The following is a 72,089-nucleotide window of genomic DNA, read 5'->3' as shown; positions in this document are numbered from 1 at the left end:
CTTGTTTAGGGATTAAGTCATTCTAACATAAACATCTCAAAAAGTTATGATTAGTTTGTCCCTAAAAATACCTGTTTCCCTCATTGACTATAAATGGAGCTTAGACATCTTGCTTGGGTGTAGATATTTGCTTTGTTTATATATGAAGATAAATGGAATTAATTCTCCTTGATTTGTAAGCCCTAACTCAAACCCAGTTACCCCAAACCAAACACTGGGCTCAACTACTCAACCCATAAGTGTGATCAAAGGAGACCTAGGAAACAACAGGACAATTATATTCTTATCAATCAATACAGATGAAAATGCTGGTGCTCTCCACTCTTTGCCTGATAAGCTGAAGTACTTGCAAGGCAGGCAAATATCCGGGATCCAGTGCCCACACCATGGAGGAAGGTTAAACACCTACTTCTCATTCTCAAGAACAGTATTTTGCTCAATTTAGCCTGGAGAAGGCTCCCGCAGCCTCTCCTGAGAAGTTAGCTCACAGAAGGCAAAAGTGTACAAGAGCTTTGATGCCATGAAAGAGCAAACAAGGGTCAGGCTGATTCATAAGCCAATGGTGAATACAGTGCACTAAACCAAGAAGTAAAACCTGGTGCCTAGTGGGGGAATAAAACAGTAAAAGATTTAGGAAGCAGAGGCTTGCCATCAAGATTTTTGTCTCTAGCTCTGGAAGCCTGATTTCTACGTTGGTGGTCAATCTTCCTTTTGCTTCTTGACTATCTCAGCACTATTTATTTTTTCTTAGAGCTAACATTTTTGAAAGCTTCTGCTCCATGGTGGGTGAAGGGAAGCAATATAATTCCCATTCTAACAAAAGTGAGAGACACATGTATCATCATGGCTGATGGCACGTACAGCAAGAGGGCAGATCTAGGAAGAGTAGTGTAGGACATCAATAAAAGATTCCTTAATGGAGAGGCGGACAATTATTTTTGGTTGGTTGGTTTGTTACTTTTCTATTTCTTTAAAAGAGAAAACAGAGAATTTCAAGCAAAACAAGTGCAGTGAAATCACTGCATTCAGAAGAGAGAGGAATTATAACAACAAAAAAATTATATATTTCAAGCTATTGGCATTCCTGTTGGGTGCTAGAGGCAGAAGAAAATATCATCATTACTATTTCCTGGCACAGGTACAGGATTGGCTAGTGAGACTGTAGTGATTTACAATGCTGTCAAGGACAACTTCAGCTCCTAATCAAGGAAAAGTTCAATTTTTTTTCCTGTACTCAGGCCTATATTTCATTTTTTATAATCCTTTTCCACTTCTAGACAGAGTACTCAGCCAAACTCTCACCTGAGCCCTTCAGAAGCTGTAAGCAAACTAGATAAGCTGCCCACCCTTAGTGACTGAGGTACTACAACCTAATATGAGAGCATTTACAAAAACGAGGGTAGGACTCAATGTGCACAATACAGGTATCCCCTATCTCTGAGTCTTTCATTCATCTGCTTTTCTGTGCACCAGACTAAACCTGAAAGTTTCCAGAATCAATTGGTTTTCTTTAGAGATGTTGAAAATGTACTCCTCAGTGACTCAGTCAATAAAAGTCACACATCAAACCATAGAGTTTAAAATCTTGATTTGATAATCTCAGTGTTAACATTTTCATTAATTCTATTAATTTAGTTTGATTACAGTATCCTGGTGTTTGAATAAGCCATATTACTAGAAAATCATTTTGTCTTAATTTTTTAGGACTAAGACACGAAAAATCAACTTCTCTTTCGTTTTTTTTAATGAATTATTCCCAATGGTAAACATGAGTTGTGTTCTCAAATCTCAATACAGTATTCTAGCAGAAGAGTATTCTTTCTGGACCTAAATGTCACATTGCCTGTTTGTGTTTCAAAGACCTGAAACAGTTCTCTTTGCTGTGTTATCATGTAGGGTTTGATGATATTATGACACCTCTCATTGTTTCCTGAGCTACTGATTTCCAGAATATAGTTTTCTACTGTTTAGATATGACCTAGATGCATAATTTTGCATTTAACTTGAATGGGTTCAGCTTGCCAAGCAATCCAAATTTTTCTTTATACCTTCCTGGTCTTCATCATTATGTACCACTCTGCCAATCTCTGTGTCAGCAATGTAAGATATCAACAGTGTTTTGATATTTACTAAGGCATATGGAAATGTTGAATAGCATCTTTTAATTCCTAGTTTTTATGACCCATATTTGAAACCATTCAAGTCTATTGAAAAACCTCTACATCTGAGAGTGGAGCATTAGCCAGTTCCTAATGTATTGAGTGTCTATTTATTAATCTTGCAATGTATGTGAATTTAGGATGCTTTAACCAAGCATTATTGACACATGGGCAACCACAGAGTTACTTGAGGTCAAAGGTGATAAATATTTCCATACAGGAAAACTCAGGGACGCAATCAAAGATCCTTCTCCTTAGAGTTAATGAAACAATAGAAGTTTTCACCCCATGATTACAATGAGTGTAAATTCAGGGACAAGTACCTGATTTGCATGCAGTACTGTTATGTGTAAGAGAGACAGAGTCAGAAAAAAAGAAAGAAGTAGTACCAAGTAGAATGGAAACAGAGGAAAACCGTGTAGTCATGACAGAAATGAAACCGTGAGAGCTTTTTGAATGATATTCTGTCTGGAAAGCTGGCATAGAACTGTGAGAAAGGAAATGCTCTCCTGTTGTTTAATTGTACTGTGTTTGCAGTAATGGAACCTCTGTGTACATTCTTTGTAAATTAGAATGATTGCACTAAGAAAAATATTTAGCTCCTATGGCATCAGGGAGGCCAGGGTTTCTTAAATGAGGGCTGAGATCATATTGGCTTTTTGTTGCTTGGAAGAAGGAAATGCAAGTGCCAAAGCAACTCATCCCAGCCTGGGATTTCAGCAAAATTCACAGAAAATGTAAAGTCAGTGATAGACATCAGCTCATCAGAGAATGTTTTTTTTTTCCAAAGGCTTGTAACTCCTGGACTCTTTTGTGAATAAAGTGACTGTGATTAAGAAATTATTTGTGCCTAAGCTTGTGGTTTTGCACTTCTAGCTGTCATCCCCAAAGGTGCAAAACTGGATTTACAGCTTTTGTAGTTTTGTTTTTTTTTTTGTCATGATTTCCAACAATTTTATGATCTCTGTGTAGAAATAAACCAATATTATTGTTATAATAATGTTCCCTTCTTGGTTTTCTTATATAAATGTTCACATTTCATTCTTGTGATTTTATGTTATTTATAGTCTATTACCCACTTTTATCCCTCTTCTGGCTCAAATTAGCCAAAGTTATTATGCCTTTGCTGTAGAAACAAAATATTTTAATATTCTAATAAATTACAATCTTATGTAATTTTAAAATACTAAATAATACTTAGTTGTAATTATTTAATTTCTGCTTCCATGGTGTCTTCCAAATAAGCTGTGCTCATCATCAGCTTTGTGAAAATAGTTATTTCAAAATCTATGCATACATATTGCCCTTTTCCTTGCTTACCTACATAAATGTAAAAAAGCTTACCCACAATAAGCAGCAATAAACAAGCTTAAGTCAAAATAAGAAATTCACAAACCATTCCTACAATTAATAAATTTTTTACTCATCATTCTAATATCCAAAGTGAAATTATCTTTTTCCTGGTTATAATGTATTTTGTGTTACAGTTCTTTAAAAATTTAACTGCTGAAGGTCTTGAGGACCACCCCATTTTATTGCTAAAAACCGCCATCCATAATCCATGAAATTATAAAACATAATTTTAAAACAGCTTGAATTTTTTCCTGTCAGTCCCCTGAAAGATTTTCAAGAGTCCTTTCTACTAGTTACAAGCCTGTTTAATGTTTTGTACTATGGCTAACTCATCCTTTTAAAGTAGAGCTGAAACTGAGGTACACGTGTAAAGTGTTATAATAATTTCCCATATCTACCAAAAATGCATGCATAGGTACATTTTAATGTACTGTTTCCCAGCTTTGATCTTGTATCTTATTGTTTTCTTAGTTATCCTATACATGATCCATTCTGCCACTTCTACCATATTATTAGTAATTTTGAACTCCAGAATTCATTGATTTTTACAGAATTTTATGGTAGTTGAGGCCATAAGTCATCTGTTAAGAATATCTCATCCAATCAGCCTAGTGAAAGCAACATCACCAAGGCCAGATTTCCCAGGGCCATGCCCACTTGGGTTTTAAACATCTGTGGAGATGGAGATTCCACAAGCTCACTGAGTAACTTGTTGTAGTGTTTGAATCTCTTTTATTCAAGTTTCCAAACTGAAATTCTCCACACTGATCTTACTTTTCCCAATCCCCTCACTCTTTTCCCCATCCCCACATATATTACAGAAAAGTCAAGACAGATACTTGTGAACTTCTCAGTCACAGATTTCAGAGAACAGAGACTTGCCTCTTGTGTTCAATATTTTTTGGTCCTGGGGTACCAACAGCTCCTCCTCAGCATCTCTCCCTTACCAACTCTGTCCCTCTCAAGCAGGTTTTAACAGGTAGTTTCAGTATTCAAATTATATTAATTATCTAATCAGATTTCACTTGTTTCACATATGTAAAATTTCTTCTATTCAATGAGATTTTCCAGTTCTTCTTGCTCATTGCATTCAATCCTTGTGTAAGCAGCTGGAAAAAAAATGTCATTTCTTGATGCTTGTGGGCATTGTTTCAGTTTATTCATGACATGCTGATTTGAGCTTCATTGATGCCTCTCTAGTCAGTTATTAGTCTGATGATTTTTCTCTCACCCAAGCAGGAGATGAGAAGTTCACTCTCCCTTTGAGGAGCTGCATGCCATCAGAACTTCATGGTCCTCTCTGCAGCCCTGATGTAGTTCAAGAATTTAAAAAATGTCCTTCAGTTCCTCATTAGCTACCAATCCTCCAGCATCTTCTGTTTTTTTCTTTCCATGATACCAGAAGATTGACTGCCAAGACCAGTTTTCCCTTCTTTATCTCTCTGTTGGACCTCATCATAGTTTGCATATTCTATCTGTGGGATAATTGACTTCAGTGTATATCATGACCAGTAGAGACTTGCCAGACAACCTCATAATCCAGCCCAGTCTTGCAGTTACAATGGATCTTGTGACCACACTGTGTACACATATAAACACTGCAGATATTTACAGAAAACCAGTGAGAGGCAGATAAAATATTTCCTCTTCCATAGAATTTTACAGTGCAAAGTTATCAAAAGCATCATTTAGAGCACCTGTTTTATAAATGATAACATACAATAAACAGAAGCTCAGTTATACATAGTCTAATGGAATAACTTAGGTGATTAATTTCCAGGGCTAGAATAGAGCAAAATTCTTTTAACCTGAAGTCTGCCCTGGGAAAACACAAAAATGACAAATAGGATCTTTTTACATTGACACAGTTGGAGATCTTCTATTTGGGTTTTAAATTTTGCTGTTCAATTTTGTTTACTATATTTTATGGCATATTTGCTAGCCTCATCTATTTTATCTCAAAGTTTCCTACTGTCTTATTGTGAGACAGAGCTACATAGATTCCAAAAGTCTGTTAAAGTCTGCTCAAAGGGGGTGCCAAATGAAATGTTGTTAGTATTTTATATACATTTAAAAAGTCTGGATTATGTTGGAAAAAGATCCATTGGAAATAGAATGACATCCAGAAGTCAACATGACTGGTCAGTTTTTGAAAAGGACAAAAAATAATGAATAAAATGACGAAAATTCTTTCGATAGAGAGAAGTAATGAAAAAATAAACCCAAGCAAAACCAGCCAGATTTGTGTTACGATAGATCTAGTGTAGAAAATAATATTTAAATTAATGAATATCTAAAATTATTGAGTTTTTTAGAAGACATATCTTAATTTATTGCTACAGTTAATAATAAATTTCTTCAGGTGATGGCAAATGACAAAAAACCCACCAACCCACCAACCAACCAACCAACCAACCAACCATACTAAAATATTTTAAACTCCTAAGTACTATGCCAGGAGAAATCAAATGGTCCTTTTCATTATTTATTGAAGTCTGTAAAAAGTTCTAGGAATTTACACAATTATAAATTCCTTGCATCCAATGAGAGACCTAAAATAACATGAAGGGAGCAGCTAGTATATGAAAGATTTCTGTAAGGTTAAGATACATAAATTATAATATCCTGTAATTTCAACCAGTCTAATCCTCCTCTGTAATAGCTTGAATATTTTAGCTTTATAGTCCACTCAAACCTGTTTGCCTGGCCTAAGCACTAAAGCAAATAATGGAACACATACTTCTCAGGATTTAATACAAATGAGTGTTTCTACAGAAAGTTAGGTAAAAGCTTATATGATTTTTTGAAATTTGTTCAAACAAAGTGTGGCAGTTGAATAGATTCTTCCTAAAGCCAGAATAACTCTCATCCCTAATGAGAGTTTTTTTTCCTCTCGTATATCAATGGAGGCTTAAACCACATTGTTTCAGCTCCTAACTCCAGTTTGGGCTTCAAATTTTCCATTAATTTCCAAGGAGTAAGACTTTTAGTCATCTCTGGGAGTTTTAATCTTCATTAAAAGAAGACATTTCTAGATAGACAAAGAAAGTAGAGCTTCAATGCAAAATGCATAAGCATTATTTGAGGCAGATCCCAGGGCTCCTTTTGATCTGATATGAGGTCCTAACCAGGATAGTGGGTACTCAGTTATGTGCAGGGCAGGTAAGGAAGAAAAGGTCTCTTGGAAGACAAGTCTGCAACTCAGACTGTAATTTACAACAACAACAAAAAAAAATGGCCTGCTGTTTCTCTCTGGGTTTCGTTCTGTGTTCCAGAATATCTCCTGAGAATTACAGTAATGCCTTTGATATATCAGAAAGATATAATTTTGAAATTAAGTGCATAGGAGTGGTAACTCCTATGTTGTTGAATACTTCTGTCCATATGAAGAACATTCCAGTCAGTAATAAAAGAAGAGATGTGACAGTAATGACCATGTGCTGTCTTCCTGTGTAGTTACACAACGATTTCAGAACATTTTGCTGTGGTACTACTTCTAAAGCATAAATTGCAACACACTTTGGGTCTGTGGGTATGCTTTTACTGGAGAAAAATGTTTTCGTAAGAAATTACCATGCTGTAGCAAAATGGAAGAATTCACTGGAGTTTCTTCTCTTCTTCAAAAGACAGGAATGTTTGGATTCATGTGATTTTATTTCAGTGTTAACAGTCACCTCAGGATCCTTTGTACTCACAGTGAAAATGTCTCCACATTTAGGGCAGGATTCATCTGACCTACTTTGAGCAGATATATTTAATCAGTGTAATCCTGCTGTCAACGACCCAAAAAAAAAAGAGTTCATGAAAGCATGAAAGTGTTCATGCCAGTGCCTTGGCAATAGCAAAATGCCATCCTAATAATCATCAAAAGCAATCCTCATTGCAACCAGGAGGGAAGGAGCAATCAGCACTGAGAAAACTGAGCTACTTAGATATATTTTCCATTTATAACATAGTTCTCAAAATGAAAAATTACTGATTTTGATGCTTGTATGTCCATGTGGTACAATGACTTCAGGGAAAATAGAGAAATGCTCTTGAAGTATTCTTACTCATTTAAGGCTACAGTACAGAAGTCTCTATTAATCAAAAAAATACATAGAAATACATATAATTTTTATTTTAAGGTAAAACTCATTGTATGATAGCTGAATAGCAGAACACTAATTCCAAAACATGTTTTATCATGCCTATGATCAGACTCTTCTGTCATTTACCTGAGGGATGTAGAGTGGGAAATTAAACTCTGGTTAACTCCTTGCTCCCTCTGGGTTAGCTAAAGTGTTTTGCTATGCCATGCATCAAATATTTGAGTCCTTCAGTGGAGACTACAGATACTTAATATTAGACACACACATTTTCAAAGCTTTCTCATTGCCATTCCCACATTTGTTCTGATTTTGTGACATTTCTGCAACTAGAGGAAGATTGTAGTCAACCCAAGTTGGAAAAACTTTGCAAAATAACAGTGGTCTCTGTGTGTCTACATCAAAGTAAGCCTATGTTTATTATTTTTGTTTTAAGACATTACCCAAATGATGTAAATCCAGACTAAATTACTACAATGCTAGACAATACACAAACATTCCCTGCCCCAAGGAACTTACACACAGGAACACAAACACAGGAAAAATACCGATAAGGATTAGATAAGGATTAATTCTTTTTGGCCATTCAACTATGTGGTTGAAGAACTCATAAACTATGAGTTTTAAATTAAATTTATGTTCAAGTTACTTACAGCGTCATTTTTCTTCTTTTCCATTACAGGTTTGTTGTAAATGCTATGATGGCATTCCCAGAATTGCCAGGGATTTATCTTTGAAACAATATTTTGTGACCTGCTTCTTCAGTGCTCAAAAAACATACGCAAGAGAGATATAACCAAACTCATAAAAATACCTTAATTGTTCATATATTTAAATGACCTTCAAGATCTTCAAAATGAGGTTCAGGTGCTTGCATACTACTGGATCTGCTTACAGCAAATACCATGGAAAGCTTTTCACATATATGTTGTGGGTTTTGGCCTGTTTTCAAGCGCTTCTTACAAAAGTAGGCTTGTGCTTAAGAGAAGAAAAATTACTTGGTCCTAGAAAGAGAAGACCCAAGGAATTGAGAGTAGTAAAAAAGATTTCTGTTCTTTAAAAAAGACACCCAATTGTAACCAAATAATTTAATTTCTGAATGGAGGTGCACATAAAAAAAAAAAAAAAGCTACAGGAAAAAAAATCCTAGGGAAAAAAACCCCAAAATGAAAGCAATGGAAAGGTTTCCTGGGTGTAGAAACGAGGGGGTGGAGTCTCTTCTATACCACTCACATCAAGGTGGGGGAGGAGTGCTTTCAGCAGGAAAAAAGCTGGAGCTGGAAAAGGAAAGTTTGCCTCTTTTTTTCACCTGGTCTCCAAGGTGAAGGCCTCAGTCAGCCCAGCAGACCTAGTCCCTCACCGCCACTGGCGGCTCCTCCTTCATTCCTCCAAGCCATGTCTTTCATGGTTTGGAGGGCAGTGGCAGTGAGCCCGAGATGTCTCTACAAGGACAAAAAGGGATGATGAGAGCCCCATGGAGCCCGAGCCCCCGCAGAGCTGAGCAGAGTGGTGCCGGTGCTGGTGCCGGTGCTGGTGCTGGTGCTGGAGGCAGCGGTGAGGAGTCAAACCACTGGAGCGGAGAGGTCCGAGGCACTAACATGGTGCAACAGGGATAATAGGGCTTTCCAAGGATTTTGTTTGCCCTTGTTGGACTTTTTGGACTGGGAAGGGAGAGGACGTAAAGCCACAAAAACTCTTGTTCACATTATTGGGAAACATGTTTGTTTGTTCGGTGATAAATACACTTTTGTACAGAAATGATCACAAAATGTGCATATGATGGACATTTTTTGTTGTTAATATTATTGTGATTATTGCAACTTTCAGTAAATTGCTGTTTCAACTTTTAACCTTTCCTAGTGTTCCTCCATTACCAAAAGGGGTGGGGGGAAAGGGAGCAACTTAGTGGGTTTAATTTTTTAGCTTGGTTTTAAGACCAGCACAAAAAGCTGTGTTAAATACAATGACCTTTTTGAGTCAGTGGCTATTTCCTCTGTTTCCTTTGTTTTCTTGATCCTTTTTACCTTTTTACAGAAGTATTTGGGCAGAGTAGATTGGCTGGTTTTCTATTGGAACAAAAGAAAATTCCTCAAAACCACAAAGCATAACAGAACTTTATAAGACTTTGTTAACTCAAAGAAATACTTTTCTGTGGCATATTCCTCTACTCTTACTTTCCTGGAAGTTATGTAGCAGAATGTAGGCCTAATGCAGACAGTGAAGCTTACAAATATGTATCAAACTTGATGAACTTTATGCAATACTCCCTTTTTCTCTTCTCAGTCATATTTGAGACAGAATTGTCCTTCTGTCCATATTAAAGACATGACATACCCCAAGACTTGTACTTCATGTGTCTGTGTTGCTCACCCAAGCATCCTGGAATTCAAAAGTGGCAAGATCACCTTTGCTCTGAGACTAACCACAGGCATTCTACACCTCTGCACAACATTTTACATGATGTCAGGTCAGACCTCCTGGGAAGGACCTGCCCAACATTAATGATGCAAAGCTGCTGGAAGGGCTAACAGAAGATAGTGAGGATCTCTGCACTGTGATCAGCACCAACAGCCTCATTCACAGAACACAAAAAGATCTGGGTAAATGCTGGCAGGTGAATAAGCTTCATCCTTCTCCTCAGCCAAGTACTGGAGTTGAAATGCAGACCTTCACTGTAGAACTTTTGACAAAAAAACACTGTGTTGATCTCATGCCTGACCCACTCTAAGATATATGGCCACCTTCCTAAATAAAACAACTCTAGGATGAAACTTGAGTAATGTCAGTCTGCTCTGTGCCTCTCTGGCTGTATTCTGGCCTGCTCCAGCAAGCTCCCTTCAAAATAACACCCAAGAAGAGATCAAAGAATATGTAATCTTAGGGATATCTCTCAAAAGACAGTCCAGGGTAAATCTATCTCGTATGGGGCTTTCTTCAGCCAATATTGTTCTTCAGCTTTATCCCCGGGGGACTTTGCACCCTCAGCAATGCCCTCACATCCCATCCAACAGAATACAATACAATTTCTTCAGTTTCCTACTCTGGGAACACGAGCCACTTCACTGAGCTGCAGCAAAGCTCTTGCACTGTTTAAAACAATTTAAGCTGTGAAGACATACAAAACACAAGGATTAGTGTCAGACCAATCGAAACACCACACCAGGTAGGGAGGAACTCCAGAGCAGAGTGCTCCATGGTGTGGACACAGCACATTTGCTCTTCCTGAGTACTATAGTTACAGGAGTTTTCAGTCTGTTTGTCTGCTGGAATGGGTATTGGTTCCTTGGCTTGTTTTATTTAGTGATATTGATCTAACCAGACTGTGAGTTGGGTGCTTCAGTTTTGAACATCTTTGATAAAGGACATCCTGAACCACTGAAACAACATAGGAAAAAAGTCCAAGCTCATATGACTTGTTCTGTAGAGGAAGCAGAAGAAGGCAGAATCATGGAATTCACTAAGAGTGTCACTGCTTTAGGCAATATTCACAGAATAGGAGATGGCATGCACTAGTAAGCAGAAAGAGCACTCAGAGGCCTGCACCACAACTGTGCTTCTTCTTCCACTGTGGATTCTGGGTTAATGTTTCCTTTCCTTCTCATTTGAAAGAAAAGAGGGCAAACTGTTCAGTAACATCTAATATAGGCACTGCACAGTGTCTTTATGCTTTTTTTGAGTAATGTGTGTACCATCTCTGAGAATTACGAAATTACCATTTCAACAGAATTCAGTGCTGCTGCCTTGAAGAGTTTGTAAGTGTGACAGTTCACACTGAAATTGATGTAAATGGCTTTTGTGTTTGTTTTGGAGATCTCTCTATCTTAATTCATATATCAAAGTTTGGTAGTTGTTGGATCCATCATACATTCCTCAGTGCTTTTCAAATATTCAGAGAAGTAGTCTAACTACATTACTGACTTAAATTTTAAGTCATTAAGGTGGGAATATGTAAGGAAAAAACATTTTGAACTATAAGGATTGAAAAGAGTGTTTTAAGCTAATGTAAGTAAGTAAATAAATAAGAAGATTTTATTGCAAATTTAAAAAAAGCACATACCAAATCATAATAATTTAGCAAGTAGTGGATTGCTGCCAAAAATCTTTTAGCTCTTGTTGGCAAAAGATAATAATAATGAAATTGTGATTAGAAAGAGACAAATTTTACTGTAAGGTTTTATTGGTGGACTCATGCCAGCAATTGGCCAATTGAAAGTACTTCATCAGCAGCAACATTCAGTATTCCAGAAGCACTTGAAACAAAAAACAGCTCTCCATATGGGAGAGAATAATGCTGACACCACAGGTACTGGATTGTAAATTTGTGTCTTGTGTGAATAAAGAACTAGTGCCAACCCTTCTTATCCAAGAGAGACAATCCTGTCCTATAGGTAATACCTGTGTCATAATGCCCCTCACAGACATACCTAAGCAAGTTTGTAATTGACTGGCTGGTGTATAATTAGTGTTTTGTCATACAGAGCGCAATGCTGGCTGTAAACCTGACCAGGAGCCTGCATAAGTAAGTGGATTTCTAGCCCATAGCCAGAGACTGCAGTGAATTACTTGTCTGAGAGCTGCAAGACAAATAAGGGTGTAACTAAAAATTCTGGTTTACAGGAAAACTGTTTAGAAGGCACATAACCTTCTGAAGATGCAATTGTGTAATGCAGTAAGGGAAGCCTGGATTCTCACAGAACATAAATGTCATTCTGTGAAATTTCTTAGAATTTTAGTGTATATCCATCTCTGTCATGATTGTTCTAGAAATTGATAAATAAAGCAGTGAGTGCCTAGAAATGCTCCTATGTCAGTTAAAACAGTCTCTGACAAGATTGTGGCTAATAGAGCAAGCAGCCTACAAATAGGATTTTATTTTGAGTATAAGAAACCATTTTCAAAGGACTGTTTACAAACATCAAGACTTCTTGGGAGAAAAACCCTTCCCCCATCTTCTCAGCATACATATGGTTGATCCCTGCTAGAGGGTCTGGGAACTTTACTAGATGGTCCTAACCTAGACTGGACTTGAGTAAAAGGTCACCTAAGAAGCTTGTGCCAGAGCCAGTGATTCTGCCATATCTTAGATTGCCTACCACAAAAATAAAAATTATACAATAAAATAAAAATAAAACTTACTTCCAAAAGTACAGCAATTTTAATGCTATTCTCCAACCATTAGAATAAAAGGGAAAATGTAGACAGTACATGCAGAAGACATACAAAGAAAGGCCTTGTGATCAACAGAGAAACATTGCTTAAAGAAGTTTCCAAATACCATTTCTACAGGTGTCACAGACAAGGAAGGTAGAATGAAAATAGAAAATGTTGGATTCTATTTATTTAAGTGGCTGCAGTTATTTCAAGGCAAATGAAGCAATAATAAATACAGAGCATTTGAAAGAAAAATAATCTGTATCCACCACATTTTAATAAGCAGTAATCACAAAAATCAATGCAGGCACATTGGATCTGCTTTTCTATTAGTTTTCCTGTTACTGTTCTCCCTTTCTCTTCTTTCACCTCTCTTTTCTATCTAATGCTTAATGGAATGATCTATAGTCCCTATTGTTTTACTGTCTGAACTTTTGTCTTTATTTTTCTTTCATAAGCTGGGTTTTAAGCTTAAAAATTAATTTCCTCAGTTGTATTATCAATACTACCAGTCCTAACACCTAGCAGACAATATATCTCTTAATTTGTTTTCTTTTTGCAATCAATAGGTCAGAACTGCTTCTTGCTAATTTTAATCAGTATTAGGGTGGCTGAGAAGGATGATACTTCCCACCATGAAGTCTGGGAAGGAGAAAGTGGATCAGTAAAAAAAGTCAGATAAGTTTATTTTAAAAGTATTATCTGTCACCAGCCAATTTAAAAATGCCACTAGGTATGTGTAAGATCAAATTTTACAGATATTTAGAAAAACATTATTTTTTTCCAGGCAATAGAAGAAGTCAGCAAAATCAACATTTTTTTTGGAGAGTACAAATAATGTCTTCTCACACAAACATGATTTGCATCATACAACCACTGAAATTTAAGCATATGACAAATATTTAGAGGAATTATGTAAAAAAACTAGTCTGGTTTAATGCACATTTTTTATACCAATGCAGAAATGAGGAAAAAAATTTGGCCACTGGGTAGAAAATAACACTAGAATAAAATTATAAACAGTTATTTTCTGTCAAATAGGTTCCTGATTTAAAGAGTGAGCTAGGTGTCTCCAGAAGAAATTTGTTGCATCCTCAAGCAGATGCCTAAGTGAGAATGATTGAATCACCTTGTGGACAGATCCGTCTCTCCCTGTTTACTACAGGGGATGCAGTTCTTGAGTAGTAGCTCAGAGTAGTTTTGACCTTAAATCTACCCTGGTAACTTAACATATTCATATTCATTATTTACTATGATGTTACCAGAGGATGAGGTAAAAATGGGAACTATATGTTCTGGACACTGTACAAAGTAGCAAATGGATCTTCTCCAAAGGACTTTCAGTCTTAGTAATAGATGAACAAAATGAGGAAAAGGGTTCCGACCCACAAATGAAGCCAAGAATCTTGTTAACTCCTAAACTTATTTGATGGATTTTTTTTTTCTTTTTTTTTTTTTTTTTTTTTTTTTTAAAGGAAATTGCTTTAGCTGAAAGAGTCTAAAATACAAGCAGACTGGAATGGGGAAAAAAAGGTTTGGTGGAAACTATGGATGCTGATTCAATGAAAATATTAAGAATGGTTGGATGGAAATGCTGACTTGGTTTAGAAAAGCAACTACACACCATGATATTTTGTGAGTCACTGGCTTACCTATTTGATTTTTTTTCTTATTATTTCCTGTAGTGATGTGAAAGTATTGAAAAAGAATGGCAACAGAGATTTCAGTGCCCCCAGAATACTTGTGAGATCGTTTCCCAATAAACACTTCCTTTTAAAAGGAGATCTAGAGGAGGATGACACAAATAAGCCCCACTGTTCATAGCCATCAGTGCAAAAGTTTGAGTTCCATGTGTCTTTGTAGCTGCATCAGCTGAAACTTCTATATGTTAGTTTGTACTGCATGTTGATATTTCAACAAATGACCTGAATCACAGCTGTGGTGGGCAGATTTCTACATATAAATTAACACTGTTAATGTCAAGTAGCCAAGGTTCAGTGCTGACCATCATTTTATATTATGTCATGTAAAGACTGCAAATATCATGTCCCTATGTTGCCTGTTTTTACTGACAACCAAGCATCCTAAACGCTGTAGCATTTTGTCAGTTCAGCAGATCCAAAGCCATCCATCACTGCTGCTATTTCTGTCATATGCGTTTAACTTCAGCATCAGCCAGCAGTCTGCAGTCTTGGTTACTGATCAGTATCATCACAACTGTCAGATGGGGAGGGAATTCTTTCTCTCTCCAAAAGTAGGTTCATGTAATGCTTGATATAGATACTTTGCTTAACAAGTTTTCTGAGCCATGTTTGATATTTGAGTATGGGAATGTTCCCATTATGATCTTTCATAATTTATTTACATTTGTAACATCTTTGTGAACATTTTAGGCATCAATATTGGCTGTTCCAAGGATGTATGTTTTCCTCTTCCCAACAGACACAGTCCAAAACCCACAAGCTTCCAGATATCAAGGAAAGGAGTTCAAGAAATCCTACAGTCTTAAACACAGCTGATTTCAGACATGTAATAAAACTAAGGAAATTTCATTGAACTATTGCTATGACAGTTTATTTTTATTTCAAAGTTAAGATTTCTTTTTTTTTATTTTTCTGTGAAGATGAATGAAAGATTAAGGGAAGTACCTAAACAAAGTATAAGTCCCATTGATCTCAGATTGTGATCTAGTGATATTCTGGAATAAAGAAGAAACACTCTGATTAACAAACAGTTTGAACTACTGCTTATCTTTTATCTTTTAAGAAAAGCATCCTCTTCAAATTCTTCTGAAAAAAATCAAATGCAATTTTAAAAGGGGGGACTGTCTCAGATCACAGATCGACTGGACTTATTTACAGAGGTAACTTTAAATTAAGGCAAAAAACTTTCAGGGAGTAGGGCGGTGCTCCTGCAGCAGTGTGATGACACAAAATCAGAGCATTATAATCTCCATATATAAAAAAATAAAAATGCCATCTAATATCTTGTGATTTAAATAAGCATAATGATTTAAGAGATTCTTCTCATCATTGACTACACATTTTTTTTAAAATAATTGAATTACTGCAAGTAAGAATTTATTCAAATAATCAGTCATTTACAACCTAGCATAGTTGTGCATAACATCAGCAACAATAATTCCAACTGGAACTTTTGTCAATGTTGCAAATGAAACAGTGATATGCCCCATACCTGAAGAACCCATGTGTATGTGTGTGTGTATGTATATATGCACACAGGCACCAACTGAATACTGGGGAATCATAGATCTTTGAAATTCGAAGCAAAAAGCAAAAAAGCACACATCATGCATACTGAAGACTTAGTTTCTTAACTAAACTAGGTCAAACAAGTAATGAAGATGACTGTTCACTCGACAGATATATTTATTTATTGTATATGTATATCTCAGAAATTGTTGACATTTTTCTTTTTTAATACAATAACAATTTAGTTATAGGTTAAATATATTCAATATAATAATATAATTTTAATTTTTCTTATATTCTTCTTTACAACCTTGATGAAGTCAAGAACTATTAATTTTCCTAGTAGACAGCTATTACTTCTTAGCAGAGTGATTGGACTGTGATATTTGCCATTTAAAAAAATCATTAATACAAGCTGAAAATGAAAGAAACTAGGGAAATAAAATGAAATAACTTCAGATCCGTGCATTTCTCTCCCTGGATTCATTTTTTATTATGGTAAAATATAAAATTATTTTAAAAGAAAAATAATAGAAAAAAGTCCCTGAATCCTTTCTTCATAGTTGCTTCTAATGCTATAATTAACTCTAAAATAATGGTGCATTAGTTAATCACCATATTGCAATGGAATTTCCATGGATACACATATAATGTGATATTAATAATAGGCTAGTTCATCATAATTCATCTTTTAACAATTAATATGGAGTGAATGAGTGAATGACCGATTAGTCATTTATTAGCAAAGGAAGATGTACAATTATGTCCTTTCTGTACTAAACACTTTTTGCTAAAAGATATTTTTCGTCTATAGTATCAGGAAAGATGATAGGAAAAGGTTAATGCTGTGAATACTTCCACTTCGAATCACCATCAGATGTATTGGTACATATGAGGATACTGTAAGAGCTGTTACTTGTTTTAATTAGAAAGCAAAACTATTCATATGAAATAAGGTGGACTCAATAGAGAGTAAAAAAACATACTTTTATACATTAAACTGAGTTATTCCATTTGCCTTTTTCCCCCAGAAATTAGTGAAATGATTGGACTGAAAACCCGACAAACAGCTCATAGAAAGCAGTGCATATGTGGTGATTCTGAAATTATTCCCCCAAAACTTGAATTGTTTTAAGGCAGTTAGGGAATTGTTCTAATTGTCTAATATATGCAGGGCCATAGAAGGCTGTAGGTGGCTAGGGTCGGCTTTAGTTAGAATGCAGGTTTTTGCAATCCATATTCGGATACTGAAATCTACATTTATCCACAGCTTAGCCTGGAGGCCCCACCCAGAGCTCAGGGCAGCTGACTGGGGAAAATTTACAGCTAAACAGGAAGGATACACCTGAGCTTCACACCTGGTCTATTTATTGGAAGAAGTTGACATGCTAATATGACTGACCTCTGTGAATTACCTTAGTTGTGGGAACACTTCAGTAGAGAGGAAGCATTTCTACATCACTGCCTTGAGTGCTTTCCTGCTCTGGGAGTTCCTAGCCTACTTGTCAGTATAGTTTGAGCAAAAATGACTCCAGTGCTCTTCTTTTCACCTCTCCCAATGTCAATGTGTCTCATGGAGAGCAGAGCTCTTACATTTAAATAGCTCTTTTAATTTTTTCTTCATTTCATATGCATGCGGATAAAATAATCATATAAATCTGAATTTGTTTCTTTACTTTTAATCTTTGATAATTAAAAGAAAAAATCTTTTGGGAACTCATTTTAACCAGAGAAATTTCAAGTTCATTAAGGAAGTATATGTCCTGACAATCAGAAACATTTGCAGAGCAGCTTTTATAAATGTTTCAGCTTTGTGTGCATTCTGATGCTAGTAAGGGAGTACTCCTGTACAGGAGACTATAATATGCATTTTATGACCATATTTGTCTCCTTCAGCTTTTACAGAAGATAATCTTCAGATTATTTATGAGGGGATAATTAATATTTACATTAATATATTTTAGTCTTATTTAAATAAATCAAGTGTCACAGTTCAATTTTCTAACACAAGTTAGTTAGTGACACAAGTTCCCCAGTGAGTACAGGAATATGATGACATTGACCTCAATGTTCAAGTTGCCATGATACAGTAATAAAAAGTTAAAAACATAATTTTAAAAAAATCAACAAATCTATCTGGTTTTTGTGGGGTTTTTTTGGTTTTTTGTTTGGGTTTTTTTTTTGTTTTTTTTTTTTTTTGCTTATTTGCTTCTTCTGCTCTAGGATATGTCCCATCTGGTCCATATTTAGATGAATGATTATGTATGTCACTCAGTACCATGAAAAAAACTCAGTAATTTCATTTGGTGTTTACTTTCCAAAGATGAATCACAGTTCTCAGCAATGGCTAGGGAATAGTGCCATGGTAGAAGAAATGTGTGTGTAGTTTATTTTATGAAGTGTCTAATATGCTCCGTTTCAGCTGAGCAAAAGATAGAAAAATAACAATCATGCAATGAGAAAGAGAAAACTGAGAAACAACATAGAAGGTAAAGGAGTCTGATGTATCCATTTTTGTAATCCATTTTTGACAGGTGAAGTATCATACTATCTATAAAAGTGTAATTACTATTAATAATATCTTATATTCTTAGAGAAACTTCCGTCCCAAGAACTCACGTTGTTTTTGCCAATTTATAAAACTACTGAACTAACCTTCACTTACAGAACTTCACAGAACCAAAATTTTCAAAAGAATTTTCTGTTTACCTGGTGATCATTTTTGTTACTCCAGCAGCATAAAGCAGTGTATGCCTTATCTGGAAATCAGTCCAGAAAAAGGCTACAGAAACAGTATAATCCTGTCTGTTATTCTACATGAAATTTCAGGACTCTGGTTTCCAGCTCAAGTTTCTGTGGGAATAGATATTTAGATATTTCAGGAGCAAAGCCAGCTGCTCCTTTGTCACTGGGAGAATCTGGAAGGTATTAAGGATAGCCAGAATGACTGGAGAATGATGAGCAAATGGTAGCGTGAATTATTAACCCTAATTATCTTCAAATGTCTTGGTGAAGGTGTCAAGTACAGTTCCCCCTTCACTGATAGCACAGGACACTGTGGATCGTCCTGAGCTCTTTCACACGCTGATCTTATCTGGCCACATCCAGGACAGCGTTTGTTTAGGCAGCTAGGAAAGTGGTTTTTCATCTTTTTAGGCATATCTAAATTATTTTCCTGGTTGCAAACACTAAGCTAATAATTTAAAGCACGTCTTTAGTACCTCTGTGCTGTGTCCAGCTTTATGTGTCCTTTTCCAAGTCGCTATGTCAAATTTCCCAGGGAAATGGACAATTAGCTCTTGGAGGTGATAAAATATGAGTCAACAAAGTCATTGGTGTTTGTGAGAAAAAGCTACTCGAGACAGACAGCAGTCTTGCACAGACTATTGTTATTTCAAACTTATGGACTGCTTCGTGAATGGAAAAAGCAGTGAGGCAGCTCAGCCTTGAATTTTCTGTTCTTTGTCAATTCCCCTTTTTTTGGTGCAGAGATGCCCAGTCAGGTTTATCCTAGCAATTTTGAAGATTTCTGTCTGTTGATACCAAAATTCTGTGGAAAATCTGAATGTATTTTCATTGTAATCAGAGCAAAAACTGAGAATTTAGGATTTTGAAAGACAAGAAAAATGGCTATATTAGGAATACTTCACAAAAATCTAAGATAAACTTTTCATGTGAGTGGGATGTCCTAGTTCTATCTATATTACTATAGCAACCAGCTAATTATTCCACTCCTCCTCCATTGCCCTTGTGTGCACGGAACCTTTTTTTTTCCTTTTAGGATCTATTCACCATCCAAGATATATGGAGAGGTGATGTTGCCAACTTTTGTTCTGAACTACTTTTGCAAACTGAAATTTCCCTTAAATCTTCATCATAAAGCAAATCAAAGGGTTTGCAGATAAAAGAGACAAATCAGTTTGCTTTTTGGAGCACATGCTTAGAATGCTTTTTAAGACACTGCCTGAACTGGTAGTGGTAATGACAGTAATGTACCTCCTGATTTTGCACAGAGCTTCATTTTTGCAATCCATTTTCAAAATCCTCAGGATTTGTAATCATAAAAGAGCAATAGTAATTTCAAATTTTCTTTTTTCAAAGTTGAGGGTTTGTTCTTTTATTTCCTGACTTTTTTTTTTGGGGTGGAGGAAAAAGCCACACTGAATAAACAAGCAAAAAACCCCGCCACCAAAACTCCTCAAATCCTCAACTCTTACCCCCTGCTGTGGATTTAGTGGAGGAAAGAGAAGGTGTTAGTGGGACTGACTCTTCCCTGGCAATTATCTGCCTCTGTGGTTACCTGCAGAGTGTACCAGTGCTGCTAGGGCAGCAGAGCCCACATGGCACTGCTTTTGGCCTGGCTGCACTGCACCCTTCACAACTGTCCTGAGGAAAGAGTGCAGATGCTCTTAGTGAGATATGTTTGGCATCCTGTGTACACAAGGAAGCAGAAAACTATGCAGCTTCCTGCTATCAATCGACAGGCAGCCTTGATAAAGCTACTGCAGGGAGACTGGCTTGCTCAGGCCTGCTCAGTGTCACAGAAGTGAAAGCCACTTTGTCACTGACTCATCGTGAGCTCCCTTTGGAAGCCTTTTGGGGCAAGATTGCTTCTTTTAATTTATTTTTATTAGCGGTTAAACTTGAGGAATATGATCAGATTTCCTCTTGATCAACTGCTTGGTGGACAGTTTCAATTTGTTTTTCTTAAATATGAATCCCTGTAAAATGTGATAAATAGAGTTAAGAATTATATCTACCTGGAATAAATCAGTATTTAGCTTAAGATATTATAGTGTTTATGAAGAATTTCAAAATTATCCAACAGAAAGAAGGGATTGCTGTTGCAGTTCTCTAATTGAAAGCCCATATGGTTGACTGAGAGGTAGAAAAGTAAAAGGAAAAGGAGTCTTGACTGAGAAATTGCCCTTTCTTTCCCCTTCCAGGCTCCCACTGGGGAAAGAGGAGAGGGAAAGGGAACACGTACCCTATGTCTTATTTACATATAAGACTGCTGTTTGTTGGACAACATCCCTCCTCCTGGGATACCAATGTGAAGTGAGAAACAAATGTTCAATTGATTGTTTAACAGCCTTGTCTCTTCTCAGATGCCACTAACCAAAACGTGAAGAGAGAGCATAAATAGTGACAGAAAATACTAAGTCATCTTCTACTTGTTGAAAATGTCTAATATGTATTTCCACTTTTTTTTTTTTTTTTTTAAGATTAAAATATTCAATCTTTTCCTCTCTATTGGATGCCACAAAGTAATAAGGTTCCCTCATTTACCAAGCTGACCTATCTGTTCCATGTGGGGCTCTAATTATAAGTCAGGGAGGGAGAGGAAAATGGTCTCTGTAGAAATTTGCTTCAGATTTTTTAATTTGACTTTACAGATCTCTCTTATAATGCGTTCCTGTGGTTTTGTTGGGTGAGATGATACTTATTTTAAGAGTCTCATGCTAAGTTAGTGACATTTCCTTGAAGCTGACTGCCTCCCTGCACAGATAATGAAACATTTCATCAGCTTCCCCACAGGAAACTGATCTTAACTTTTAACCTTTTTTTTTTTTCCCTGCTTGGACAAAGCAAAAAAGAAAACATCTTTAAAGTGTTTATTCAATCTAAACATTAGCTTGCATTTCTGAAAAGTTTCACAGCTTTTGGCTTCACAGAATTCACATTTGAAAGAGTAAAGGGTTTGAAACATTCAGGGAAGGACAAGACAGTAACTGCTTCATGCTGCATTTGCACATGGATAAAAACTGATTTCAGTGCTGTTTCCATGCTATCTGTAGATAGTTTTGCTTTCACCTAGTTCTTACATGAAACCTTCTGTGATTCACCAGGTTGTATCGCTGTTTCATTTGCAGCTTCCTAATATGAGTGGATCTTCACAATAAAATGGGACAATTTGATTAGTGAAAAGCTAGGGTTACAGATATGCAACATAAAAATTATATTTGGTACATGATGACATATATATTTTATCAGTAAGAATTTTCCAATAAAGAGAATGTGTTTAAAAACCTACATCATTGGTCAAAGAGAAACCACCAGTTCAGTGGGTGTCGGTCAGTTTAGATTACCATGGTGGTTTCTTATGACCTTAAAATGTATTGATTCAGGAATTCATGCAGTCATAGATGGTCTAGAAAACCCAACAAATTACTCTTAATCAGATGAGACATACTCATGCCTAGCTCATATTAAGCGAATTAGAATGACTTAAATTAAAAATCCTTTAGGTCAGTTATTGTATATCTGCTCTGAACTGAATTTATGCCACAGAAATAAAGGAAAGTAACTATGAGCAGACTTAAAGGTTGAACTGATAGATTTCTTTCCCACACCCTCCCTTGATGTATTGTATTTGTTTTTCTCCAGCTGTACTATTATTCACTGTTGAATTGACAGAGAGTGGCTGCTGGACTTGTAATTCTGGATGTTGGTTCTTTTTGTGTTCAGAGACAGAGTGAAAACAGACAACAGACAGGCAGTTTGAGAGCATTAGGACTTATGTGTTCTGTTTCCATCTTGATTCTAATAATTATGAGTTTACTATGTCATTCTTGTTATTCATCTGGCTTTTGACACTATAGTAGAGCTGCCACATTCTTATTAAAACCCGAGGTATTCTTCTAGTTAATGACACTAAAGCAGTAACTGTCTATAGGATACAGCTTCCTTTCACTGTTGTTTCTGGTTTTGAAGACTTTGCTGCTTGTTTCAGTAAATTTTGCATCTCTTATTCAGTCTGATTTTGTATTTCTTGATTTTAAATTATTGACCTGCTAGGAATATTTTACAATTCTTGTATATTTTGGTCTTTGCTTTCTGCATTTTCTTGATATCTCTCTTAAAATATGCAGCAGTGTCAGTAGGCCAAGCTCATTTTACTCCAAATTCATGAGCCCTCCCAAAGTCATACCAAGTCTTTTCTCTGTTTTCATCCCCTAAGTGTTCAGACCTATTGATCTTACTAACATTTTTCTGAGCTTTATGGGGGGAATATCTTCTATTGAAATCCATAACTTGTTTTTACCAGTCTGTTTTATTTATCTTTCAACTTAATAGACACAATTAATTTATGATTACTTCACACACATTCTAGACCTGCTATTCTTTCACATACTAATTAGTTTCAATTTTGCATGTAAAATAGAAAGACCTCTTGCTGATACAGTTGCTACTTGGTGAATAAATTTGCTAGTTATCACATTAAAAAATGGCTGATATCTAGTGATATTTTACAGTTTGGATATGGGAAATACATTTTTCTTGCAATATAGCTATTGGTAATATTTATATCTCCAGCAGTATTACAAAGATCATACACTTAAGTTTGAATACAGTTAAATCTGTTAATGTAAGCCTACAGCAAAACCCCAACAAATAGAATATCTTTTCAACTTTTGCTTAAGTAAACTTGAATAAATAAAATTGAATTATATTGAAACACTAGTTAAAATATTTATCAGGTGCTAATTAATCTTGGAAACTATGACACTTAATCTGTTCATTTCAGAATTTATCCATACATGCAAGATACATTTTACATATTTCAGAGTTGTGAGTCATGGGAAAGAGAAAACTGTCCTAAGCTAAGGTTTCAAAGTAGCCTGGGTAATATTTTAAGACAGTCACTGCTGCTTTTTCTGTTAATAAAAGTATAGCTTCTTTGTGAAAAATGTAACATATGATCCAATATAAATAGAAAATCACCTGAAAGATCCCTGGTGCAGTCTCATCAAATGTGATAGGAACATACTTAGTGAGTTGTCAGCATTTTCAAATGACATTTAAGTTTCCATGTGACAAACTTAAAAAACTACTGAGTCCACAGAACGCAATTTGATAACCATTGCCTTGTCCTTTTGCTTGCAACTTCAAACAAAATACTCAATGTTAGTATGGATTTCACAAAAGCTTTATTGTTGTTTTCTTTTTGTTTAATAAGATGTTTAATAAGATGCACCTCTTTTCCAAATAAATACATACCAATTAAGACAAATGCCAATACTGTTTTAGCAATTGTCCTAGTTTCTTAGGAGCTTGAATTTATCACAGCAATTTAGATAAATTTAATCTGGTTGTTTACAGTCAAACTACAATCCTGCAAAATATCCTGCATTCTTTTTACTTTCTCTTTCCATCTCCAGAAAATAAACCTTATGCTTAATAATTGAGTTTATTTTTTATTGCTGTGCCCAAGGCAAAATCTCAGATTGGGGTTTGCAATCTCAGAAGACAGACAGATTTAATATATTTGTCACTACCTTGACAGGGGGAAAAAATGTTTAAATTCAGGTGTGAGAGATGAGCCTTTGTGTAACAGATGTAATCCTCACAATGAAATGTTTTTCAGGCACTTGGTCATCCACGTTCTGATTAGAAGACATGAACCTTTGTTCTAATTGGCCTACTTTTATTCAGATACTTCCACTTTCCTTACATTAACCAGCCCAAACTTCTGTGGATATTGTACCCTATTTACTGACTTCATGTATTTCTAAATAATTACAGTATTTTTCTCAAACATAAAAATGCACTTTAAAAGACTGGATATGGAAAGGATAACATTCTTAACCACAGTAAGTAGCAGCAATAAAATTATAGCTGTAGGCTGATAAAAATGGAGTCTTTTTGAAGATCAAACAGTGTCATATTCGTGAGTATCAGGTGAGGTGTCCAGGGCTTCAATTTAGAAATACATCTGTAATTGTCTTTTGTCTTTACTTTCTAATTCATATTTAGGGGCTTTAAAGATCTGTTGTAACAGGACTCTTGTTACATTTAATAAGTGCCATGTTGATTGGCATACTCTAAGTAGGCTTTTCAGTTTGCCTGTGGGGAAATTTAATATAAAAACATTCAACATTCTTTTATTAGTGTTTTTTACTATTCCCAGTCCCATCAGACCTTTGGTGCAAGCAGTGTATTATTGAAAAGCTTATCTGTAAGAAGTGAGCCAAGGGGAAATTCAGCCTTTATTAATATTGACATCATGTTCCTGCACAATGGTTGTCTAAAGAAACTTTTCAATTGGATTTCAACTGCTTTGATGCTGTATAAATGGAAACAACTGAATGCATGATTTAACAGAGAACAGTGAAAAACGTTGCAGCCTCTATGCTGTAACATAAAGCATGTGTTCAAAGATACTATGTGGCTGTATTCTGCAATGTTTTCAGTCAACTTTTAGTTAGAAAACCAGAAAAAAGAACTCCTTTGCTTCAAGACAGACTCCATTTAAAATTAAATTACTTTTTTTTTTTTTTTTTTTTTTTTTGCATTTTTAACAATTAAGTCTTGTGATTTTACGTCTTGGACCTTGGTCAAAGAATTCTAGTCCTGTCACTCTTAAAAAACACTGTGCAAATTTGGCCTAATTGTTTAATGGACCAGATGTCCTGGCAAGGAGAAGATTGCATAGGATTTGGAGTTGATTTAAATTTTCTAGACTGGATTCTAGCTGCAATCAAAAATCCCTGAAAATTACAAATTTCCTGACAACAAGTCTTTAAGACATCTAGCTATATACACTCTCTGTAATATTTCATAAAGATGCATACATGTTACAAATAACAGGTGAAATACATACTGCAAGCACTTGGTTTAAGCAGTGTTTAACTTAAAAAGAGCAATGGAGAGATAGAAGATTTGGTAGTGCCTGGGTAGGATAAGGGAGATCTAATCCAGTTATTTTCTCATGTTGAAGAAGAAAGGATGGAAGAGTTAAAGCTATGTTCTCACACTGGTACAATGCATGGGCACTGTGACCTACAACCCTCCTGCTGAAGGTAAGTCACTGTCCAATTATGAATTTAAGGTTTTCTGGGCCAGAGATAGAGGATGTAATGAAGTCTGACTCTATAGAGAGCTCAATAAAGCACTCATTCGGAAGTGCTTGGCCTCCCCAAATCTGTAGCTATGTCTCTATTTCAATTCATTATTATCTAATAAATAGTGTCCTTAGTAGGTATTTCTCATTTCAGGCTCAGGCCATTTTAGGTTCTTGTCCTGGCTTCTGCTGCAATAGAGTTAATTTTCTTCATAGTAGGGGGTACTGTGCTCTGCTTTGGATTTGGTAAATGAGAAAATGATAAGAAACTAATGGTTTAGATGTTGCTGAGTCACGTTTATATTTAGACAAGATCTTTTCTCACATCCCAGCCCACCCGAGAGGAGGCTGGGGATGCACAAGAAGTTGACAGGGAACACAATCAGGACAGCTGACCCCAGCTGACCTAGGGTATACCCCACACCATATGGTGTCATGCTTATCATACAAAGCTGGGGGAGGCAGGAAGAAATGGAGAATGTTTGGAGTGATGGCATTTGCCTTCCCATGTCACCATTAGGTGTGATAGAGCCCTGTTTTCCTGGAGAAGGCAGAACACCTGCCTGCCCATGGGAGTGTTGAATGAATTCCTTGTTCTGCTTTGCTTCTCTTTCAGTTCTCTCCCCTGTGCTGCCAGAGGAGAGTGAGTGGCTATGTTGCTGGCCAGGGTTAAACCATGACATCTAAAGTGTTTCTGGTTCTGACTCTTTTCTTTCTGTTAATAAGAACAACAGTGCTTGTAAAATCTCTCCTCCAAATAAGAGTTTTTCATAGTGCCCCAAAAGGATGTGTTTTACACTGGTACCTCCTGGCAACTGTGTACATACAGCAAAGTAATCATAAATGCTTTGTCTCAAATATTTGTTAAGGTTTCCCTGTATAAAATGTGTGTCACTAAGGACTTCAGCTATGCATCATAGGTGAAGATCAGGTAGATGGTGATATTGAGTGTTGGAGACTTGCAAGTAGGTTTTGATGGTGGGACCACACTAATAAAATGTTTCCAGTACAGCAAAAACAGACCCATGAGGAAGGGCTGTTATTAGGTACTGAATATATTAAAGATTATTCTGTATGATTCACAGAGCTGAGTTTAGATGCTATTCCCTTCCCTCCTACTTATTTCTGCTGCTTTTTCATCTGAATAGCTTTTTCAGTTGTCTCATAAGATGGCCTCTGAGATGTGGTTGTCTCAGAAGAGTCACATGCTTTGTGAAAAAATGAAGTACTTCATGTTCTGAATTTCAAAATATTTAAGAGATTATGTCATTGGGCCTAGGGGAAGTGGAGACGACTCAACATGATAAGCAATCTTTTCCTGACTTTAAACTTTTTTTTGTTTAGTAGACTCACAAGTCTCTGAGTCAGTGTAATTTAAGCTAATGAGGAGTCCAAGAGGATAGCAACAAAATGAACAGGGCATCAAGGAATAGCAATAAAAATTATTAAGTCTGTTTAGTCTCATGAAGACAAAGCCATGATGACAACTGCAATTTATGCAACCTATGCAATATGCCACATACAGGACATGTCATGGGGCAAGTTCAAAGGTAAAGTATGAAGGACGTAGATGCAGTTCTGATGTTAGTTTTGCTTCTCAGAAGTTCTTTAGAAGTATTACATGAGATATAAATTGAGGTATTTCAAGGAGCTCCTAGCCTACAAGAAAAAAAAAGATATTTAAAAATCAAAAGAAAGATTGATCTTCTTTGTCGTTTTTTGGACTTAATTTTAACCTAGGTAATAAGAATGAAAGGTAAATAGTCATCTTCAATCCAGAATATTTTATAAAGAAAATCTGAATGCTGCTCCAGCTTGGAGGTCTGTGAGAGTTTTTTTTTTTTTATGTACTTGAGCAACAGTATCTTAGGCCTATGCAATTAAACTCTTCATAGCCTTGGTTTCTTGATCTGAAAAAATTAGATACCATATGAGAGGAGGTGTAGGTGTTCATATCTTCTTGGATCTTATTTCAGACTTCTTAAGGTAACCATCTAAAATAATTGGAATGAATCATGAGATTTTTGCAATGATCTCTCTCCATTGTTTATACAGGGAGCCTAGGAAACTGGCTTATGCTACATTTAGACAGTGGAAAGGATATGTCAGGCTAGATGCTTAGTTTTAAATGGCCAAAGATAAATGAAAAGAATATGTACCTGAAAGTTCATTTAGTCAGCAAGTTAGTGAGGGGAGTAATCTCTTTAGCTGGAAAATAAAGACGTGTTACTTTCAAATGCAGAAGCTTATTGACACAAGACTGAGCAGAGGAAACATATTCTGTAAACAGTAACTATGGAGACCTGCAGCTGATATAATACTCTCTGAGGTCTAAAAGTTGTAGAAATACATTTATTTGTTGGGCAGCAACAAATAAAAATTAAATTGGGGGGAGAAAAAAATTATGCAAATGGCCTCCATAAGCAGCAACTGTACTTAATATGAAACTTGGCAGGAACCATTATCAAACAGATTGTTTCTAAAGCCAAAGAACACTTTAAATTAGGTACTATTTTGTTAAATCTCCTAAATATGTCCTCCCCTTTTCAGAGGTCATTTAGTTTACAAGCTTAAGATATAATAGACAATAGAATATCTTTTATTTTTCCTGAGTATTGTCTCAGTGTTTCCAATTGTTTCCCTGAGGGCAGAGTCCCAACAGCTTGGTTACCTGGTTTTACTGACTCACATACTATCCCAGTGCACTGTTTTAGACACTAACACACTTTAGCAGGAGTGATAAAGGGAGCCTGCTCTGAAAAATGAAGCTTGAATTCCTTTTACAGGAGCCAGCTCAGGTTGTCACAGTTGTGCTGAACTTGAGCTAAAGGGAGCAATGAGGCAGAGTCTGCTGCTAAATAGAAATCAGCCTGGGAATGACCCAACGACCAGGTTGAAGGGACCTGCTGCAGTAATCTTGCTGAAGGCTGACTCCACCCTAGACACTAAAAACCACTTTTTTTGAAAAGGACAAGATGAAGCCCTCTGGGAAAAAATCCAGGGAACAAACTAACAATTTAACAATGTGAATAAACAGGGACCAGTGCTTCAGCAGTCTCTCCAGTCTTCTGATCAGTGTAGACATACCAAGTAAGCTCTCATCAACATTAATAAACTATTAGCAGTGCATCACTGTCTTTTCTTCCTCTAATTTTGGGAACACAGTGCTGAAACATCCATTCTGGCTAGCAGAGGATCAGCTTAAATTACAGGAGTTTGTTTCATTTCTCTGCCATATGAAGGATACTTGACTTTTTGGATCTAAGCTGGCTTTGGCAGCAGCATAATCATATTTGCATTTGTGCCTGAGCTAATAAATCCAGGTAGATCCATGCTGTCTCTGAACAGAGTCAGCCAGAGTTGTGGCAGTTCACAGCATGGCTAGTCCATAAAGCAGATATCTGAAAAATGGTTGTGACTCTAAGAAAAAATGTTTGTGTCTTCTGGCCTTACGTTGCATTATTACTTTACAGGCTGTGACTATTTTGCTTGCAAAGAATAAAACAAAAGAGCCCCACCCTGAGATGAGAACACTTGGTTTCTGAGAATAAACATAATTACTGCTGTGTCTTTTAGACAACAGTAAATTAAAAATAGAACGTTAGTATCTCACAGGAGAATTCTATCTTTTACAGTATGAATGATGATTGTATACACTCCAGGTATTTTAAAACATAGTTCACAAAGTGTGAAAGAAAAAAATGTTTCTATACTTAATAGAGTAGGCTGTACACTGCATTAAGGAGCTATATGATTGCACTCTTGAGTTTGATAGTCTCAAGATAAACTTATTTTATAAAGTGGCAGAGTATATTGCCATGAGGGACCTCTAAAAATTTCACAATAGTTATTATATAAATAGTAGCTATGAGAAATCAGTCAAGTTTTCAGAGTGACACATGAGATTCAGCAGGCTTATGGTCCACAGAATTTAAATTAAGGCAATTCAAATTCTGGCCTTTCTGCTAGTTCCACAAAAGGATGACAGGGATTTTTATTTGTCTTGGGACTTTCCCCAGCTTTGCCTTGTGTCCAGTCACAAAAAAACCTTTTTCAGGTAAAGTCTACCTTTAGAAAACAGAGTGTTGGCATATGCAGGAACAAGCAAGAAAAGGAGCAAGGGCAGCTGAAGGCCAGTTTGGAACTGGCAGCAACAAGTTGACAGGGATGAAAAAGGAAAAGTGCCTGAAAATGCCTCCAAAGCTCAGCACAAACCTTGACAGTGCCCAAGTAAACCTTTTTCCACCAGCTAGCTCTGGCTGCAGTGTTAAGCAGTGAGTACATGTCAGTGTGCTCTGCACAGAGAGGGCGGATGCTCCTCAGCAATAAGCTGTAATCCTGCCTCCGTGTGCTTTCTGTTGCACAGTAATTCTTTCAGTAAGGCACATCAGACCTGCTTGTTGGCTAGGGCTTTAAAAATGTCAGCAGGTCCCTGAAATTCCTTGTTTCCCACTGATTGTCTGACTCGACTTCAGGGAAAAAGATCAAGCTTGCTGGAGACCAAAAATGACAGAATCCCTTAAAAAGAAAATATGCAATTATGTGAATCCTGCCATAAGGTGTGAGAGGCGAAAAAGGGGGGTATATTGAAAAAAGCACAAAAGAAGAAACTACAAATAAAGATGAATGGAGTATTGTTACTTATTTAGCAAAGCATTGGTTTTACCCTGTCTCCCCTTCTGTGAAATAAAAAAAGTTAATTTAATTAACATGGATAAAGAAGTAAAGAGAGCTAAAAATTTTGCAGGTGTACATTCAAGCTGTAGTTCTCTGTACTGCAAAAAGGAGAATGGAAACTTCTTTCAGAAGGAGATTTTGCCTGCCTTGAAAGACTTTTGCAAAACAAAAATCAAAATCTCACATTAAAAATGAATACAGGCTCTTAAAAACATTGAAACTCACGGCATTGCTTATGATTAATAAATACCAAAACATACAAGGTACAGAGTGCATTGTGTCTCTTACAATAGAAAATACAGTTTCATAAAAAGGGAAATTTTAATGATAGTCTCAAAACCTTACAATTTTAAAGTGCTACTTTCCCCAGGAATTTAAACCATCATAGTTTTGCAGCTCTAATCTCCAACAAAATCCTGTTAATTTAAAGTTTAGTCTTGTGAACAACAAGCACATAAGCTTGATAAGGCACATACAGAAAGCTACTAATGAGGGTGTTAAAGTTTCCAGCAAATTATCCTAAAGATATTTTATTATACATGGAAGCATTCTGTTAACATGTAATGATATCTTGGAAGAGCGTATTTTAGATACCTGAAAACAAAACAAAACAGCAGCTGAAAAACTAGAAAGCCTAAAAAGTATTACAGTTGATCATAAAGCAGACTTGGATAAAATAGGTTAGCTTGTAAATCAGAATTATAGAATTGACTCCAGTATAACTAAAACAGCGGAAGCAGTACTATTTGCAAAGGAACTACAACTCCAAACAATGCATCTAACCAATAGAAAACAAACACATTAAAAGAAAGGAAATTAGTGAAGTCATTACACAAACCCAGCTGGGAACCCAGCTGTTTAAAGATGAAGCAAGCACTCTAATTCTTGATCTTTGGGAGTGTCTAATTAGAAAACAAACTAAAAAGTTTTTCTCTATGACAGTATTAAAATAAAAATGAAAAGAAAGCTTCCTTTCAAAATCAGGTTTTTCTGCTGTGACAATGCAGGATTTTGGAAGGCTGAATAACCAAGCAAAAGATAAGCATTACTACTGCAGGGTTATGGTAATCATGTAATCATGCTTAAATAAGGGCTTTGACCTGCCCAAGCATAATTCCATAATGTACTTATGAACAGCTTTTGTTTTGCAACTTACCTGTTGTGCTTTTACTCCAATGTTTAAAACATTAAATAGATAATTTGGAAGCCTGCAGTGTTAATCACCCTGCTTGAACAAGCCAATCAGGGAGGTACTGCACTGTTGAGGACATAATGGCAAATTGTGCTTCAGACCATAGGCCAGGCACCTCTGGCCAGGGCCACCTCAGGAGATGCAGCAAAGCATGTTTGTTTTGTTGCAGAATTGCAATCCCTACTTTGCATTTCTTCATTTTCATGGCTCTACTGCTTTGATATTGTTAACTTTAACACACAAAGGAATAAGAAGGTTATTGCAAGCATGGGGATCAGACTGGCAGAAACAGGCAGGAGAGGATAAAGGAGACTGGATTTGAAATAGCACAGATAAGGATACACTAACTGTGGGATAAGTGTAGCATTACTTCTGACCATATGCATGTAGCAGCTTTAAGATTTCCAAGAAGATAAATGTGAAGATAAAGAGATTTTCTGGAAGAGATGACCTATGTAATCACTCTTCTATTTTTGGATAATTGTCATTAGACTCAGTGTGAAAGCTGCAAGAATTTGAGACCCTTTTCCCTGCCAATTTAAAAACATGCCTGAGATTGTCCTCACAATTCTCTGAAACAGAATTTTCCTTACCTTTCTTTTTTCCAATGTGTTGCATCACTCCTCATGCTCCTTACAACTTCAAAATCTCTTCACTGTTGTCATTACTATTACCTACTGTTATTACTTTATCTACTATAAATACATATTTTATGTCAATATAATGGTCATGTTTAAGCTGCAGTAATAAAACTATTTCCCCAGTATGATTTGGTTCTAGGGTGCCATCCACTGAAATGCTAATACTATGAGCCAGAATCCAGTAGCAGACAAGGTGAAGTTTAAATTTTCTGAGGATTTAGTGAAAAGAAAGGATCTTGAGGCATCAAGAATGGTATAAAAAATTACATGAAGCATGACTGTGCAGTGAAATTGTTTTAATGTGCACTGACTTTTTAAGAATGCTATGTGTATGCTGAATATTAAGCCAATATTGAAGATATTGGTGTTAATCTTTCAAAGAGAACCTCTTTTTACATTATATTAATAAAACTTAAAATTGCTACCATAAAAGAAACGTGTGGGGTTCATTTTACTAAATGAATTGAAGCTATTTTTTAAAAAATACCTTAACGGTATGTAGTATTTTCATCCTTTCATCGGTTCAGCCATTCATTAAATTAAAAACTATCTTCCTTCTGAGTTTTCAGCCTATCCTTTCACCTGGATTGCAGCCACATGACAAAGATTTAAGTTTGGAGAATGTCCTCTAGAATCCAAGGATGTGAGAGCCTGTTACTTTCCTTTTCCATTTTATCTGCAATGTTTAAGCTGTTAAACTTGCTTTTTCAATTCCCCTCTCTGATGCCTGGTCATCTTCCCTGTTGAGAGACATGATATGCAAATAACCTTCCTAGCAGTTAGACAGATGCCTGTGATTATGTGGTGGCCATTTTCCAAATTTCAAGATGGATAATTATGAGCAAGAAAGAAATTTTGAAGGAACTCAGGCAAAATTTCTCCTGAGATAGCCCATCACAGAACAATCTGCCTGAAGGTTCTCCAGAAGCAGTTCAGTCAAGGAAGGTCTCACTCTGAGTTCTACCTTTTCAAGTCTCTCCTGAGCAATCCTGTTAAATGAACTGATTTAGAAATATTGAAATTACAATGTAGAGGACTGCTACTTGGGGATTTTAAAAAGGGTTGGTCATTAACTAACATTAATTAACATCACTTATAATAAGCAGTGAATTTGATGGGCAGCTGATAGGAGACCTATCTTGACATTATTCTAGCAAAGAGGCATGTTTCTGTTTTGAATCCATTCACTGACCTCTTCTTTGAAAGAACTCAATGCTCAATAGAAAAAACAACTTGGAATTTAAAACCACATATAAATATTTAGTATGTACACAGACAATGAGTGCTCAAGTATTTGATATTTTATTTGGATGAGGATCAGCTGTTCATGTGAGCTTTCAATCAACTTTTTAGAAAACTGATTCTGCCAGGTGGAAAATATGTGATCTCAAAATAATTTGTACACTTAAATGGGTTGTTAAAAATTAAATTTCTTAGCAATTATGTAGTTCAAAGGACATAAGTGCACTTGGAATTTGGGCAAGGTGCAGGGGGTTTCTGTACAGTTCTGCACAAGCAAGCAATCTTGTGACTGAATATGATTCCTAGATTATATCCTCAACTTGCTATTCCATCTTTTTCCCCTATCTTTACAGTTTTTGGTTTTAAATACCTCAGTTTTTCTGTTTTCTTTTCTTTTACATGTTTTAACTTGCCTTGCATTTGTTTGTCATATCTTATTAAGAATGAAATCTCTCCAGAGCAGGGAACTTGTCTTATTTATTTTCATAGAATTCAGAAAAAAATATGGTATTATGTAAATGATTTTAATTTAAAAGTAATAATAACTTCCTATCAAGTCTCATTTTAAGGACTGTGCTCAGTTTTTCCCTAGTATACTTCTTATGTTGTTGCCAAGTTAAGTATTTTTCTCATGCGTATTTATATACTTACCTTTCCTTACTGAGTGACTAAATTAATTTACTTTACTTTAGCAGCTGATTTTCGTATGAAAAGTCCCAATTTCAGGGGGCAAATTCATAGACCCACTGGAGGTATTAAGAACTTTACCATTTATTTCATCAGGGATAAGATTTCAACTAAACCTCAGTTAGCAGTGGTCCATGTGCCTTGAACTGCTGTAAAAGTGACTACAAGGTAAATTCTGATTCCAGCTGCCACTGAAAGAGGGAGGAGCTACAAATTATTTCCTCTTTCATTAATTTCAGTGTGTAAAACACTTTCCAAGTGATACTCAGTATCATTTTCTTTTACTTTATTTTTCTTTATGGTACCCTCCTTTGACTTTAGTTGTGCTCACTCTGTAGTGAAAAGGTTGTTTTTGCATCATGTTCACCCTTGAGCAAAGGAGCATCTGTTGATACTCTGAGCTCCATTTTTCTTATGCCTTCTTTACCCTCTATTTTCTTTGGGTTGTGTTCCCTCTCCCACCCCCTTCATTGAGCTCTGCCTTTCCCAAAATTTTTCTTTCACATCTACTCTCCTAGCCCTACATTGTCTAATAATAGCATTCTCTTTCTTTACGTTCACTAGTGCAAAGCAAAATCTCATCACCTGAAGAAGCAAAATAGTATTATTATTACCCTTACTTTCCAAACAGGAAAGTAAAACAGAAAGGTAAATAGACAAAACAAGAGAAGGAATCAGTGCTTAGATCTGGGATTAGCACACAGGAGGCAATCTGCAATTTGTCCCATGGATGAGATTTTCTCCCACTATTGGGATATTCATCTGGTGGCCGTGGGATTCTGCTAAACTGAAGCAAGCAACAGCCACACCGTCATTTTGCAGAAACTTGGGCTGCTTCCACTCTTTGCATCTCACAGAAGAGCCCCTAGGAAATCAGAGATTAAGTATAAATTATACTGAATATGCTGAGATTAGTTTTGGGACTCACAGCATCCAGAAACTCAAGAGAGCCCAAGTTTTATGGACATATGAGTGTGTCTTTGATACACAGATTTAAGACTCAATGTGCTCTGGAATTCCCTGCACAGACTATATTGTGTCTTTCTTTGAGAGAATAAAACCAACTAAAATCCCAAGCAAAAATAAATAACAAAAATGAAACCATTCTCCTAATTAATTTCTTAATATGTGATTGCTTATAGGAATATTTTCACCCTGTTCTGTTAATTCTTGAAACGAGGGCTTAAGTATTCTTACTAGCAATGGATTTGCATTATACCAGCACAAGTATAGAATGCTTCAGAATGAAAAAGAAAGGTAAATTTTAATAAAACTGAAGAATAACCAGTGAATGTGTTTGTTTCTTTTAAACATTATACACAGCTGTTGTAAAGTTGGCAAAGATGCATGCCAGAGAGCTACATATCTGATACTACAAACAGTTTGTTTCACACTTTATTCAGTAACAGCTGGTAAAATGGTATTTAAGAAGAGCTTTGATTTAATCTAATGAGAAACTAAGTTGCCATGTACTGTACTGCCTGTGGAAAATAATAGGACAAACATTGATTTTTATGTTGCTATAATAGTTTCATTTTCGATAAATAGGAATTTATATGCATAGTTATTTGCTATCATTCCTCTCTCCATACACAAGCTACCAAACCAAACCAAACAGTCTTGAAATGAAGTTTAGCCACTTGAGAACCGCCAGAACAGGAAAAGATTTCCTTTAAGATTTGTTTTATATTCCACTGACATAAGAACATAAGACCAAGCTGGTGTCAAAGGGAACCAGACGGTGGGACCTAGAGAGAGGCAGAAAAAAAATTAGGGACAACATGAAAGTAGCATAAACAGAAAACAGAGCATGGGGAGTAGCATAAACTCAACTCCAGTTTGTTATATACACCAAGTATTTGAATTATTAAATAGCTTATTTATGTGTTTTAAGAATGATGTTGTTCTTAAATACACTAAGACAAGACAGCAGACAAAATGTAGCATCCACAAGGGTTCTGACTTAAAGTAGCTCTTTTCTTCCATTAATATGAATACTACTAGAATTTTGCTTACTTTACATCAGTGTAAATCAAGATCAGAATCAGGTCTAAAAGTATATGTTTACTGTGAAATGAGGCAAGCAATGATCTGGACACCTAATAATTCCTGCTAATTGTTTCTTACTTTATCATTTTGCACTACAACTGTCTCTGTCAAAGGCAGGGCACACATCTGTGGACCTTACCTCAATGTCCAAACCACCCAAGATATCTTCCCTTCTCCCTCAACAGCCTCCTATTTTGTCCCAAGAGACTTTCCATTCCTGAGCACCCTCACTACCTCACTATCTTCAGCCACACAATTCCCCTCATCTTTATGTTATACATCTTTAATCTTGTAGCTGCAAACACAAGCCCTCACATTGATTCAGACCCTTAGAACTGAAAATGCACACACGCAAAAATTAAAACATAGTATAGGAGCCGCAGGGAGAACTAGGAAAGAAATGTGGCCAGCCAATTGGGTACCATCAGAAGAACTGGCCCAAACCAATGTGGTGATGAATCAGTATGTACTTCTTGGGCTGGTTGTCAAGGATCACTCTGTAGATCCTTGCCATGTAGATAAGGGGGCCACCAAGAAGACAAAGTTCTGCTTTGAGTTCTAAATGGAAGTGCAATTGCCAGTGAAGCAGTCATTGGCATGAGAAGACCAGGGTCTTACATGATTCTTCTGAGACTAATTTAAATCTGTCCATATTCCAGAATTTCTTGGAAGTTATTTTGTAGAGGCTGGCTTAGTAATGCACACTATCAGCTATTTCTGAACAGTTTTACATATTTCCACACAGGCTGTTTCTCCACATATTAAGAATGAGCCCTGTCAAATAGTCATCCTTTGGATGATTACAACTTCAATTTAAGTTTATTGGGACTTTTGAGTATGACTCTAATACAGGATGAAAAGCACTCATGACATCTGATACCTATTAATTTGGGAATTCACAATTTAATACCTTCAGTGTTGTGAGTGTCTTACTTATTTGCAAATACATTTCAAAGTGTGTTTACTTGTGCTTATAATGACATTATGCTGAGAATATTTCCCCCTCAAAGGAATTTATCATATTTTGTTTGCTATTACTAACATGTTTTTTGAGCTGTTAGTCTGAAACAAATATTTAGACAAGTGAAGGAAGTAGTATTATTATTTCTCCCACTGCACATTAGTAAAATGTAAAGTACTGTGCACCTAGATTGTTATCTGTTTCTGATGAAGCTTGTGATTATATTTTCTGGGTTTAGTTTGAAAGCTAAGACATCTGTTTATCTGGTGCATACAGAATAACTCTCATGTCTCTTCATCTCTTAAATTTTCAAAGGCTTTCATTCTGTTTTAAATCCTTTGAAGAAGCAGTAATCAAAGACAGAAATTATCAGAGGTACATTTTTGTTTTCCAAACAATGAAAATAACAACGCTCATCATACTCCGATTTCAGGCACTTGCAATGAAACTTCAAACCTGGAGATTTGCCACAGAAATCAAAAGTAATATGGGTAGCAGCAAACTCCAAAGTGCTGGCTGGATTACAGTTAATATGGGTATACCCCCCCTAGACTTCAATTCATCATATAAATTTAAACCAGGCATTTAAATAATAAAGACCAATAAGGCAATGCAAAGACATCAAAAAACATATCCCATCACAGCATGACAATGCATCAAAGTTTTTTTCTTCTCATTTTTTTATTCAGATAAAGAAACCAGGGAGAATAATGGTGAAATGCCTTTGTTGCACAAAAGCATTCTGAAAACAGAACATTGAACAAACAGTATTTTGCCATTCAAAACTGATTTTCAATTTCAAAACTTAGATTGAAGCAATATTTTGCAAGAAGAAATCAATATATTCCTGTAAAGAAACTGGCATTGCAGTTGAACTGTTTTAAGTAAGATTTTTTTCTGACAAATCTATTCAAATTACAGCTTTACTTAGCACTTGAGGGGAAAACTAACAGAGGTCTTTCTTGAAAATCTGGAAAGTTTTCTAAGTATTTTTCATTCATTTATTACTTCTAGATACCCCGCCACTATGATCATGTCACTTGGAATAATCTTTGGGCAGAAGAATTATCAGATTTAGTCAAGAATAGCAGGAATATGGGAAATGTTTTTTCCAAAAACTAATTAATTTGTGGCAGATTTGAATGCCATAGGTAAAAAGCCCACACAAACTTGAAGTCAAACTTGATCTTTAAAGATTTGCGTATTATCTTTTGTTTCATTAGAGATTAGCATGATGAGAATGATAGTTAAGAACAAATTCTGTAGTCAGTGATAGGATTCCTGCTGCCCAGATTTAGACCCCTGTGCTGTAATTGCCTACTTATTAATCATCCTTTACAGTCAATGCAGAGAAACACATTTGGCTAGTCTCTTGCTCACTTGACCTATGGTAGACTTCTGCTTCAAAATGAAGTGAATTGCAGCCCAGAAACATCTAATAACAGGAGCTTCAATGACCAATTCATGGTAGCTGACATCTACATTATATAAATATAAATGAAGATATATATCTGTATTTGGTCAAAAGGGTTTCATACTAGGTATGTGCATTTCTTTCAGTTTGTGACAAGTCCTTGGTGGTCCCACATATGAACTGTAGAAAAGGAAGGAAGGAAGGAAGGAAGGAAGGAAGGAAGGAAGGAAGGAAGGAAGGAAGGAAGGAAGGAAGGAAGAGAAAGAAAGAAAGAAAGAAAGAAAGAAAGAAAGAAAGAAAGAAAGGAAGGAAGGAAGGAAGGAAGGAAGGAAGGAAGGAAGGAAGGAAGGAAGGAAGGAAGAAGGAAGGAAGGAAGAAGGAAGGAAGGAAGGAAGGAAGGAAGAAGAGGAAGGAAGGAAGGAAGGAAAAGGAAGAAGGAAGGAGAGAGGAAGGAAGGAAGGAAGGAAGGAAGGAGGAAGGAAGGAAGAAAAGGAAGGAAGAAGGAAGGAGGAAGGAAGGAAGGAAGGAAGGAAGGAAGGAGGAAGGAGGAAGGAAGGAGGAAGGAAGGAAGGACGGAAGGAAGAAGAAGAAGGAAGGAAGGAAGGAAGAAGGAAGGAAGGAGGAAGGAAGGAAAGGAAGGAAGGAAGGAAGGAAGGAAGGAAGAAGAAGGAAGGAAGGAAGGAAGGAAGGAAGGAAGGAAGGAAGGAAAAGGGGAAGGAAGAAGGGGAAGGAAGAAGGAAGGAAGGAAGGAAGGAGGAAGGAAGGAAGGAAGGAAGGAAGGAGGAAGAAGGAAGGAAGGAAGGAAGGAAGGAAGGAAGGAAGGAAGGAAGGAAGGAAGGAAGGAAGGAAGGAAGGAAAGGAAAGGAGGAAGGAAAGGAAGGAAGGAAGGAAGGAAGGGAAGAGCAAGGAAGGAAGGAAGGAATTAACATTAACTTTTCTGAACTGTGCACAATATTCACCCTAAAGACACATTCCTCATTTAACTCATCAGTATTTCTACAGCTGTCCAGCCACTGAAATTAGTCTGAGGACATGTTGGAAGAAAAGAAAGAATGTAATACAGTATGGTTCTGGTCCTCAGCCTTTACTCTGGAGTGCACAGCAGACATCACCCAGGGTCCCACATGTGGAACAGGTTCAGCCCTGCACTCTGCACTGTGCTCGATGACATGTAAGGGGGCTCTGTTGGGCTACTGTGCCAAGACTGTGCAGCCTTGTCCTGCCTCTCACCACTTTGGATACCAATTGTACAAATGGAATGCAAATTCTGTCTTCACAGTTGCATTGAACAGGAGGAGATGACTGAAGATATTTTTTGCTGTGCTGGAAAACAGAGAGGAGCTTTCAAAAATGCCAAGGTTTTTGACATGGGATCTTTGCTTGGTTTATTACTGATGTGTAGCACATAGATATCGAGCATGAAGAAGAAAAAAACCAATTATCTATCACTGAAAAGTGGGTAGGAAACTGTATTCCTGTATATTTCTTTTGACAACATTAGTTTCCTTATCCCTACATTCTCTTTTTAAACAAGTATAGTTTGGTTAGATCAATAATGATTAAAATAGTATTCGACAGAAGCAACTTTCAGTTCACTTAATGAAACCTGAGTCTTTTGCCCTCCAAAAGACACACACAAAAAAAACATAAAATAGTAAGAAAAAATTTTAAAAAGCATGTGATTTTTCTAATTTTAATAATTTTAAATAGTTGTTCTCACTTGTTTTAAAAAGCTATGATTTTGCTATCATAATTCATCTTTGAGATTGCAGTGTAGTTTACATCACTCTGACTAGTCTTAAAATAATTGCAGCAAGTGCTAAAAGTGGAAGCTTTCCTCCATGTTATCCTAGGACTGCATATTTGCTGTCTGTGAAGAGCAGTGCTGGCTCTCAGTCCTGTTGGCTCAGGGCTGAACTCACAGCCCTGTGGGCAGCTCAGACTGTGGCTTACAATGGCTCTGAGGTTACTTAAACCCAAGCTACTAATGAAAGTGCTAATTTCCTGGATTCTTCCTCTGCCCACATACTCCACTCCCACACCTTCCATTAGCATTTGTGCAAAAGGAACCGATCCAACTCAAAAGTTTTAGTACTTGGGAAGCTGGGTGTTGGACCAATTCCCAGATCTCTCTTACAAGGTGGCCATAAGATCTCACGTGCTGGCACAAGGGAAAAGGTGGGAACAGAGAGATAGAGAGGGGAAGTTGGAGGGATCATCTTCTTTAGCAGCATTTTGTACTTAAAGTGTTCACGAAAGCACAGCACCTAATTTAATTCACATTTCTAAGTTCTCAGTGTTTCCAAGATAGATGAGCGGCTGTCACACTCTCTGACTCTCAGTTCTACTTCCCTCCCCTCCATCTGGGAACAAACTCAAGATGTTATCATCACAGCAGCAAAAGAGCCCTCAAAAGCATATTTGCCTGTCAGCTGGGTAGTTGACTTCAATTAGAAGTGTGAGGAGTTTTGTCCTATAGGTCACAGGTAGATTTTCCTAGCCAGATTGGGTTGATTAACAAATCTATTCAGGTCCTTTGCCTTTACCTGCATGACTTAATTTTTTGTAGAAGAGAAATAACAGTAGGGTTAGCAATACATATCTTATGACCTTGATCTACATGTAAAAAAATAGAATTAAAGTAAAAACCTAAGTAATTATTATGAGGAAAATAAAGATTTTCAAGCTGCAGTTACAAAAAATGATAGACAAGGTGAGGAAAATCAAAAGTAAAGAAGGAAAGAAAATACAGAAAGCTAAATATATAGTGATTTTGATATATAGCATAGTAGTAGTGAAAATGGTGTCATGAAACAGAAAATATGTTAGCCTTCTTTCTCAAATGGACAGATACTCTTTTAAAATCTAGGAATAATTGTGTCTTAATAAAACTAACTTCAGTGTGAATTAAAAAAATATTAAGGGAGCTACTTTTGTATGCATTTGAATATTGAAAGCCTATCTTTTATAAACCAATATGCTAGTAAGTATTCCAGAGTGACAGAGGAAAAGACCCAAACAACTGCTTTTGTTGAATATAAGTCTAAGATAGTACATGGCTTAATGATTTTCTTTTTCCACAGAAAATGATCCTCTTGCCTCTTGGCTTTCAGGAGGTCTTGCTCGCTCTTCTGCCCTGGATATTTGCTGCCCTCCCCAGCAGGAAGAATATCCCACTGCTCAGTTGCAATGTACTTGTACAAATCATTGACCTGAGTACCAAGTCAGGTATACTTGGCCACTCTTTAAGGAACAGAGTGCCTGGGACTGTAAGATAAGGTAAGATAGGTATTTATAAAATTATTTTTAAAAAATAGAAGGGGTTGTGTTCAGAAGACAAAGTTAACCAGCAATATCTAGAAAAAATTTAGGACCCTACACTTGAGACGACTTTGAAGTGTAATCCATCCTGCCTCTTATCCTCTATACCATTTCTAAATGAGCCTTCTCAGGAAGGGAAAGCCTGATTTGTTTAACTGTCCCCCAGTGTCAATCATTCAGTGTTAGTAAAACATCCCATTGCAGACAGTGTCAGCAGCAGGCTTTCCTGAAATGCTACTGAGCAATACTGAGCTGCACGTGGAGGTGAGGAAAAGGCATTTTCAGCAATGGGCTTGCATGTATACGGGGTTAAACCCTAGTCTGAAGCAGGCAGATGAAAATGAAGAAGGAATTCAGCTGCCTGATATGTCTGGTGTAGTTTAAATGCTTTAGGCATTAGGAGCTCCTGAAATCCAAGAGAACCACTCTTGCAGTGCTCATGACTCCATGTCCACACCACCCTCATCTCACATTTTTTTCACTTTGGTCTATGTGTAGTCTGGTCCAAGAGGGTGAACTTGATGTGCTCACGTAGAAAACATTCTCCAGTTTAGTTTACACTCCCCCAAACCTGGTTCACTGGGCTTTGGAGCTGCCTTGTAATGGGAACTGCAGCTTAGAGAAAGGAGCCTGTGGGAGATTGTTTCAGAAATACACTCCTGATGCAAATATCTGCAAGGTATCTGAGGCATTTAGGCAGTCAGATAGGCCAGAGATTGTGGAAGACCTGTGCCTTTTTTGGAGGAATATTTAGAAGGTAGGCAAGACACTCTGATATATAGAAAACAGCAGTAATACCTCTGCCACTCCCTAAGGGGAAAGGGAATTGGATGAATACATCTGGGGGCAAAATGAAAGCAAATCTGAGCCCTGTGCATATTCTGACCAAAGCAAACAATCCCCTTAATATTCCCATTTGTGAGCACAGACCTCTGCGACAGTAAATGAGGTATTTATATATATTTGCACAGAATCTTCTCTTTTATCTTCTCTGTTTGTACAGTTTCATGAACCTCTGAGAATTACCTGTATTTATCTGCCTGAATCCTCCCATTTGGTTTTGTATCTCTTCAGTTCTATCTTTTCTTTATTTCCAGAAGTCCACATGGCAGCTTTCCAATTGTATTTATCCACTCTGACTAATTGAGTCACATAAATGTAAGTAATTTGAAACATTACTGTGAGAGATTTCTGTTTGCCTCTTTAATTAAGCAGTTGTTCACAGGTGCATACAGTTACAACAAAATTAATTGATAGCTTTATATTGCAGTTCTTGAGTCTGCTGCTCTTTGGTGTTTGCAAACAGTGCCATTACATATGTCTTACATTGTTCATAGGGAACATTTCTCATTTTCCTTCAGAAAAGGTTAGGACAGATTGACCTATATATTGGAAAATCTATGCAAGCAGTAAAGGTAATTTGCCTAAGAAGGAAACTGAGCAAATGTTTATTTGTGGAATAGTTTATTACCAATGGGAAGAGCTGCAACCCTGCTCTATTTTTCTGCATCCTTAGAAAGTATTTTGAATGCCAAAAATCATTGCTAGGGGAAGCTAATCACTTCCTATGGAAATTGTGGGCACCTTATTTATTGTTGCCATAGACTTCACTACCTCAACCATACAGAATTATAATAGGATTATTAATAAAATTTGTTTTAAGAGTCAAATTTTTTGTTAATATAAACATTAAAAACAATACATACAAAAGGATTTTTAGCAACAATGTGGGAAAACTTTAGAAGAGTAAGCATGTAAGTCTCATCCTGTAGAACTCTCATACCTAACTTCTGCCTAGCAGCAGTCTAAATAGAAAAAGGTAGGAATAAATACAAGGGCAATTAATAGAACAATAGGATTGTGGAATATCTCAGGTTGAAAGGGACCAATAGGGATCACTGAGTCCAACTCCCTGCTGCCCACAGGAGCATAACTGCACATAACATTATAGAACTGCAAAAGATTTCAATTTGATTTTAAATAATCTTAATTTTTAAATTATGACAATAGATTGGAACAATCAATGCAGAGCTAAGAAGCTGTGCACAGGAAGCAGACATGAAAGCTATTTCTCAATGCATCTGCTGAATCTCCTATGATCCGAGGCTATGGATTTCAGTTTTTGCTACTGGATTTCAACAAATCTTTGGCCTAATTTATTTTTGTTACTGTTTAAGATGATGCATCATTATCATGATGATTCTAAAGCATGATTTTCTTTGGGCTGACTTTGGACTTTCCAGCAGATGGACTTATACCTAAAATATGACTAACTTCTCGCCTACTCATTTTCTGTTCAAATCCTGCTTTTTAGTTTGACAAAAACTTTGACTGGAAGTTGAAATCCCCTTTACTGTCTCTGTAATTGCCTGCTCCAATGGTTTGCAAATGTGGAAAGCTTAATGACCTTGCTTTCATCTTAATGCTTTCTGCGTCCTTCTTACTTCTGTTGCCACTTATTTTTTGCCAATTGCCATTAATTCTTCAGCTCAACCAGCAGAAGAAACTATAAGAACGTTCCTCTTCTGCTTCTGCAAATACAACAGTTCAGTTTATCTAAAGTTAGAATTGCATGTAGACGTGAATATTTCTTTGTCTATGTGTTTGGTATCAAGTAACGTAGAAAATTTAGGCAACAGGATTGCTTTTATAACCTACAGTATTCCTGAAATATCATTATTTCCTATTTTCTAACAAGGTCTTAATTTAAGACCAAAATACATGTTCAAGTTTCTAGGCAAATACTTTTGTTTAGGGTGAATAAATATGTAGATAAGAGTCTGTCTCTCTGTTTAAACTCTTTTTGGCAGGATTCTTATTCCTTGCAACAAAAATAAGATGAAGTAATAAAAGAGTAATGAATAAACAGATAATAATTTACTATTAACTGAGATGGAAGTAATAAAAAGAATATATTTTCTTCTACATTTAGACAAACTCAAACTACTACCATATGCTCTTCCTATAGGCTATACCAGTGACAGCAGTAATACAAGCTCTCCCCTAATGTTGTCTAGTATATAGTAATTTCATACAGAGCAAACACTACTTAGTAGAGTAAAATGCAAACTTATTCCATATAGAAACAGAACAGAAAGGTCACACTTAAATGAAAACAAATTGTTGTCCTGTGACTGAAAAAGAGACGTTAGAGCAGGGAGTTGACTTGATGATCCTTATGAGTCTCTTCCAGGCTGAGTTATTCCATGGTTCTGTGAATTGCTGCCTTCCATTGTGATAATTTGAGAGCTAATCTGGAGAGTTCTCATGTAATTTTCATGACACTGGTGGAACAGCTGATGTGTTGTTGTGCCTGGGCCAGAAGACAGTAATTGGCAGTCTTATTTTACTCCACTTACAAAGCAGTGTTGTGTGCATGATGAGCAGCTGTGTTTCAAGAGCAGGAGGCAGAAGCTTCCAGCTGAGGGATAGAGGATGTCATGAGGTTCGTCTGAGCATGAAACGCCCAAACATTTCAGAAGCAAGGTGCTGAGAAGCAAGTGTGAATCTTTCAGCTACATTGAAAAAATTGTAATAGAGGGATGCTGTGCCCAGTTTTTCTGTCATACTTGATAGTTGTGAGAAAAATCTGAGAGAACTTCTGAAAGGAGCTAAAGAGATTAAGTTTAAGAGTGGTAAACTTAAAGAGCTCAAGTTGTTTCATTTTCCTAGAAGATAAATACTCAACATGGCTGTAATGTACATGTATCTCATTTGGAGAGAAGGCTTTTGTAAGTAGAAAAGATTCTTAATGCAGCAGGAAAGAGAAGAGAGAGAGAAATAAGATCCAATAGCAGAAACCTGAAGGTAGACAAATTCAGCTGAGAAACACAGTGTCCTTTGCTAAGGGAGAATTTCACAAGGATCTTTTGTATTTCCATTATCTCTTCAGTTCTCTGTATTAGTTTTGGGTATCCTTACTGAAGTCTATCTGTCAGATTATTTAGAAATTATGAATTTACTCCCTGAATATTTGACTGAGATTCTGTATTTGGAGTAATCTAGAACTAAACTGTTACAACAGTTGAGTTGTGCATTTATTAGTAATGAGCACGTAGGTAACTGACTGAATAGCACATAAACCAGGAGATGGCATGATTTTCCTTCCCCTCACAAACTCAAATTCAGTTCAAATACTGTTGTAAAACTGTCCATATCACTCTTCATTCTCTGATGAAACAGTGGTGATCACCGTTTAGGTGGGACGTCTTTAGAATTTATCAAGGTTGCCAAGGTTGCACCCTCTGGCACTTATGCAAAATGGCATATGTACAAGACATTTTGTTCAATGTGGTCTAAACTGTTAGGTAGAAGAATGCCATGCAGAAGTTAATGCTGTTGGTGCTCTCTCTTGAACTTTTACATAGCATCCATCACTGCATTATGTATGGACTTCTAGCAGAGCTGGGCAATAAAACTGAGGAAGTGATCTTTATTCAAGAGAAAATCTGCCCTGATTGCTTACCATAATTGTCTACTGGAATAGAATATTATGAATGTTTTCTCATCTATTGTTATACCCAGATTTGTTCTTTCAGTGGGCAGAGACATTTTCCTTGATACAAATACAGCGGCAATTTCCTAGCTGTCTTCAGACTTCCTAGGAAGTTTACCAGACTCTTCAGAAGGTTTGCTTAAGTTTATAACAAATCACGGAATTGCAGAATCATTTATGTTGGAAAAGCTGAGATCATCAAGTCCAACTTTTAAATGACACCACATTTTCAAATAGACCATTGGACTAAGTGCCATGTCCGGTCATTTCTTGAATACCTCTGGGGATGGGGACTCCACCATCTCCCTATGCAGTCCAGTAAAATGTTTAATAACCTTTTCTGTGAAGAAATTCCTCCTGGTGTCCAGCCTGAACCTCCAGTGATGCAGCTACAGGCAATTTCCTCTTGTCCTGTAGCTGCTTTCCTGGGAGTAGAGACTGACCCCTGACCTCCTTTCAGGCAGTCGTAGAGTGATAAAGTCACTCCTAAGACACCTTTTCTCCAGGCTAAACAACCCCAGCTCACTCAACCATTACTCACAGGACTTGTGCTCCAGACCCTTCCCTGCTCCATTGCCCTTCCCTGGACACACCCCAGCCCCTCAATGTCCTTGCAGTGGGGGGCCCAGAACTGGACACAGCACTCAAAATGTGGCCTCACCAGTGCCAAGTACAGGGGCACAATCCCTGTCCTGGCCCTGCTGGCCACACTGCTGCTGATACAGGCCAGGATGCCACTGGCCTTGGCCACCTGGGCACTGGCTATCTCATGTTCACTGTCCACCAGCACTCCCAGATCCTTTTCTACTGGGTAACTCTCCAGTCACTTTGCCCCCAGACTGTAGCACTGCATGGGAATTGTGACCTCATATAGTTAGTCTGGCCCATTGATCCAGCCTGTCCAGATCCCTCTGCAGAGCCTTCCTCAAAGATTTATGAACCATCATGTGGCAAATGATCATCCTGGACTGATTTATAGAGTGACTTTTGTTGATGAGGAGGAAACTAGTTATGAACAAAGTATTGCAAAAATGCACAGTAGAGTTCCCTGTTTGCTCTGTCTCTGAATTTGCATTAGTTTTATTCAGACTGGGCACAAAAATGTTTTTCTTTTTAACTGCCAGTAATGAAAACCTTGTACTGGGATCTGAAAATCACTGTCAACAATAAAGTTTTCTCAGGCTAAATTGTTACAATTGAGTAGACACCTTGTCTCCAGCAGGTTTGTGAAAGTACAAATAAGGGAGGCATTTGGCATTCCAGAGGGAAACTTGGAGATAGAACAGCTTTGCTGATGACATATGAGATTGACTAACATCCAGTTTACTCCTCCAGAGCTGTTGGATCTGGTAATGAAAAAAAGAAAAGAGTTACAAATCAAAGTCAGAGCATACAATTGTTTCTGAAGCAGACATATATGACTCACAGGCAACCTATCAGTTGAGCATGAAGCTGCTTTTCCTTTGAGTCACCTTAAGCATGTGTCCATTTGACATTGTCTAGCATTTACAACCCAAGAGAATATAAAAAATAAATAAATGTATATGGCCAGGTATAACAAATCAGTTGAAAATTTACAGGGCTGGTGAGTCACAGTTAGGTTGCACATAGATGACTTTCCCAACCTGCTTAGGCACCTGTGCAGCTTTTGGGCCTGGATTCACAGGCATCTGGCATGGCTCTTCAGTGGGTAAGGATGTCAACTGTTGTGAATTCCAGTTCAGGTACCAATCTCCTTTGGATGCTGAAATCAGCCTGATAAACTTCGCCCTTTTTCTCTTCAGTCCCTGCCTTTTTGTCTTTCCTATTCTTTATTCTTTTAACTGGATGTTTGTCTGTCAGCAACTATTTTCCATTTGTTACATCTCCAGTTACTACCATTCCAGCTGAGCTTATTTCATGTTCTGAGATAAAAACAACTGCAGTATCTTATGAGCTGAAAATTTGGGAAATAAGTGATGAATTTCAGGTTTTAGGAACAGCAACTGAGTAACAGGAATTTGCTTCAAGATGGACCTGGGGAAAAAAAAAAAAAAAATTATTGAATTACTGTCCTGTTTAAAGCCCAATGTTATATGCAATATTGGCCATGCAAAATGGGCTCATCACTTGTAGAATGAGGTACAGCAAGAGAGGAATTATGGTCAGCTTCCCCAGGGAGGTACAGATTCAAGTGCAGGGGTGAAAAGATTTATTTTTAATCAAGTGGATAATCCTCTTCACTATGCAATGGGAATTACCTCAGGTATAAACATTAACCATTGTAACTATTAAGTATGAGGGGATATTAGATTAATTATTCTGTAGATGTGAAATAAAGTGCTGCAGCTTTTGCAGTATGTAAAAAGGACAACGAGTTGAGGGTCTAAATTGGGTATTTAGCTCAATACACAGAAAGATACTTTGATTTAGTGATCATGTGATTTAGTGATAACAGTTACAAATTCAAGGTCTAGGGTATTGAATCATGTTGAATAATAATCACTTGTTCCATTTAACAATATTTAATGCAGTGATTGGAAATTCCACAGTGGTCAAAGGGAGCTGGGCTGACATCTCACAGTGTTTTCTATTAAGATTTGCCTACCTAACTCCTCTGGAATAATTTAAGAGTACAGATACCATTGTTTTCAGTCATAACTACATAAAATTGCTGTTCAATATTTTCATTTTGATCAAGATTTTTTATTTGTTGAGGTCTTATTTTTTGGTTATATACTTGTTTGGGGGAAAATAATTAATTGAAAAATGATCATGTATGAACATGGAGATAAGTATCTAATTATGAAGTCAACATTTTCCAGGCAAAATAAATTTCTTTTTTCTTCCATTACAAAAAATAATAACAATAACAAGTTCTAATATATTAATTTAATTTGATATAGAATACCAGCACATCACAAGGGCAGTAGTTTTAAAAACATAATTTGCAAATTCTTTAGTACATGCTGCAGTGATATCTCTATTTTACAAGTTAAGAGATGATACATAATATTTGATACATAATACTTCAGTGAATTCAGTTGCAATACTCTGGAACAAAAATCTGGTTTTATATGATGGCTATATCAGCTGGTTTCCACAGGATTTCCACAAAACATGAATAGATCAGGAAAGCATATTTCTTACACAGGTTAAGCATTTTTCAGAATGTATAAATATTATTTTGTGTCTCTACTTAGATTAAGGTTAATATTTTTGAAATATCTGCATCTGCTTTTCTTCTCACTGTGATGTTTACCACCTAATAAAAATGCTGAAGTTATCGAGAAAAGATGTTTAATTTGTTCTTGCTGCTCAGTTGCATGTTGCATCCTATTTTGTAGTAAATGGCACAATGTCCCAAGTGGGCTGCCATACTGTCAGATACATTATTTATACATAACATTACTGGTTAATCAATGAACAAAAATGCAAGATTCTTTTTTCCTCTTTTCCTGTGACATCTTTAAAGCTACAGTAGAGAAGAATAATTTTTCAATGTATTACATTGTTACTCACTTTTAAATATAGTTTCAGGAGTTTCCTGGCGCATTTTGCACCATGCATCTGATTAAATCAAATGTGATTGTTAGATAAATGCAGTAACAATTTGTGCAGTGCAGAAGAGTAATTTATTTAAGTATGTAGGCTATCCTTTCCAGTTAAAAGTGAGCAGAATGTATTCCAGCAATTGTTTTTTACAGATCCCTTTAAAATCCAAAATGAAACCTGAATATTCAGCCCATCATGATTTTTCATGTGTATTTACAAGAGAGACAAAATTATAAAAGTCACTTGAAAACTCAGCAATTTTAGAAGTTCACCCTGCATTAAATGGAAAACAGAATTTATGAGTGAATGAAGAACTGAAATATGAAAATATATGTGTGCAAATGAGAAAAGCAGCTGCACTGTGTCACAGTACTACAGGGGATTTTTGTTTTTACTTCAGCTTATTCTGTCGTATTTTGTTCATAGACATTTCAGATCAATACAAAATATTCAGCTCTGTTCCAGTGATTGAATATGAATACATTATGTGCATACAAAAATAGTGATAATCTATGTTGATACAATAGTTCATTTTGCATTAGTGTCCTAGATGGGACAATGTTAAGAAGCAATTTAAATGAAATTCATTTAAATGTCAGCTCTCATGCTTGCGATTTTTCTATAATTGGTTATTTAATTAAAATAATTCTCATAATCATTAATTTAGACTAAAACTTGCTGTGCACTGACATGTTTTAATTACATGGTATTAACAAAATTGATATGCTTTAAAAAAGCATGGTTAAATTTTAAACAAGAATAAATTAGAAATCTCATAGATCATCCTACTTAGAGTATTAGTAGAGAAAAAGTCAGTCATTTAAAATGTTTATTATAAACAAAGTCCCAACATTATTGTGCATGCATCATATTTGGTTCCTGCTTCAGTGTGAGGAGACTTTTATGTTAACACAGCACCTCCATCTTCGAATTCCTTTAACCAACACACAATAAATAAGGTAATGAACCAAATTAAATATTAATAGAAATCCACATAAACCACAGAAGACAGACACAGAACTGACGTTTGAATTATACTATACCTTTGATATCATTAGGACAACATATTAATGAAGTTTTAAAGGGTTGAATCTTTATCTACTGTTCATGAAGACAAAAAGGATTATATAAGCTGCCTTATAAAATGCAGATAAGGAACGAAAAAAATTAGGTATTCTAGTAAAACTCCCTGAACAACATAGAAGAACTAAAATCTTAGACACATATCATGCAAGGTAATCCATAGACAAGGAGCCACATGTCTTTATGAAGTACCCTGATGTCAAAGGAACTACTTCCATAAATAAAGTAGGTACTTTGTTTTCAGGACTGGACTATACTGAAAAGTGAGAATCAGAATTTTATTTCATTGTCTATTAATTAGGCTAGATCTATATTACTTTGACCTTTTTAATATTCTATGATTTAATTGGATGATCAGTCTACCTCAGCCTATGATTGCCAATCATTCTGCATAATATACTTCTACTCTTTCTTACCTTGACGTGTGCAGGATCAGACTCTTATTAACATGAAATCATTATTTTATTGTGAATTGCAGGGGTCAGAAAGGATGCATACAAAAATGTAGAACTTTATTAATTCCATAACACTATAAATTCACAGTGTTGCTTTTTCTGGCAGCCATCATATGAAGGATTTATACCTCTTCTAAACCTTTCCCTTTTGATCCTCAAGTTCAACACTGCAAGAGTTCCACATCCTAGAGCCTGAAGTGCTGCTCAAGGCTGAGGCCTTGTCCAGTGTCACATTGCTCACCAATCTGATTTACAAAACACATTGTAGTAACAAAATCTGCCGAAAAGCAGCTCTTGCCTGTGGAGAGTGTTCTGTGTTCTCTTACAGTCTGACGACTGGATCCATCTAAGAGTGGATGCCTAGAGCTGAGCTAGTGATTGTAGGCCCTTTATAGTCAGTGGAGAGCAATAGAGTAGAACATCTATTCCAAAGGAGGTTCTGTGTTTGGTTAGAAGAGCTGTGCTCTAGAGGTGGCTCCAGTTCTCCATTTATTATAAAGAAAAGCTAGGACAAGGCCAGAGATTTAAGGTTCAGCTAGCTGAATTCCACCCTTTCTGACTGTATAACTTCCTCTGCTTTATCTCTAATCTTTTTGTTTGGTTCTGTGTTATGTCTAATGACTTATTTTTCCTATATTTTTTATGAATATCCATGCTCTGCAGAATCATAAATTCTATGTGTCTCTGTCTTTAGAGTCCTTATCCTCCGTATGTGTGAAGAAGGGAAGACCTGTTATTTCTGCAGGATAATGGGAAAACTCCTAGATTACCAAGACAGCACAGGAAGTCTGCAGCAGAACCAGGAACAAATCCACCATCTAAGCTCCAGGTACCAGCAGTGACCCATACTTCATATTTCCCCGAGTGTGATTCCTTTCTGCTTTGTTGCTGCACTGCTGTGTTTTTTCATGCAAGCAGTAGCACAGTTGTCTTATCTTGTGAGCTGATGGGGATTCTGGCTTCTCAGTTGGATCATCCTGTCCTATAACCCTTGCAATGTTACAGCCCTGGCTAAAGCATACCTCTCTCATAGCAGATTAAAGAGTGATTGTAGCATGTGCTAACTAAATGTGAGTAACACAATTACACCATCAGCAAAAAAGAGTAATCTATGGTATGCCAGCAATCTTATATTGGTGTATATCATAATGATCCTTAGTCAGTTGTATTCCTACTTCCAGCATGTAAAAATACTACCTTGACTTTTCTGCTGTTCTCTCCATGAAGCAGATCAGCTACAAGGTTATATCTGATATATTTTATTTTCTCACTGTCAACATGCTTCCTGAACTGTAAGTAACCCATGTAGAAAGTAACTGTAAGTAACCCTTTGTAGAAAATCAGAGTAATTTAATTCAGGAATTATCTGCTATCACTCCTCTTTAGCAATGAAGTGCATGGGATATAGGATCCAGTTGTGCCCTTAATAACTATTTTTCATGGCAAATGAAACTTGTGAAAGAAAAGTTTGCTGATGCTAGAGCAGGACCTCATTTACCCTCAGACTTTTTTCCAGGGCTTTTTCAATGTGAAAGTATCTTCAAGTGTATGTAAATATAATTTATTAATAGCCTTCCTGAAAGATTTCCATCTGAGATAGCTTCAAGACTGAGAGCAGTACATTTTCAGTTTAAAATCTATATGCAACTTTAGCAGTGAAGCTTGAAATTCAAACTGAATAAGATCAACTCTGTCAGCTTCTAGATTACTTCATTGCCTAATACACTGCTTTAATTGGGAGTATTCTCTGACTGGGTATTTAAAATAAAAGAAAAAAGAGGAAAGGTAACAATAACCTGGAGCTTTGTTTTATGGAATGTTAAAATTAAAATCTTGCTCCTGAAACCGCAAATAGCTTCTGCCTTTACAATAGAAGGACAGAATAAAATCTGCAGCACATACAAGACAGTGTAACTTGTAGCATCACAGCTGTCCATCAGACCTACATTCGGGCTTAGTAATTTGTTCCCACCTATGACCAAAAAAATACTGAAAGAGAGAGAGACAAAAGATAGATAGAGCAATTCACAACACCCCCTCACCCACACTGACAATTAACTTAATGCTAAAAAAGCTTTGGGGATTTTTTTTTTTAATTTTTCTTTCTCTTTGTATTTTGTCCCACCCTCTGTATTGATATCCAAGTCCTAAATTGCACGCATCATTTTCAAGACTGTAGTGTATGGAGATGCTAAACACACTGGTGTATTTTAGGAAATGCATAAATGCAAAGATAAGATATGTGATATCACACATCCTGTAATTCCATCACAATTTGTTGATGTGTTGCCAACAAATCTGTTTCAATTTCAAGTTCAGAACCGATGTTTTCTCTTGGAAGTTGGTCACTGCTATACAAATGTGTTAGCCCCACTTCAAGCTTAATGCTGAAAAGAATTCAGAAATAACCCTGGGAACATTTAGTATTTCCTTGAAAAAGCTGTGGATTGTCATTAACTGACAAACAGTCCACTGCCAAGTTCTTGCAGGAATTGTATTTGTTGTCTGATGCCAAACAGCCTCTTTAAATGCTAATGAACAAAGTATGGCATGCATTCTGTTCTTGATGGATTATGCCTATACCTTCTGTGGTCAACAGAAGGGGAATTCCCGGCCCATATGATTTCCATTCTGGCACGCAACTTTTTTCTCTGCTTACAAGGCAGTAAGCACTCAAATAGATTAGTCAATCTTATTTTTAAATTAAGTGTAGCCTCCGCACCCTAATTCACATGTATGAAATCTGGAGGAACTTTGCCAGGCTGCCTACGCACTGCATGAGTTTTGTTTTCTTTAGAGGATTAAGCTTCTGACTTAGTATCAGTGATGCTCACTGTATACTGATATGCCTTTTAAATTCAAACATGAATGTTTCATAAACAGCTGATTTACATGTTTGCCTTTACCTCTTTGGAGACAGATTTAAGGAATTAGGTTTTTAAATTGTCTTCTTTAGTGGTTTTCATAATTTCCTGCAACAGAAAGAGCTGGCTTGATACACAAATACATTAAAGAACAGTACCTTACTACCATGTGTACATGAGGTTTTACAGCCAGTAGGCGGTCCAGATTTGTGTATATCAATATCTTTGATTACACCTTCAAGCCCAGCTTTCTAAGAAGACTAAATTATGCAGGAAATAGCAAGCTCGAGAGTTGTGCACTGAATAATTTTTGTGTGATATCGTATTTTAACTTGTTTTAATTATCATTCAGTAACTGCTGTTAGTCAGATGATCCTCTCTAGCTAGTTCATAATCTGCTGAAAAGGAAGAAAAAGCTCTTGTAGGACAACAGCAACCTAAAGCCATGGGCAAATCTTTAGTTAAAATGCACAACTACAAAATATAAAATATGCTGTAAATAGAAATAAAGACTTATAAAAGGGGATAGGAAAACATTAAAACATTACGAAAGTATTTTTTGAGTCACCATGAAGGAATTTTTCCTTTCAGGTGAGCCACAATTTATTTTTTCTGAAACTGACATGTGAGGCTGAATCCAGGCGATTTCAATATGGAACTAATTTAACTGTTTCTGGTCTTCCTGAAACTTTACAAATAGCTTTGTTAGATAATATATAAAAAAAAATTTAATTACCTCTCTCTGGAAGTAGACCTTTCAATAAAATGTGAGTTTTCAGGGGAAAAAAGCCGCTACCCACCTATACCCATAGTAGGAATATTTATTTTTCTCTATTACATGAACCCATCAAGGCCAGGTTGGATAAGACTTTGAGCAACCTGGTCTAGTGGAAGTTGTCCCTGCCAATGGTAAAGAATTGGAGCTAGATGGTCTTTAAGCCCAAACCATTCTATGATTCCATGAGCACTGGAAATTGTGCTTCTGTATGGAGAAAGCATGTTTCTGAGTTAGTGACAAGTTTGTTCAAAGTTTACCCCTCTCTGTGGAGAAAAAAAGTCCTTGATGCCTTCTGAATGAAATTCTATAATGAAAAGGAGAAAAAAAAGAAAGAAAAGTAACAAAAGTATCCTGTGTCTGTAATTTACTGGAAGAGTTGGCAAATCAAAATATCCTATAATCTTATAGTCAGAATTATTTATTAAATGGATAACCATACTTACAGGTAATAATTTGTTGAGAAAACAATTTTTTTTATAGCTTCACTCTCTTTTGAAATGAGCAATTTCTTCTAGTCTTCCAGCTATTTATAGTAAGACCTTTATAAGCTCAAACTAATTAATAAACGAGATCAATTTCAAGATTTTTTTTTCCTTGTTGAAAACCACATAATCATTCATTTCAGCAACATTTTAAAGGCCATGTCTAAAATAGATTTGCACCCATGTCCCTAGTGTGAATTTTTCACTCTTTGGCAGCATGCAATAGGTAGTGTATAATGACCTTTTCTCTGTTTGGAACTGGGATTAGAATAATATATTTGACCCTTTTTACTCACCTGGGAGTGATGCTAGTCTCCATGTTCAATGAAGTAAAATATGTCTCTAATGTCCCAAGGTTAAGGCCATGACTTTAAACTATTTAACACAAGCTATCAGGCTGATTCACCTCAGTCAGACTCTACAGAGTGGTTGGTTTTCGTTTTTCTTTTTTCTTTTTTTTCTCTTTTCTATTAGGCTACATTATATATACTTCATCACATCTATTTCTTATCCACAGTGCAATTAAGGGAAATATTTTGCATTACAAACAAAGCAAGTTAACCTGGTCACATTGTGCATTATAACAAAATTTATGGCTGCATAAATGGCAGTGTAAACTTACAGAAAGACTGGTAATTATAGTGCCATTGATGGTCTTTGTTGCTTTAATTCTGAAGCAGCCAGAATGATTAAACTGAATCTTAATCGACTTCTCCATTAAAAATGCTGGCAGAGAAGCTCCCTTAACCTTTCTCATTGATTGAACACAACAATCACCATTCAATTATAATGCAAAAGGACATTTGTTATAATGTACGAAAGATGCATGAGCCATTTCCTTTTACTCAAGACAATCAATGAGATGACTCCTACCTCAAAGAAGGTAAGGTGAAGCTACTGTACCTGGAAGAGCATTAAAGTCAAAGCAGAACTCAGATAACTGCAAACACTACAGTTTTCAGAGAATGGCAGATTACCTAAGTGAAAATAAAGCAAGCAGTTCCTCATTCTATGAAAAGTAAATATCCTTGATAAAAGAGAGATAAGAATACAGAATTGCAAGTAAATTCCTATTTTATAAAACTAAGTGAAACTCTCATGTGAAAAGTACTAGAAGTCACACATGGAGGATTTGTTTTAATGATTTTTAATATCTTCATTTCTTATTTAGGAGGAATATTTTGTGTATTTAAGTGGTTACAATTGAGAATGGATAGAGCACAGGAGTCACAGAATCACAGAATGGGTAAGAAAGGACCACAGTGGTTCATCTTGTCCAACCTGTCTGCTCAAGCAGGGCCATCCTAGACAACAGTGCCCAGGGTTGCATCCAGGTGGATGTAAGATCCATGCTGGATATTTCCAGTCAGACAGACTCCACAACCTCTCTGGACAATCTGCCCTAGGGCATGGTCAATTGCACAGTAGAGTTCTTCTTCATATTCGGGGGGAACTCCCTGTTTCTTCCCATTGTCCTACTGCTCCCACCACTGAGAAGAGCCTGGTTCCATCCTCTGGACACCCTCCTTTCAGATAGTTATTAATATTGATGAGATCTCCTTTCAGATGTCTCAAGCAGGCCCAGCTCCCCCAGCCTTTCCTCATAAAAAGAGATGTTCCAATTTTTTAATAATCCCTGTTTCCCTCTGCTGGACCTGCTCCAGTTCCCTCTGCTGGACCTGCTCCTCCAGGTGCTCCTTGTCTCTCTTGTCCTGAGGAGCCCAGATGTGGACACAGCACTCCAGATGTGCCTCACCAGGGCTGAGTGCAGGGGCAGGATCACCTCCCTTGACCTCTGGCAATGCTCTTCCCAATGCACCCAGGATAACTTTGGCCACCTTGGCCCCCAGGTCACTCTGCTGACCCATGGACAGTTTGTTGTCCATCAGGACCCCCATGTCCTTCTCTGCAGAGCTGCTGCCATCAGGTCAGCTCCCAGTCTGTAGTGGTGGGTCATTCTTCTGCAGGTGCAGGATCCTGCATTTGCCTTTGTTTAATTTCAGACAGTTCCTCTCTGCCCATCTCTCCAGCCTGCCAAGATCCTCTGAGGGGCTGCACAGCTCTCTGGGCCACTCCTCCCAGCTTTGTGCCACCAGTGAACTTGCTGAGGAGCATCTCTCCCATCATCCAAGCCATTGTTGAGCAAGTCAAACAATAATTGAACCTTTGGGGACACCACTAGTGACAGGCCCCCAGTTAGATTCTGTGTCACTGATAAAACCCTTTGGGATCCTCTGTAATATCACATGCTGTGCTAGTAAACTAAGAAACAATATTTCAGAAAGCTTGTGGTTTTCACTGGAACAACAGCCTTAAATACATCTTTTTTTCCTCAAGTAAAGTGGAAGAAAAAGGACACTAGAGAGTTAACACCTCACACATTTGGAAAGGTTGCTCTTAAATGGGTTTTATAAGCTTCATAAGTGAGATCAATTCTCAAAATCTGGCATATCCTATTCTGAAAATATTATTCACTTCAGTTAAAAAATATATAATTGTGGAATTAGCGTGGAAGCTCTTATGCCATTATTGATATCATTGAGAGACTGGAAAACTATGGTAGATAAAAAGAGGAGCACCCTGGCCTCTACTACTGCAAATGCCACTTACAGAGGTGGAGTTGCCCCTGCTTCAGTTTGCACCAAGGCAGATGAGCCCCAGGGCTGCTGGAACTCATCGAAATGAGCTCCACTTTCTAAGCAAAATGTGCAGGAGCTGGAGACACAATACTGTGTTTTCATCTGTAGTCCCTAAATTGTTGGAGTTGTGTCCATCACTAGATTTTGAGCAGAAGAAATCCTTTTAAATATTTCCTTTAGTCTTTTGATAATTTTGCAGCATATCTTTGCCTTCTCCAGCAAGACTTGGCATTCAGACTGTATGATGGACAGGGTGAGTTCTATTTCAAAGTTATCCATACACTGTTTTTTTTTTAAATTTTTCTATTCCGTCTCTATTAATTGTTAATAACAACCAGGAGATGAATACTTTCTGCTTCAATATAATAGTTCTGCTTATAAGAAATGCTCTTCTCCAATTTTTCTGTGATGTTTTAATGACCACAGTTATGGCATAAATTGCTGTATAAGATATGAATGTGTTCTTGATAATTAACATAGCAAGAAACACTAATTTAGAAATTTCTAAAATTTCTGTCAGCTCCTATAAAATTTTATTGTGAAGAATTTTTATAGTGTGTAAAATTTTCTCAATGTTGTTGACTATGTTTGCAAATTCAAAATAAAAATAAAATAAAATCTATTTTTCTGAATGGTGGAAAGTTGAGTATTTAGTCCCAACATAAAATTTTGTACAATACAATGTACTGTGATTACACTGTAATTTAAAATACGAGACATGCTAAAACTCTGGACACATGTAAAATCCATGAATAGTACTGCAAGCAGAGCCCAAAATTTTGATGATTACTACTATTAAGGTGGTTTTATCAATCTCCTCCTTCCTAAGCTTTACATACTCTTGCATAGGAGGTGAGAAAGTGAGAAATGTGAGATGTGAACTCCCCTTCTCTATTGTGGAATATTTATTCCCTTTAGAAAAGTGAGCAGTAGGTTCAAACACTTATGTCCAAACAGAGGGAAACTAGAACTCTCTATGCTTTAAGGCTGAAGGAATTGCTACTTCAAAGAGTAGCAATCATGGAATATCTTTCCCAGTCTTAGCCTGTCCCTCTTTCCCCACCTGCTTCCTTTCTTTCCTCGGATTTGATCATAGTCAAATAGGGAATTGATTCACTATTTCTCACATTTGGTAATCCAAAGCAAAATTGAGGCAACAAAAGGACTGACACAGTGAAGTACAAACACACTCAAACATATCAGCCCCTAGCAGAATAGCCCTCTGTTTTGACAAAAGCATGTCAGCTTTAGAGCAATCCAGCTGACAGCTGTTTGTTTCTGTACCTGCTGCTTTATCCACTCATTTATACAGAACCAGCTCTTTGTGTGCCATCCTTTCTTGGGAAAGAAATCTCCGGCTTTGGGGAAGAAATAGAGATCTTTCTTCCTTTCCAAATACTGATTACTGATTTTATTTGCAAGACAGTAGCCAGCAAGCTTGCTGCTAGCCAACAGGCAAGAGTGCACAAGGAGATGAGCTCCCTGGGTACTATTTGTCCAACCTGTCCTGGTTGCCCACAAGTAGCCATGGAGCCCTGAGCTGCCAGCACTAGCTCTGCCCCTTCAGCAGCCCAGAGGAAATGAAAGCTCATGAACAGGGAGCCTGCATTTGTGCAGTTCAGGCAGAGTTTGGAAATAAAGCTACTGGCACAAGACTAAATTTTTATCAAAAGGTAGTATTTTTGCTTCCCGTGGTACAAGCAAGAGTCTACTTGTATTAAAAGGCAGCCCTGTTCTGATGGAATTAAACCTCACAAAGCAAATATAACTATTGGGAAAAAGTAAATATATTTGAGTGATTAGATAACAAATCAGAAACCTACAGCATAAATTTTATGTCAGTCAAAATTACCACATTCCTTCATGAACCCTGTAGAATTTTACTTGCCTTCTGTTGCCCAGAATGGGAATCTGTTCATTTGATTGATCCTGCACAGCATTACTGACAACTGCATGTACAGCTTTATACAATTTTATTTGGAGCCAGATTCACTGCAGAGAACTCATCTGGCATGTCCCATGCCAGCACAATTTCTTGACACTGCAAAGGAAAAAGAGAAACATTTGTTTTCAGAACCTGGATATCAAAAGTAATCTAAAATGCACAATGTGAAAGAGATCTCATTAAATTATTTCCAGGTTTAAGGTGAGATGATTTGTAAATATAACTTGTCCTATACTGTAAAAGCTGTTACTAAGAAGTAAATTATTCTTAGTAAATGTCATATTTGATATCCACTGGCTTCACCTCATACTCAATGTTATACAACCCCTTTTTTTTTTTTTTTTTTTTTTTTTGTAAGTGTATTTCTCTTGTCTAAGAGAAAGCAAACACACTGAAAAATGCTACCACAGAGAACTGGGGTTAATATAGTGGTGACTAAATTCAACTGTTTGAGCACTTTAGCAGTTCTCACTGACAGACAAATTGCAGGATATTCGTGAGAATACATTGGGACCAAAAACACTGAGCTGGAAGTCTTGTTAGAGCAGTCTTTCAGGCTTGGAGTATCTATATTCCATTTGGACCAAAATCTGATGAGACAGATGTGCTTATGATATGCTGGTACTCCTGTTTTCTTTCCTCGTGGGTTCTAAATATTCCCATAGAAAAGAAAAAAAAAACCAGCTAAGCTGTTATGAAATACACATATGTTTCAATTGTTGAATATTAATTTTGGAAAATTTTATTGGTCCCATGTCCCTTCTCCCCTACTTTGGGATATGGCAATAATGCAGAAATAAAACATAACCCTTAATATAATGATTTTGTATTTAATGCCTATAACACACCATTAAAATGCACTTGGGATCTTCCAGTTTGTTGTGCTTAGTACTAGAATATGCCTAGTAGTAAACTGCTGAAAATGCCTGAATGAGAGCCGAAGATGTGACCAGGAAGGAAATTATATGACATAGTTTTTTAATTTAAAGAAATTGAAAAGAAAGCTGTTTCAGTTTTACTTTAAGCAAAGGCAAGTTTCATATGCAAGCTGTATATTGGAATTGCTTCCAGTCAATCCATAAATATGCTCTTACCTTCCTATCACAAGAAACAAGAAAGAAGAATATAATTTCTGAATTTTCATCTTACTTGGGCAGAGCTGCATCTCCACTGAGCTCCTTGGCAATCATTACCACCTAGAAGCAAATTAGTTATTAGCTAGTGAAAACAAAAGAAGCAGAAGTATACAAATGTCTTGTGTAATTTAAGGAAACATTGAAATAAAATGAACTATGGTAAAACTAAAGCAAATACACATTGCGTGCACCAAGATCATATTTTCACGCAACCTCAGAAGTGACAGAAATATAATGTAGAAATATCTGAATTAATTCTAAACAAACTTACTTGAAAATGATAACAGCCCAGGATTTAATGAAGACTGAAAATGGAAGTAATTGGTACTCAGAGTAGCTGGTATGAGGCAGCTGAACTCTATGCTAGTCCCACCTCTGTTATTTGATATCTGCTGCTCTGCCATTAAACCTGTTTATGTGTGAACAACATGGGGGGAATAAGGCCTCCAAATAAGAATAGAAAGAAGTGATCCACAGCCACTCAGAAAAATAAAATATGAGAAGGAAAATGAGGTGATATCATCAGTTATGACCATACTGGTTTTAAAACAAAATTTGATGTCAAAGAACATTGTTAAGGAGTGTCACATTGATAGTTTGGCTAAAGAACACAATGTCATTTATAAAAAATGCCTCTGTGGGAAGACTGTGCAGAGAAGAAAAGTGCAATTTTCATTTGCAGTTAGGTAGAAAGAATTTAAATGAGTCTGAAAATCATCTAGAGCTCTCCTCAGATTTTAGGAAATAAAAATCTTCCAAACAGAAATGTAAAGGGGAAGGCAAAAAAAGGGAGGGGAAGAAAAGGAAATTCTAAAGAAGGTAACACTTCAGAGGAAGAATTTATTTTCTGGATAATGTTTGGAGAACTGTTTGAAATGAAGTTGTTAGCCTCCAGCAGGGCATCTCCCTTTTGCATAGAGCTGACATTGCAATCTGGTTATATTGCTGCAATGCACTGTAATCTAACCAGTGAGAGACCATTATTTGTTTATTGACTAGAAATAGACAAAGAAAGCATATCTATATTCTTGGAACTCCTTAACTATCACTTTCAAACACTGAAATGATTTTATCATGCTTACAGGCAGAAAATGTTTCGTCATTTGAGATAAAGTAGGATGGCAATTGGTTGAGATAAAGTGGAATGCAATAAAATAAAATGTATTAGATCCATGTACAAGCTCCTTTATTATAGCATGTTTTAAATCATTATTGAAGAACCATTCAAGAAAAGTGCATAAGAAATACCTGCACTACACTTATTAAGACATTCTTTTGCCTGTAACTCACAAAATTATATGATACAACCAACCTGAGACTTTGTGGTTAGCTTAGTTGACTTCGAAGTCTCATTGCAGCCTCAAAACTTCTTCTATGGGAGTTCCTTTTTCTTTAATAAGACAGTTGTTTTCACTAACCAGTATTCATTTTTCATAAGCACAGCAGCCTCTGTGTGACATCCGTGGAGAAAATGTTGTGGTTCTAAATGAGTAATATTATACCAGACAATAGTCACATAAGATCAGTTGAAGTTATTTGATAAATTAAACCAAAAGTATTTGCAGTATCATTCTTACTCCTCAGTGTTAGGGGAAAATAAGAAAAAAAGTCTGTAAATAAATTGCCAAATATTTGATAATGTGTATGCTTTAATTGGTTCATGCATTAGAGGCCTCTAATTCAGGTGCTGGATTCATCATGCCCCCAAAATTTAGCTTGCAAAGTTAAATTCAAACTTCTGGATACTGTTTATGATATTGAAGTTTTTATAGGAACTGTATTGTCATTGTTATCAAGAAGCAGTTCTTCTGCAACAATTTAATGCAGCAGAAAATAGATTAGATATTTCTCTGTAGTTGTGATACAGGAACACTCTCAATTTATGAGTGGTGTTATAGTAAAAAAAATTATAATAAAAAAAAGTCTATTCTAACTTATACTGCAATATAAAGCTGTTTGTACATTAAATTTCTGATTAAATGTATCTCAACACAATATATAATCCATTAAAGGTCACACAGAAAGGAAGTTTATGGAAGTGAAAAATGTTAATAATTGGATGTGGCTTAATCAAATAGTCATCAGGGTCAGGTTGATAATGCTGAACACTGGATACAAAAGTTGCATTTCTGTCATGTCAGGTAGTACTTTAAAAGTGTCAAACAAGAAAATTTTCAAGTTTTGGCTCAGTATTCACTCTCTCAAATAAGCAACTTAAGCAGTGTCATAATTAACATAGTTTTACTCTTGTGTGCTCATACTGCAGGACACTATATTCCCATTTTCTCCTAAAGGTCTCCAGGTCCTCATACCCTTTCTGTTGCTGAAGGTCTTTGATTTCTGTGTGCCTTTATTTCTGATTTTATGGGCAAAAGATGAGTGTTTGATTTACCAAAAGATAAGGTTTAGCCAAAATTTGTATTTTGGTTCTTGTTCTAGGAAGAATATGTTTCTGGAGCCCTAGGTTACAGGACGGAAAACAACGCATTTCTCTCCTTGATAAGTAAGGTTTCTTAGAGTAAATAGCTTGTCCATCTGAGAAAGGGGAAAAAAAAAAAAGAAGAAACCTTTGATACTGCATGGTTAATACTTCAGCAGTAAAATGCTGCAGATCAAACTGCATGCTCCATGCCCACTGTCTCTGTATACATCTGCACTGTAATGCAGTCTCCAGCTGTGTAATAACTGAACTTTATAAAGATTCTCATTCTGTGACTTGCTTAAGTTCTTCCTTCTTCTTTTTTAACTTACTTTTAATTATGGATTATTTTAACTTATTCTAATTATGGATAAAAAGCCTGACAGCAAACCATTCCTTTAACTACACACAATGTAGTACATATGTACACTATAATACTCGCAGGAGCTGAACTGGTTTTAATGAAATGTTGCTAGAATTTCTATGGACTATTTCTGCTTAACACAGAATTTTTATTGAAAAGAAAAATAGTGAAGAATTTGCTGGAACTTTTGAGCCAGACTTTAAAGTCAAACAAGTTCCACTTTATTTTTCTGCCATTAAAATTTTGGCCTTGGAAGAATTTGGCCCTTCTCTTTGAGTTCTTCCAGTAGTGTTACTCTGTTCTTCTAGCCTGAGATCTCACCTAGCTGTCTGTGTTTTCAAGAAACATTTTGAGGGCGTTAGCTGAAGGCTAAAACATGGCTATTTTGAAAAATATAATCCTGAATCTGTTGATTTTGGACAGGCTATTTCAACACAAAAAGGTATATTTTAAATATATCGTCATTACTTTTATACAAGGAGTATGTAAAATTTCAGCAATGTGCCATCAATCCATCAAAATATTGTCTAATGCTAATGTTTAGATTCATATGAGTTTTGATAAAAAGTATATTTATCCTTATTTTCTCCAGTTGTAGGCTCTTGTTTCTTGGTCTTTAGTTTTGTTAATTTACTCTTTGTTTTTCCTAGACATATACTCATTACTGCAACCATCTGGAAGAACTTCCTTTTCTGCAAATATACATAACCTCTGTGATGAAACTGATATTAACCAAGGACCTTATCTGTATTTTCAAAATAAATGTCTGCTTTACTCAAGAAAGTCCAAAATAGCAACAAGTGTCCTTGGCAGGAAAACCCCTACAACAAACAGTTTGATAAATGGTTGAAAAATTAATCACTGGGAATAAGTAGATGATTTTATGCTATGTTATTTCTAGATTGAACAGCATAAGCAGAGCATGAGCTCTGATTTATAGAACTGGATAAATTCCTTTTGACTCAATGAGAGAATAAACTAGGGTATATCTGGAAGAGATTATATTAGGAAATGTAACATTGAACAAAGTTATTTGATATCATGCATTAATGATTAATCATCACTTACATAGATCTCTTTTGACATTGGATATGTTCCTCTCAATTATACCAAGGCTAAATGACAGTGCATCACACAAAAATTTTTTTGAAACAGTGATTAACAGGAAAGTAAGGAGAAGAACTGATATTGACTCAGATAGTCACATAAATGATTAGGATATTCAGAAGAAAAGGAAAAGGAAAAGAAAAGGAAAAGGAAAAGGAAAAGGAAAAGGAAAAGGAAGAAAAGAAAAGAAAAGCAAAGAAAAGAAAAGCAAAGAAAAGCAAAGAAAAGAAAAGAAAAGAAAAGAAAAGAAAAGAAAAGAAAAGAAAAGAAAAGAAAAGAAAAGAAAGAAAAGAAAAGAAAAGAAAAGAAAAGAAAAGAAAAGAAAAGAAAAGAAAGAAAAGAAAGAAAAGAAAAGAAAAGAAAAGAAAAGAAAAGAAAAGAAAAGAAAAGAAAAGAAAAGAAAAGAAAAGAAAAGAAAAGAAAAGAAAAGAAAAGAAAAGAAAAGAAAAGAAAAGAAAAGAAAAGAGAAATTCGGTAGGGTTTTTTTTTTTGTTTTGTTTTGTTTTTTAACTTAAGTACTTAATAGTTAGCACATCCTAAATTTAACAACCCTAAACCAGACAGATTTGCTAGATCACAGAAAACGTCAAGATACATTCAAATGCACACAGACTTGGTGAATCTCAGTTTTAGGAGTTCTTTATAGAATCCAGCAGGCTAAATAAGGCAGTGTTTCCTTTGCTACCTTTGGCAATATTTCACACAAAGCAGAGCTAAAACTACTTTGCAGGGACCAGGACATCAGCAGTGCTTCTGCAGTACTGCAAAGCAGACACGTAAACATTGGGAACACTACAAATTTACGGCTCTTCAATGTTAACAGAGGCAATGACACTTAAAATACAATTCTAGAATAGCCATGAATTTAAAGGTGAGGACCCAACAAATGCCAATTTATAATGACATCCGTCTAAATACATCCCAAACAATTATGCAGATTTACAATTTACTAAGCCCATCGATCATTACTTTAATCTGCAGGCAAATAATTATCCAAGAGAAAATCAAGAGGAAAGCACCCCAGCCCTGGAGAATGCAACAAGTTGAATTAGCAACACTTTGTTTCACTCTCCGTAGATGATTATTTCACTCTAATTTTTTCCCATATCCTTCTTTTGGCTTCCACAAGGAGACTGTAAGGTAGTAGCTAGGTTACTGGGGTATGAGCTGCTATTAGGTTTCTAAATCAGTGTAGATGGATCTCTGTGAAACTTCATCATGGTTAGAGTTGTCAAGTCCATTGATAACTGTATTTAGATCCTTACCAGGAAGGAAAACACAACAGAGTGCTGCTGAAACTGTAAATGCTGGATTAGTGGTAAATTCAGTAACACTTTAAATTTCTCTCTGAATTGTTATTAATAATTGTTAAAGTAAGAAAAAACCCCACAAAACAGAATTCGTGTTCCCTGAATACTTCAATTTTCTGTGTAGTACCATACTGCAAGTATTCTCCAGACAGATCAACTGAATTTTACCACATTGTGTCACTAAAGTAACATAGAATCTTTCTTAGACCTGTAAATGTCTGTCTTTATGTGCTGGCATCTACCATAATCAAATCCATATTGCTCATCTTCAAAAGAGCCCAGAAAATAATCTCTGAACTATGTGTAAAAACCCAATTGTTTCACCTTTCTTTAAAACTTTGTAGTAGTTCATCACTTTTCTGGTGATCTTTATTCATTAGTTAAAGAAATTGAAGGTGCTGTTAGCTTACATCACACCATGAGTTCAATAACTGAAAGAGAAAATATTTGCTCTGCAAGTAAAACATTGGAAAGAACTCACTAAGTTCGATATTATTAACATGAAAGACAAGACACTTAAAGGCTGCTTTTCTTTCCTATATCAGTTACTGAGAGCTCAGCCTTCCCTCTGATGCACTCTACACAGTGTTCCAAAAACTAACTTCCATTTTCTATAAAGTTTATTGTAGAAAGGTGGTTTTCACACTTTCATTTTTGAACATCCCATCATACAGTGTAAATAAGGGGAAATAATCTGGTTTTCATCAGGTTCTGTGTTGAGAAGACTTAGTTATAGGCTAGGTTATAGCTGAGGTAAATCTTATGCTGAGTCCTTAACACCTGAACATTTCAAAATGCAATGAAAACATCTCTAATGCTATTTGCTTTTAGGGTGAGAAACAGTTGGAAGTTTTAGATACCTAACCTGTCACACTGAGACTAATTTGTTGTAAGGCTCTGGTCTATAATCCAAGCCCTTAGTTGAAATGAATGTTATTTTTAATAGTATTAGATACTGCAATTATAAAAATACTCATTGAAGATGAAATTTTTCTCCTTTTTTTCCAATACAAACATACAATGCTTTTTACATGTTAAAGCTGATGAATAACAAGCAATAACAGCACTATTGTCTTCTTCCTGAAGATAGCAGTTGTGCATCCACATATATTTGTGGCAGAGATTTTCTTTCCTTATTCCAAAACACATAGTGATTAGAAGGTATTTTTAATTAAAATAATGGCTGTTGTGGTTATGTATTGAGCAATATTTTGGGCTAAATACATTCACTGTTAGAAGTGTAATTCTACTTTTCATCTTCATGTGAAGTAATATTTGTATAGTTCATCTTTAAATTGTGTAAAGTTGGATATGATCCAAACTGCTAGAAGGTGTTGTTTTTAAAACAAGGCTAAGCAAGCACAGAAGTTTATATGAAGATAGAGGTTTGATTACCATTCAGACAAAACAAGTTCAGCCTGGTTGGCTTGTGCAGTCATTCCAGTCTGACTCCAGTGACTTTCCACTGTGTAGACCTTTCAAAGAGTGACTCTATTTTGTTACAACCTATAGTGCTTTTGAAAGGAAGAAATAGGATGATAGGATACAGTGCAATAGTTAATAAAATGTTTTAAGCCATCTCTTATAGACATCTGCATTAGAGCCAATTCATTAACGTTCACAACAGAGTTTATTAGAGATAAAGAAAGGCATTAACAATCACACCCCTGTGAGGTTGTATCTTGTGCAACACCAGTCTCTAGAAACACTCAGAATATTCAATTTAGTATCTTCCTTTGTGAAAGACAGTACACTTAAGCAGTGATATGGGAATTCATATATTAATTCATTATTAATTTATTATTATAATTCATACAAATCTCCACTGCATAGAAGACTATGCAATAAGTCATATTTATAGGATTATTTTGGCATTTTCATAATATATGAAAAAAATCTCATGCAGAATACTGAAGATTCCACTATTAATAACTCAACACATAGAAAAACTAAGTGAACATAAACAACTGGGTAAACAAAATATAGGTAACTCAGTGGATACCAAAAAAAACCTCAACAATGTTCCTTCCAAAAATAATGAAGACAGTCCCAAAATGTACCATGTGAAAAAAGCCCAAACCATTTAAAACCAAGAACCTTAAGCTGCCTGTCAAAGGTGCAGAAAGCCACCTGTGCCAGCTTCTCATCTGTTTGAGATTAATCACTACAAATGTCAGTTTCTAATCCTACCAGATATTGCAATGAAGCATCAGACAGCACATACTATCTTAGTGTGATTCAAAAGGATTTTTTGCCCAGAAAGAGCCAATCTAATGTAAAACAATAACTGAGTTGGTTTTTTTTTCAGAGTCCAAGTCAAAACTAGGGAGAATTATGCCATTGTACTCTTTGATAAGTTCAAACTGGCAGAATAAAAGATAAATTTCAATAATGATTACTGCAAAGGTCTCACCCAAAGGTAAAAAGACATAGAAGACATGAATCTATGATTTTCTTTTCATCTGTCAGCTACTGCCTTTTCTTCCCACCTGGCCTTTCAAAACTCTGTGGCAAACAATGCTTTCCTAACTCATTGCTCTGACCTTGCGATTGATTTGTTGGCCTGTTGAATTCTGTTCAGTTAGATGTATTGCACGAGGCCCAAAAGCCCTAAGAACATATCAGAATTGCACTGTTAGTGCTAAAAAAATATAAACCAGGGACTTGAGTGGGTTATATCTTTCTAATTTAGGCATTTAACATCTAAACGTGTTATGTCTGCCTTGGTCATCTGTCATGATCAAAGGAGAAAAACTGTGCAGAAATAGGATCTCATATTTAAACGTTACTTCAAAATAATTGACTTAATTTTCTAATTTCTCGCCATTTACTGGAAACCAGAATACATCCCTTTATTACAGGTGTTTGTACTTAGTTCTCTTTATATTTCCTTCACTTAAAGAGCTCATAACATATTCACTACCCCCCAAAAAACTAAACAGGATGCCACTAAGAGTAAAAGTGGAGGAAAATAAAATTGCATTCTAGAATGAAAATCTTTTCAGTTGCACATTGCCTACTTTTGAAAACTTTTATTTCTTTTATTCTGCTAGTAGTATTTCCTGCAGTGATGGCAGGTTGTTCAATCAGTTATGCAATACCATTTATTTCCAATGACTAACTAGGTAGGTGGAATGATGGTTTGATGGGTTCTTTTTTCTGAAGTTTGGGATCATAGCAGATTACAGTCCATATGTCTTTGTGCATAGTCGTTATTGCATAATTTACTAAATAAGTGTACAGTAGATGCTATCTATGCAATTCTGATACTTGTTTCTTTCTGATTCTACAGGCCTGCGACTTTCAAAGTTTTTTATATGTTCTTCAACTTTTCCCCTAAGCAAAGCTTCCATATTTTGATAGTTAATATTTGACATTTACAGCATACTATTTCCATCACTGGCCTAAAAATTCCTTAGCCTCTTACTGAAGGGGACCATTTCTGGTCTCAGTCGTGCCAGTTTTAGTATAAAGCTAATATTACTCTTCCCCCTGCATGTTGATTTTAATGAGCTAATATCTAAGATTCTTGTCTCTTGTTAGATTCTTATCTACTGATGCTTGCCTCTCCAAAATCCTTCGCTTCTGTCCCTTCACTATGTTTCTTTTGTTTTGCTGCTTCCTAGAAAATCCAGTTATATTTCTCCTGTCATCTTTTTTCATCTCTGTGTAAATTTCTTGTAACTCTTCCATTATCAGCAGAGGCACAAGCTATAGGGTTGACTTCAAAGTTTGTTCAGAAATGTTGCATGATCCGGTAGACTGTATGAAATAGACTTTCTGGGTTTGAGTTACCTTTTTAAACCTTTTTTTTTTTCTTTTTTTTTTTTCCCTTTCTTTATGCTTATCATGACTTGACCACATCTTGCATTCTGTTGACTTTGATGGCTCCTGGTTGATGGTGGTACAAAAGGACTTCTGATCTCACTGCCATGATGTGCTGTGGGTGCATATCTAGAAAACAAAACTTCTTACTCTCACAGATCCTTTTACTGAAATCCTTGGTCTTCCTGTCTTTTTCTGAGTTTTTTATAACCTACAATATGTCCATAAAATCAGAGGAAAATATGAATTCTTCCTTGAGAGCAAACCATGAATATTAATAAAATATCCATGGTAAACTCTAGATCATTTTTTCTGTGGTTCAGCAATAAAAAGTTATTCAAGCCCACAACAGTACAGCACAACCCAACACTAGCAGCTACAATCTGCCTACTGCCTTTTTGATTTGGTACAGGCAAGAAACAAATTTAGATCAATACCCACCATTTGGCATCCATATCCCAATTTCTATCAAGACTTCAGCAGTAATAATCTTACTGTGAAGAGCATTCAAAATATTCCCTCCAAAAGCACTATTGACAAAAGAGCGGGACAAAATAAGAAATCAAATGAAGCTGAATAAATACCCGCATTGAATGTTTGATATCAAGAATGCATTAGCTGAAAACAACAAGCAAAAAGAACAAAGATATGTTTGGGCAACCACGTCAGCAATGGTTGCATCATTAATTTGTGTGCTCTGGGTGCTGCAGTGCTAAACATGGAGAAAGGCACTAGGCCTCTCACCTCTGGAAATGGGAGAGGGGTGGATGCCCAACTTGTGCCATTGTCAGATTGTTTTACATGGACAAGGGACAACAAACTCAGCATGCCCATTGTGACTGGTATTTTACTAGTATTTTCTAAATCTTGTGTGTTCTAGTGCTAGCTGTTTTAAAAAAGAAAAGGTCAATGATTTCTGGGCACCAAGAGGAAGAGATTAGAACAGTGCAGCATCAGGCAATGAAAACTGTTTGAGTTTCACAATTATCCAATAGCATATGCTGAGGATGCTGGTTGAGTAGGAAGATTAACTGAATTTCAAAATAATTTCCTGGGGTATGTGTGCTGAGATAAATACTTTTTGTTACTATAGAAATGCACATTGAAATAAAGAAATGAATCCTACAAAGGCTTGAGCTGTTGAAAATTTTGGTCATTATCTCAACATCATTCCTTTGTGCTTCCTTGTTCTAAGCTTTATTAAGATCATCATTATTTAAATTTCATGAGCTGCATTGCTAAGGGACATCACTTTGCAACACTTATGACTATAAATATCTGCTGTTGTATGTTTTAAGATACCTTTTAACCTTAACTTTTTTCTATTTTATAGGGAAAAACTACAGGTGTGTAAAATGTTATAACAATAGGAAAAAAAGCTGTTGCAACAGGGAGGGGAGTACCATCATATCATCATTCTGAGGTTATAACGTATTTATTTTAATGAGCACTTCTAATGTTAGGAGTTCTTTACCTGGATTTCTTCTATATATGGGAGTGTTCTCTGTTTAAAAAGCAAAGCAGAGACTTCAACAGTGTACAGTCAGATGCTAAAGAGCTGAAGTCTGCATATTACAGGCCTGATTCATTTGTGCTGTTCCAACCCATGCTCCAGGGTCCCAGCAAGAGAACTAACCACAACTGACCTTGTGAGAGTAAAAG

This window comes from Erithacus rubecula (genome assembly GCF_903797595.1).
Source record: "Erithacus rubecula genome assembly, chromosome: 1".
NCBI classification, from domain to species: Eukaryota; Metazoa; Chordata; class Aves; order Passeriformes; family Muscicapidae; genus Erithacus; species Erithacus rubecula.
This window is presented reverse-complemented; position numbering follows the sequence as displayed.